At 36.0% G+C, this 70,388-nt stretch overlaps 3 protein-coding genes and 1 long non-coding RNA gene across 4 annotated transcripts; 3 read left to right on the top strand and 1 right to left on the bottom strand.

Moving 5' to 3' along the window:
* Positions 1 to 23,176: 23,176 nt before the first annotated feature.
* Positions 23,177 to 24,972, top strand: LOC115952539. The gene is made up of 4 exons (XR_004083458.1): positions 23,177 to 23,450; positions 23,998 to 24,034; positions 24,127 to 24,247; positions 24,719 to 24,972. It is a non-coding gene; the product is annotated as an uncharacterized LOC115952539 (long non-coding RNA).
* A 6,509-nt stretch (positions 24,973 to 31,481) lies between these two features.
* On the top strand, positions 31,482 to 32,516 carry LOC115951715. The gene has a single exon (XM_031068869.1). The coding sequence runs from the start codon at positions 31,482 to 31,484 to the stop codon at positions 32,514 to 32,516; it is 1,035 nt and encodes a 344-aa protein (XP_030924729.1).
* A 4,145-nt stretch (positions 32,517 to 36,661) lies between these two features.
* Positions 36,662 to 37,826, top strand: LOC115952973. The gene is made up of 2 exons (XM_031070363.1): positions 36,662 to 37,096; positions 37,190 to 37,826. The coding sequence occupies exons 1-2, from the start codon at positions 36,935 to 36,937 to the stop codon at positions 37,292 to 37,294; spliced, it is 267 nt and encodes an 88-aa protein (XP_030926223.1). The 5' UTR covers positions 36,662 to 36,934; the 3' UTR covers positions 37,295 to 37,826.
* Positions 37,813 to 39,508, bottom strand: LOC115951714. Its single transcript, XM_031068868.1, has 3 exons — positions 39,443 to 39,508; positions 38,959 to 39,027; positions 37,813 to 38,427 (listed from the first exon to the last, which is right to left on the bottom strand). The coding sequence occupies exons 1-3, from the start codon at positions 39,506 to 39,508 to the stop codon at positions 37,813 to 37,815; spliced, it is 750 nt and encodes a 249-aa protein (XP_030924728.1).
* Between the last annotated feature and the right edge of the window lie 30,880 nt (positions 39,509 to 70,388).

The raw sequence follows: 70,388 nt of genomic DNA, 5'->3' as shown, positions 1-70,388 counted from the left end.
CAATTTCTGGCTGAAATCGTGTAAGCATTTGCCTTTACTCACCGGTAGGCCATGTGCTTAGCCTAATGGACCACCGGTGGATGTCATCGAGCGTGTTTATTATTTGTTATTTTATAATACTCATATGTATTATATTGTTTAAAAAATTAATTTCGATTATGTATTATATGTCACTAAAATGATGAAAAAAATTGTAATACAATATATTTATATATAAATATCCATAATTAGTTAGACACCAAAAATGCTACTACATGTCTATTGATATTTTATTTATATATATATATATATATATATATATATAAAAGGTTTTTACATTTGACGTTTTCAATATAAAATTTTTTATTATTTCTTTTTCTTTTTTTAGGAGTATTTTTTTTAAAGAAAACACATGAACTTTTGAAAGTTGAACATTTAAGATTTAAGGTTTATAATTTTTAATTTGCAAAACTAAATATACATGTCAAGAGATTAAAAATGTAACAACAATTGAATAGAGAAATATAAAATTATATTATTTAATATCTTAAGTTTAATTTTATATACATATGAGTACCTAGGCCCTTTTGGATATACATCACTATAAGTTTCTTTAAAAAATCTTCTCCCCTCTCCCCGTGTGTGTGTGTTAAAAATATTTAGTATTCTAAAAAAATATATATACATGTGAGTACCTCAATCACTTACTTATTAAGCACTTCCCAAATATATAAATAAACACAAATAACACATACAAAAACTCTGTCTTCCCTAAATATAACTTTTAGAAACCCCAAATGTCGATGAAGCATTGTATCAAGCTTTGACAGTATTATTGAGAGGTTTAGATCATATGCACCTAAAACTAAATCCAATTTCATACTCTTCTTGATGACACGGATTCTCTCTCTCTCTCTCTCTCTCTCTCTCTCTCAAAAACTAATGAAATTAAAAACTAAATGAAATACTACTTTTATATAGAGAGAGAGAGAGAGTTTGAATATCTTTATTTATCTACTATCTTTATTTTACGCAATACTAGATAGTAGATAGTAATGTTTATGGATGCCACTAGAGAAAAGATTGAAGGCCTTTCTATTAAAGGGCTTGTTTTTTTTCTTCTTTTTTTTACCATCACACGTGATTTACTTCATACTAAAAATGTCAAAATTATATCAACGCTCCAATCTCATACTCTGTTTAGAAACAAAGTAAATCTCAACAAATTCTCAAAAAAGAAAAAGAAAAAGTAAATCTCAACATTTACCTTACTAGAAGAAAATGAAAGATTGAAAAGATATTAGGAAAACAGAGAAAAGAGCTTGGAGAAATTTCTGTACATTTCATTCAACTGAATTGTTACAGAGACTAAGTATACATATATACCTGGTAAAGGAAAACAGGGGAAACGGATCAACTAAGCAACTAACTAATCTAACAGATTTCCCCTAAAACTGGATTAATAAAAACTAACTACCACACACGTGTTATTCACGTGCTTACTAAAACCAAACACCAGTGATGCAAAACTACATGCAGTATAAAATAAAAACTAACATAGCCTATGGAGTTATCGTTTAAGCAGCAGAGTGTATAGAGCTGTAGTTTAAGCAGCAGACTTGGGAGTCTTCTTCTTCACTTGATCCTTGCTTCTGTCATGATCCTTTCTATCTTTCTTTGTAGAATCTTGACACCCCCCCTCAAGTGGAAGAGGGGCATAAATGTTGACCATATTCAACTTGGACACAAGAAAAGAAAATTGATGAGCATTTAAAGCCTTTGTCAACAAATATGCAATTTGGGAATTAGTTTTAACATGTAACATTCTGATATACCCTTCCAAAACCTTATCCCTCACTAGATGACAATCTATTTCAATATGCTTCGTCCTTTCATGGAAAACCGGGTTTGCAGCTATGTGGAGGGCTGCTTGACTGTCACAAAACAGAAGGGCTGCTTGAGGATGCTTGACTTGAAGATCACTAAGCAAATACAGAAGCCAAACTACCTCACAAACAACTACTGCCATGGCTCGATATTCTGATTCTGCTGAGGATCTTGAGACTGTTTGTTGCTTTTTAGACTTCCAGGAGACTAAAGACTCACCAAGAAAGACACAAAACCCTGTCACAGACCTTCTAGTGTCAAGACAAGAAGCCCAATCCGCATCTGTGAAGGCTTTCAAGTGTAGGTCTGATTTACTTGAAAAGAATAGACCTTGACCTGGTGTTGCCTTGAGGTATTGCAAGACTTTATTGGCTGCATGTAAGTGTGGTTCTCTAGGATATGCCATGAATTGACTCAAACGATTCACAGCAAAGGTTATATCTGGTCTGGTTATGGTTAATATAGAAGCCTTCCTATAAGCCTCCTATAGGAACTAGGATCTTGCAAAGCTTTACCTTCATACTTACTGAGCTTGGCATTAGGATCTATTGGAATCTTGGCTGGTTTACACCCCATCATGCCAGCTTCTTTCAATAGGTCTAGGATGTACTTCCTTTGACACAAGCTAATGCCACTTGCAGCCCTTGCCACTTCAAGACCCAAAAAGAACTTCAAGTCACCCAAGTCCTTCAATTTAAACTGTTGATCAAGAAGAACCTTTAATTCATCCACTGCCTGTTTGTTGTTACTAGCAAGTAAAATATCGTCAACATATACTAAAAGAGCAATGAATGAGGTAGAAGTCTTCTTAGTGAACAAGGAGTAGTCTGCTCTAGATTGAGTAAAACCCAGCATGAGTAGAGCAGTGGAAAACTTAGCAAACCACTGTCTGGAAGCTTGTTTCAGACCATACAAGGATTTGACAAGTTTGCATACAAGCCCCCCCTTGCTGTGGAAGCCTGGTGGAAGGTCCATATATACCTCTTCCTTCAAATCACAATGAAGGAAGGCATTATTTACATCAAGTTGACATAAAAACCAGCCTTGCACAGCAGCTATGGCAAGGAGGCTTTTGACAGTAACCAACTTTGCAACAGGAGAAAAAGTCTCCAAATAATCAAGGCCTTCCTTTTGAGTGAAGCCTTTGGCAACCAGCCTGGCCTTATATCTCTCCACACTCCCATCAGACCTATATTTCACCTTATATACCCATTTACACCCAATAGTTTTCTTATGAGAAGGCAAGGGAGTGAGAACCCAAGTATGGTTAGCTTCAAGGGCAGAAATTTCAGCAACCATAGCTTCTCTCCACTTGGGATCAATGACTGCCTGGTGATAAAACTTAGGTTCCTCAATGGAGGAGATCATATTGCAGAAGTGTAAGTGTTTAGAGGACAACTTGTGGGAAGACAAGTAGGAAGACAAAGGATGGGTAGTACTAGAGGGAGTATGACACTGAGAAGATACTTGATTACATTTGTAAGCATCTAGGTAAGCTGGTTTATGACTGACCCTAGTGGATTTTCTAAGGGTAACAAGCTGATCAGAATTAGATAAGGAAGTGGGCTGATCAGGCAGCACAAGAGGTTGATCATTAGACATGGTGGAAGGTTGCTGATTAGTGAACACAGCAGGATGATCAACTGACATGGAAGTGGACTGATCAGGATCAGCAGGCAAGGGAATTGGTAAAGAACCAACCAAAATAGAGGAAGGACTAAATGAGGGAGTCCTTGGATTCAAAGGTGTGTCTGCAGAAATAGAACTAGGACTAGAAGAATCATCAAAAATAGGATGACAAGAAGTATTTAAAGGAATTGTCAATGGAGGTGACTCAGATAACAAAGACTTATAAGAAGGAGAGAAAGGAAAATTTGATTCGTGAAATATAACATCTCTAGAGATAGTGATTTTCCTCGTATGCAGATTAAGGACTTTGTAACCTTTCACATTGAAGGGGTAACCAAGGAAGACACAAGGAAGGGCTCTAGAGTCAAATTTCAACCTATGAACAGGAGGAGTAGAGATAAAACACGAACATCCAAAAACTCTAAGGTGATCAAATGAAGGTGGTTTATGGAAAAGAAGTTCAAAAGGGGACTTATTTTGTAACAAAGAAACATGCAGCCTATTAATGAGGTAAGTGGCAGTGAGGATGCAATCACCCCAATAAGCAGAAGGGAGATTAGATTGGAGTTTAAGAGACCTTGCAACATTCAAAAGGTGTTGGTGTTTCCTTTCCACCACAGAATTTTGCTGTGGTGTATAAGCACAAGTCTTTTGATGTACAATGCCATGAGTATTATAAAAATCAGGTAAAGAGAATTCAAAAGCATTGTCTGACCTGATTACTTTAATACCAGTGTCAAATTAGGTATAAATCATGTTATAAAATGAGATTAAAAGATGTTTAACATCTGATTTAGCTTTCATGAGGTACACCCAAGTAGACCTAGTAGCATCATCAACAATTGTAAGGAAAAACTTAAAACCATCATAAGTGAAAACAGAATTTGGACCCCAAACATCCACATGTATTAATGAAAAAGGTACATTACACAGATTATTTTGAGAAGGAAAAGGCAATCTCTTTTGCTTTGCCAAAGGACAAATGGTGCAAACATCAGTACATTTGGATGAAAAAGAAGGTAGAACATTCTGTAAAATAGACATTCTGCTCAAGGATGGATGGCCTAACCTAAAATGCCACAAGATTGACATGTCTTTAGAAGAAATAGAAGAGGAAAAAGCTAACTTGAAGGACCTGTGATTGGAAAGATGATCTGACAGAGAAGGTGTAGTCCTGGAAGTACTCTTCTGTAGCAGATACAAACCATTATGGACTTCACCCACTCCAATCGTCTTCCAACATGAAAGGTCCTGAATGAAACAATATTGAGACAAAAACACAGGACACAAAGGCAATTTTTGAGTAAGTTGACTAACAGACAAGAGATTGAATGAGAAGGAAGGAACACAAAGAACATGTTCAAGAATAAGAGAATTAGAAAGTTTAACAATGCCAATGTGAGTAACATGTGCTGATTCACCATTCGGCAATTCAACAACACAATGTGAAATAGTAGTATAAGACTAAAAAAGAGAGACAGAACAGACAATATGATCACTTGCTCCTGTATCCATGACCCAAGTATCAACACCAAAGGTAGTTCTGTTAACAAGTTTTGCAGAAAATATGGAGTGCTTGAGATTACCTGCTAGGGGTGTGGACTAAAAGCATGAAGCCTGATTGAAAGCAACATTATTTGCCATGGCAACAGTGTTGGCCTGAGCATCATTCCCTCCAATCATAGCAAGCAATTTCTGGCATTGCTCCATTGTAAAAGGAAATGCTTGATGAGTGGTAACAGCAACAGATTCTTGAGCATCATCAAAATATGAAACCTGATTAACCCTTGGCTTGGTCTTGTAGCCAGGAGGGTAGCCATGGAGTTTATAGCATTTCTCTAGAGTGTGACCACGCAATCCACAGTGGCTGCTAGTAGGCTTTTCCTTAGTTTTCTTGAAGGTCTTGGAATCAAGATTCATCGTCTTAGCTGCAAGTGCTGTGGATTCCACAAAAGGACCATTGTTGCTGCCATGCCCAACTGATCTTTGCTTCTCATCTTGAATCAGCAAGGAGAAGACTTTCTCAATAGATGGAATAGGATCCATCAACAAAATTTGTCCTCGAACGTGAGAGAAAGAGTCATTGAGACCCATCAAAAATTGCATAACAACCTCTCTGTGATGAATATTTAAGATCTTCTCATTTATATGACACACACACTTCTCACAAGAACATGTAGGAAAAGGTTCATAGTTCTGTAATTCATCCCATAGAATTGAAAGATTGGTGAAGTATTCAGTCACAGATAGCTCAGCTTGAGAAAAACTTGCAAGATCCTTCTGTAATTGATAAACCCTAGGTCTATTACCCTGAGAAAACATGTTTTGAAGATTTTTCCAGACTTCCTTAGCAGTCTTACGGTACACCATGCTTGTGGCTATCCTGGGACAAACACAATTAACAATCCAAGAAACCACAATTTCATTGCATCGTGACCAGCTTTGAACCAAGAGAGGAACTTTCTCCATGGCTGAAGTCAGAGAAGCCGATCCATCAATCAACCAGAACTTATTCTTGATCCTTAGAGCTCTCTCCATTGATCGCGCCCATGTAGGGTAGTTCTCACCTCCAATCAGTGGTTGTGAGACTAATATCGCACCAGGATTTTCAGCATGATGAAGAAAAAATGGGTGCGATTCATCAATAGTGATGATCGCAGAAGCTTGATCACAAGAAGCCATTGATGAAGCTTCGAGATTCTAAAGAAGAAAAGGAACCCTAACTTTTGGGGAGAAAAGGAATTGAGAAATTTAAGTGGAAGCTAAAAATTGCTATGATACCATATTAGGAAAACAGAGAAAAGAGCTTGGAGAAATTTCTGTATATTTCATTCAACTGAATTGTTACAGAGACTAAGTATACATATATACCTGGTAAAGGAAAACAGGGGAAACAGATCAACTAAGCAACTAACTAATCTAACAGATTTCCCCTAAAACTAGATTAATAAAAACTAACTACCACACACGTGTTATTCACGTGCTTACTAAAACCAAACACCAGTGATGCAAAACTACATGCAGTATAAAATAAAAACTAACACAGCCTATGGAGTTGTTGTTTAAGCAGCAAAGTGTATAGAGCTGTAGTTTAAGCAGCAGACTTGGGAGTCTTCTTCTTCACTTGATCCTTGCCTCTGTCATGATCCTTTCTATCTTTCTTTGTAGAATCTTGATAAAAGAAAATGACAGTTCTCACTTCTCATTAAAGCGAAAATAATATGAACTTAAAAAAGGTATTAGATCTCCATAAAAAAAATAAAAATAAAAAAAAGGTATTATATCAGAAAATAATGCAAGGCCAAAGAATCACGTTTCAATTTTAACATGTGGACATATATAATATATCGATCGGGGAAAGGAAAACAAATGGATAGACTACTAATAATAATATCAAAATGGCATGGCATAGGATTTAACAAATGAAGCATCCATTAAAGTAAAAGTTAGAATATTCGCAGAGTTAGAGCTTGCATTGCATGCCTACCAATTCTATAATCTTCTATTTTAAAATAGTAAATACAGCTCCACCGGTCACAAATATTATTCGAATCTATGCAGCAAAGTACATAGAAGAAGGGGCTTAGCTTAAAAAATAAAAAGAAAGAAAAGATGCATTGAGAAGGGAAGCACGTACTAATTAGGCAGCCTTTGGTAAAGGTTACTGGTTTTAGATTTTAAATTACGGCATAATGAAATTTAGCCGAATGAATTTTGGTGGAATGTATTATTTTAAAGAAAATGCTAGGACAACAATTTTTGCCATAACTTGCTCACACGGCCAGTTATTAGTGGTGGAGTTGTGGACCCACCACTTTTATTTCACCCCTCAGAATTTGTCACATGAACAAGTTGTGGCAAAAGTTGTGACAAAATTTGTGGTCCTAACATTACTCTTATTTTAAAATTCTAATAAAATACTTGGATGGAAAGAAAAAGAAGGGAAAAGAAAGATGAGGAGGGAAATGCTTGTATTTAGGAGTGTGCATAGATCTGATCAGGTCAAGTTAGAGGATTTTTTGGGTTGAGAAATCCCCAACTCATCACATGCATACAAACCAACTCAATCTAGTCCACAAGGGTTGGGTTGGGTCGATGGATTGTTTCACGTTTTGTAAAAAATTGGACTTTTATTAATTATTTAGACACTTTTTTTTTCAATAAATTATTACAATTCACATAAGATGTCAAAATTATAGTCCAAAATTTTAAATTCATTAAAACTAGTTCTCAAAATACCTTAATAAATCAAATTAAAATTTTGAAATAAGAGTAATAAACTAAATTTATACATATAATGGGCCAAGTTAGGCTAGATGAGATGAAAAAAATATTAAATCAAACCTAACCCAACCAAAGGGTCAAAATAAAATTCCAATCTTATCCTCAATTCACAAAAAACAAACTTGAGGGATTGGATTGGGTAAGGTGGGGTCAATTTTGTTCTGTTGATGGGTTGAATCAATGCATACCCCTAATGATGTGGAAGGACGCATTATCTGTGGGGCACACATTTTTGTTTTCAATCCCATTTGGGCTAAACAAAGGGGAAAGGGAGACTTTGAGGTGATTTTAACCTTTATATTATAAAATCACTATAATTTACCCTTAATATGTTATCACAAGTAACAAAAGTATTTAATTTCTCCAATTATACAAGAAAATTATTTGATATTCTTGGAGAACAATGATGCGATGCTACATTTTCTCACATTTATAATGGATTCTATTATGAATTTAATTAGTGAGATCTACCATGAATAAGAGAAGAGAGCACTACATCACCGTGCTTTGAAAAAGTACTCAATAACTGCTTTTAAAAGTACAAAGGTAAAAACATATAGCTATTTCTCTTTCCATTTGTAGGGGCAAAGGCCCAAAATTATATATTGGGCCTTAGAACTTGGCCGAGGACGTTAGTTGATCCGAGGACGAATAAACAATAGTGAGGGTGTTAAGCTCAGAGCCCCGTGGGTAGGTAACAAATGAAAAGGTTGGGAAGGCATGCCGAGAAGGAATGTCACCTCGGATGAACAGAGCATAAATCAAAAGTATATCATACCATTCAAGGTGATCTTCCAGGAAGTTCCACTGATAAGGACTTGGATCGTAAATTTATAAGAGGGATGGGAGTTCAGAAATATCTAAAAGAAAAACTGCTACCACCGCATTGAATGCTCTATAGCTAACTCTCTAGCCACATTAATGGGGAAGTGATCTTTGAACAATATTCTTCAGCCTTACAGCTACCTCCAAAGATTTCAGGAATGTACTGATGGGACAAGGATCAACATAAGCAATCTACTGTCCACATGTAGTGTCAAGATGAGAAAGAAGAGATAGTATAAATCAGAGTGAGGATCCTAAGAAAGGGAGATCGAGAAACCAAGAGAAAAATATTGTAGCAATCAAAAATCAAATTTGTAATAAACTCATGAGAAATATATAAGGATTCATCTCCTCGGATTGCGCTGAGGACGATTTTTCTTTAGATTAAATCAATATATCTTCCTGTTCTTTTCATTTGAGCCCATTGTATTTGTTGTACAACTCATTTTAACCCAGTTTTCCAACCCACTCTTTACACATTCATTATTTTGGGCCTAAGTCCATCCATCTTTTGGGCTAAGGACTTAAATCTGGTTCTTACAATTGGCGTCGTCTGTGGGGAATCCTAGTGTTATAGTGAGTTTAACATCCAACCATAGTAGGTTCAGGTCCTCACCAAGCAGAATCTATGAGGTCTCAACATCAAGATCACTTCCATGATCTTGAACAAAGAAGAGACTAGGAGGGGAGTGTGCATACTACTCACACTGGTAGGAATCAATCTCGGGGTGGGAGCCACGTCTCTCATGAGAGAAATGCTAAGGAAAAGCAGCTAGAGATTGATCACTTGAAGAGAAGCTTACGCCATGAACGGTAAAAGAGAGCTCTCTCCATTTCTGACTTCTCTTCTGATGGTGAAGGGGATGGTAGTTATAGGCGCAGATCAAGGACTCCTCCTAATGAGTCTTTCTCGTATAATGAAGACTACCATTATGAGCGTAGAAACAGAAATTCATCTTCGAGAGGTCTAAGAAATGATGCTATAAGTAGACCACTCAACCAAATTTCTAGATCACCTTTCACACGTAAGATTGAGGGAGGAAGACTTCCTCGGTGGTTCACTCAGCCCACGTTCACCATCTACAATGGTCGAACAGACCCTGTGGAGCATGTTAGACATTTCAACCAGAGAATGGCTGTGCACTCCAAGAATGAGGCCTTAATGTGTATGGTATTCCCATCCAGCTTAGGACCTGTGGTGATGAGGTGGTTCGATGGTCTAGGTTCAGGTTCCATTGATTCCTTTAAGGAACTCACTCAGACATTTGGATCCTGTTTTATCACGTGTAGCAAGGTTCCTCAGCCCTTAGATTCCTTGTTGTCCCTATCCATGAAAGAAAGGGAGATCTTGAAGACATATTCGGACAAATACTAGGAGATGTTCAATGAGATAGATGGTGATTTTGACAACGTAGCCATCACCATCTATCTCATTGAACATCTCCTAGTATCTGTCCGAATATGTTTCAGGTCGAACCGATACAATAATAACAGACATCAGAGGGATTTTGCTGGGCAGTCTGGGCCCACAGCTCCTTAAGGGGTTAACACCGTGTTCCGAGAACCGGTGCATCAAGTTTTGAAGAAGTTCAAGAACGAGCCATACTTCAAATGGCCGAACAAGATGAGTGGAGACCCCTTGAGGCGCAATCAGGGCATTCATTCAGGGCATTCATTGCCAATACCACCAGGAACAGGGGCATACCACTAAGGACTATAAAACTCTGTGGAATCATCTGAATCAGCTGGTCAGAGAGGAAAGGCTACAGCAGTTTTTGTACCAGCCCAACGGGTAAGGAGACCAGTCAAGGTTAAGGGCTCAAGTGAACGCTTCCTCAAGGCCCCCATTAGGCACATTCAATGTCATTTTCACTGCACTTGGAAGGACTAGTTCTCAACCTTCAAGGATAATGTCTGTAGCTTGTATAAAAGCCGATGACTCTAAGTCAGAGTCGAAAAGGGTAAGAGTGGAGATCCAACCGGCGCTTAGTTTTTCGGACGAGGATAAGATGGGAACCATCCAGCCACACAATGATACTTTAGTGGTCACCCTCAGAATAGGGGGTACGATGTGAAGAAGGTGATGGTAGACCAGGGCAGTGGTGCAGAGATCATGTACGCTGACTTGTACAGAAGGCTGAACTTAAATCTTAAAGATCTGATAACCTATGATTCACCTTTGGTGAGCTTCAATGGGAAGGTTGTCATCCCAAGGGGCCAAATTAGGTTGCTTGTGCAGGCAGGTTCAGAAGTGGTTGAAGTGGATTTCATTGTAGTGGATGCATACTTTCCTTATACGGCCATTGTGGCAAGACCCTGCCTTCATACCCTGGGGGCCGTTTCTTCAACTCTGCATTTGAAAGTAAAATATCCATCAGGGGACCGGATTGAGGAGCTAGTAAGGAGTCAATCTATGGCTAGGCAATGCCTCGTGGCTGCAATTATGCATCATCCTGCAGCTAAGTCATCGGCCTCTGCTGAGGGAGGCTTATGGCAATCAAAGTCTCCGGTTCCACCTATAGATAGGCCAGCCGAGGATGTATAATGTGAAAATTTGGATAGAATCGCTATAGGGAATGACTTAGAGAAATTTTTTCAACTTGGGGCTTGATTACCACCTCAGGAGAAGGAAGAGCTAGTGGAGTTTCTCAAGAGGAACATTGATGTGTTCACTTGGAATGCCTACGAAGCTCCGGGGGTGGATCCGAGCTTTATCTACCATCATTTGAATGTCAATCCATCTGTCATCCCAAGAAAGCAGCCACCTCAGCTTTCATCCAAGGATCATTCTGATGCTGTCAAAGACGAGGTGATGAAGCTTAAGAGGGTTGGGGCTATTAAAGAAGTGTTCTATCCTGAGTGGTTGGCCAATACTGTGATTGTGAAGAAGAAGAAGAAGAATGGAAAGTGGTGGGTATGCGTGGACTTCACAGATCTAAATAAGTTCTACCCAAAAGATTCTTTCCCCATGCCCCGGATAGACCAGTTAGTGGATGCCACTGTAGGTCATCCTCGAATGAGCTTTTTGGACACCTTTCAAGGCTACCACCAGATACCTTTAGCCTTGGAAGATCAGGAGAAAACAACTTTTGTCACTCCTATTGGAAACTACCATTATAAGGTAATGCCTTTTGAATTGAAAAATGCAGGATCCACCTATCAGAGGATGATGACTAAGATGTTTGAACCAGAACTAGGCAAGAATATCGAAGTATATATAAACGACATGGTGGTCAAGAGTAAGGTAGAATCTGAGCACGTTAACAACCTCGAGAATATCTTCGAGATCTTGAGAAGGCATAAGCTACGACTCAATGCTTCTAAGTGTTCTTTTGGGGTCGAATCAAGGAAGTTCTTGGGGTACATGGTTATACATCATGGGATTAAAGTTAACCCCAACCAGATTAAAGCAATCAACAATTTACAGCCACCTCAGAATCCCAAAGAAGTCCAGAGGCTAATAGGGATGACCACTACTCTAAACCGATTCATCTCTCGGTCAACAGACAGAAGTAGGCCTTTCTTTCAGTTGTTAAAAAAATGGAAATGATTTGAATGGACCAAGAAGTATCTCCTGGCTTTCTAGTAGTTAAAGGAGTATCTTTCTCGGCCACCCATTATGCCCAAACCTAAGGTTGATAAGGTTTTGTTTGCCTACGTTGCAGTGGCCCCCCACGCAATAAGCTTGGTGCTGATACAAGTTGATAGTGGTGTACAAAGGCCAGTTTATTACGTGAGCAAGTCACTACATGAGCCCTAGGTCCATTACTTACCACTTGAGAGGGCCATTCTAGCAGTGGTGCACGCTACACACAAGCTCCCCCACCAATTCTAGTCACACACAATTGTAGTCTTAACCTAGCTTCCACTCAGATCTCTAATTTGAAGTGCTGACTACACAGGGAGAATTACAAAGTGGGGTACGATCCTAGGGGTTTTTGATATCAAGTACATGCCTCGCACCTCTGTCAAAGGTCAGGTTCTCGCTGACCTAGTGACTGAGTTTGCTAAAACCTCATTAGAAGAGAAATTAGAGGAATAGAACATGGATGGAAAATTGGTTGGTGTAATCTTTTTACAAGAACCTTTGTCTTGGAAGGTCTACGTTGATGGTGCGGCTAACCATAGAGGATCTGGAGTGGGGATGGTTCTGATATCTCCTGAGAAGATTACAATTGAGAAATCCTTAAGATTGGGCTTCTTGGCCACAAATAAATAGGCTGAGTATGAAGCTCTACTTGTAGGGATGACCATGGTTCAGAAAATGGGTGGCAAGATAGTGGAAATCTTCTCTGATTCAAGGCTGGTGGTAGGCCAGGTTCAGGGAGAATTGGAAGTCAGGGATCTCAAAATACAGGGTTACTTGAATCAGGTTAGACACTTGCAGCCAACATTTGAGTCTTTTAAATTATCACAAATCCCTAGAAATAGAAATACACATGCCGACTCTCTTGCCATGCTGACAACCTCCTCGGCACAGAATATACCTCGGGTTATTCTTGTGGAAGACTTATGTAAGCCTACTGAAGTAGGGGAGCAATGTGGTCCATATTCATCAGATTAGGGTAGGACCTAGTTGAATGGACTCTGTAGTATTGTTCCTTAAGGAGGACATCCTACCCGAGGATAAGTCAGAAGCTGACAATGTGCGAATAAAGGCTCCTCGATTTTGGCTGTCTGAGGACCAAAAATTGTATAAGAGATCTTTTTTTGGCTCATATCTACTATGCGTACACCCTGAAGTAGTTGAGCTACTCCTAGAAGAATTACATGAAGGAATTTGTGGAAGCCACACAGGGGGCAGATCTTTGTCTCACAGGGCACTCACACAGAGCTACTGGTGGCCAAATATGTAGAAGGAAGCAGTAGAATATGTGAAAAAGTGTTACCAATGCCAAAGCTTTGCACCTAACATTCACCAACCAGGAGCTTTCCTTAATCCTCTATCCAACCCTTGGCCATTTGCTCAATGGGGCTTGGACATTGTAGGTTCCTTCCCTAGGGCAGCAGGGAATAAGAGATACTTGTTGGTCGGCACAGACTACTTCACCAAATGGGTTGAAGCTGAACCATTGGTGAATATCAGGGACGTCGATGCCAAAAGATTCATTTGGAAAAATATTTTCACTCGGTTTGGAATCCCTCGCACTCTTATCTCGGACAATGGACTTCAATTTGATAGCAAAACTTTCAGGAGATATTGCTGTGACCTGGGCATAACGAATAGATACTTCACCCCGGCGTATCCTCAGGGGAATGGACAAGCTGAAGTTGTCAATAAGGTCGTAGTAAGTGGGCTTAAAAAGAGGCTGAATGACGCAAAGGGGAGATGGGTAGAAGAGTTGCCACATGTCCTTTGGACATACCGGATTACACCTCATAGGTCCACTGGAGAGACCCCATTTTCAATGACTTACGAAGCCGAGGCTGTTATCCTTCTAAAGACTAGATTCCTAACATTAAGAAGGAGTTCTTTCACTCCGAGCAATAATGATGAGCTGTTACGGAAGAGCCTAGATTCAATTGAAGAGCGAAGGGAAAATACCATGGTCATTGCCTATTATTAACACAAGCTCAAACAAAGGTACGATTCCAACGTGAAGCTAAGACCACTGGCGCTTGGAGACTTGGTGTTAAGAAAAGTTCTGGGCACTGCAAAGAACCACGCATGGGGAAAGTTAGGGCCCAACTGGGATGGGCCATATTGCATCAGTTCGATTGCTGGAATAGGTGCATACCACCTTGAAGACCTAGATGAGAATGTTGTACTACATCCCTGGAATGTAAATAACCTGAAAATGTATTATTATTAATGAAAATCTTTCTTGTCACATTCTCATTTATTACATTATCTATTGAGCTCCATATTATTGTTGCCCTAAGTATCAAACAGAACCTTGGTCATGTCTGGTTCCCTAAACCACACACCTTAGGTAAATTGATGCTTAAGTTTATTTTTTTAAGTGTTAAACAGAACCTTAGCCATACTTGGATTCTCGAACCACATGCTTTGGGTAAATTAACACTTCCTGACATCTATCCAAGTGTCAAACAAAACCTTGGTCATGTCTGGTTTCCCAAACCACATACCTTGGGTAAATTGATGCTTGAGATTATTTTTTTAAGTGTTAAACAGAACCTTAGCCATGCCTGGATCCTCAGACCACATGCTTTGGGTAAATTAACACTTCCTGACATCTATCCAAATGTCAAACAAAACCTTGGTCATGCTTGGTTCCCCAAACCACATACCTTGGGTAAATTGATGTTTGAGGTTATCTTTCTAAGTGTTAAACAGAACCTTAGCCATGCTTGGATCCTTGGACCACATGCTTTGGGTAAATTAACACTTCCTGACATCTATTCAAGTGTCAAACAAAACCTTGGTCATACTTGGTTCCCACTATTCTGGTAAAATTGTATTTAATTATGATACTATGGGCATATTTGGTAGATTGTAATAAACACCGTAATGTAAATTTTTTTTTATAGGTTGTAATGTAATAGTTATTTCTATGGTTTATCTATTTTGTAATTTGGTTTTGTTTTTATTATAGGTGATAATCATTCATTATGATTAGGTATTCTCTAAAATGAGGAATAATTATTTCTCTCTAAAAAAATTGTAATAACTATTCCTAAGTAAGTGTAATAATTTTTAAAATTAATATATTTCCAAATATACCATCTTTTCACATGCATATAACAATTATAAAAATAAAAAAAATCATAAAAAAAACCTTTCTCTTGAAATTTTAAAGATATTATTTTTTCAGAAATATAATTGTATAAATAAGATATTTCCTAAATATAGATATTCAGTTTTATTTATTCAAATATTATAATTTACAACAAAACTTATGAATAAGTTTAGTTAATCCATTACAAAACTTTTTATTCCCAATAATAAAGATTAACATTCTTGTCATAATCTTCATTTAGTGTACCAAACATGTCTTAATAAATACATTTTTTACCACAAAATAATACTCATTCCGGCCCAATGTAATCTCCATTTAGTGTATCAAATGTGTTTTAATAAATACATATTTTTACCATTCTTGCCCTAATCTCCATTTAGGGTTGTCATACTTCATATTTATATGTTTCTCTTGAAATAAAATATAACTTTACATGCATATAGGGTTCCAAATATACGTCTAATGTAATTACTATATCTATTTAAATACAATTACATAAATACAATGAAAATGAATATATATATATATATATATAGGGGAAAATTGGCTTTTGCCTTTATTTTTAAAAATATCTATCATAATGTCCCTGTTTTGAAACTATTAAGCACCCTGTCCTTGTTTTGAAACTCGATTTTTAGAAAATCAAGTTTACTATAGAACCCGATTTTATGATTATCGAGTTCTAGGTAAGTTTTTGCAACGCTGGAGAAGCACCCATGGCTTTCCCCAATTTAAAAAATCCAGCTGGAACTCAATTTTACTAAAATTGAGTTCTATTTAAATGCAATTACATAAATACAATGAAAATGAATATATATATATATATATATATATATATATAGGGGAAAATTGGCTTTTGCCCTTATTTTTAAAAATATCTAGCATAATGTCCCTGTTTTGAAACTATTAAGCATCGTGTCCCTGTATTGAAACTCTATTTTTAGAAAATTAAGTTTCCTATAGAACTCGATTTTATGATTATCGAGTTCTAGGTAAGTTTTTGCAACGCTGGAAGAGCATCCATGGCTTTCCGCAATTTAAAAAATCCAGCTAGAACACGATTATACTAAAATCGAGTTCTAGGGAAAAACTTACCTAAAACTCAATGATCATAAAATTGAGTTACATAGAAATTCGATTTTTAGAAAATCGAGTTTCAAAACAAGGACAATTGGCTAGATATTTTAAAAAAATAAGGGTAAAAGCCCATTTTCCCATATATATATATATATATATATACATATAAACTCATTCGCAAGTCTCAACGACAACAAAAAGATTACCAAACATAATAACTTCGAAAGTGTTGCACCCATACCCATTGTAATTTAAACATAATCATCTTCATCTTCTTCCTCATTTCCTCCAACTCCTAAACAATTAATCCCACTGATTTCTGTCACAGCCAACATTGTTGATTTCCCTATGAGCCACAACCAATATTGTCGGTTTCGTTGTGACAATGATAATATCGTTGTGCTTCCTTGTGAAATGTGTATCTAGCTCCCATTGATGGCAAGAAATCAAATTAGAAGGGTAAAATACAATCAACATTTTTGATATTTGAGCTAATGCTAGTCAAGTCCTAGACAAGTCCTAGACACATCAAAACTGACCAACTTGGTTTCTAATCACAGTAACAAATTAGTTAATTTTGAAAAATCTTGGACCTAGTTAGCATTAGCCCAAACATCAAAGTTATTGAGTGTATTTTATCAAAATTAAAAATTAGAATATGATTTTCATTCCACCTTAAAAAGAAGGGGGGAAAAATGGAAATCACAAAATCCTATACAAAGTAGAATTAACAAACAAGACAAGAAAAAAAAAAGCAATATATATATATATATATATATCATGTCCAGAAATCTGCGAAATACATTTTAAGTAGAGATACCAAAGATAGTCTTTATTCACTATACTTGAATGCAGTGACAGATCCAGGATTTTGAGTTAGTGGGGGCTGGAGTATAAGTATTAACAAACTATCAACAAAGACATTTCATCAGAATAAGCATCAACAAAGACAAATAAGCATTGTTTCGTAATACATTACAATCTAATCATCTACTAACAAACACAGATCTAGGATTTCAAATAAGCGTCTATTTCGTATTAATATTATCAACAAAGATAAATACACAAAATCATTATTTCGTAATACATTACAATCCAATCATCTACTAACAAAAATAAAGACACAAAACACCATTGTTTCTTACTACATTAAAACATTTGCATCAACTCATGCAAAAGTTTATGTCTATTTTAGCGTAATAACCTAATTTTTTAATTTTATGTACTCACTTTTCAAAATACCTCACACCAGATTATTTATTTTACACTACATTTCATCAAAATATTATTTCCTTATCAATTTTTTATTTTTATCTCAAATTATCTCTCTCTTCCTCAACCAAAAACCATTGCTCTCAATCTAAATAATTTCTAAAACACTCATTTGCATAGCTACAATAATTGTGTAAATTTGTCCAATCAACCTTAAAATACACCCACATTAGTCTACGTATCATTGTATAAAAATACATTTATGTTATAGTAATTATATAAATTTGCAAAAATGCATAGATTGATGTTTGGGGTTTAATGGACAAATTTGAGACCTTATGCTATTTTACAACTAATGCAAATGCTATTACAATGAAATTAATGTAAAATTGTAGGGGAGGGGGCTCAAAATTTTTGAAAGAGGGGGGCCCATATATAAAATTGTAAAAAAATACCTATACATACATATATATATATATATATGTATATAGATATTATTTCTTCTTAAAACTAGGGGGGCTCCGGCCCCCACCTAGTTCCATCCCCGCTTGAATCTGTTTTGGTCCCTAAACCGTTACTCATTTTTCTTCTCTTTTTCACAGTGATTAGGGACTAAGTTAGTCAAAAGTCTTGAATCTAACTGACATTAACCCAAACTTCAGAGGTATTAACTATATTTTACCCTAATTATTTTTATACTTGAATCTAAATACAAATAAGAGAAAATACTCTTCTCTCTCCCTTCTCACTCCTCTTATGCTCATTCTTCCTAAAATCATTCTTAAGTCATAGAAATTAAATATTATTGTTATTATTGACTTTTATACCATGGGAGTCAATTTTGTACCATTTCAAGATTATATATATATATATATATATATATATACACCACTGCACATCTTTGGTGCGATGGTCACTTCACAAGTATAAGTGCTTGTGGAGGGTGGGGGATTCGGGCCAGGGTTTAAGTCTCTAGAAGAGAGCTTCACACACATATACACTTAGATTAGGATATAGTAGAATTCTATCTTGTATCAACAAAGAAAAAAAAGATTATATATATATATATATATATATTACATATAATTTAAAATACACATATTTTATAAGCCCAAACATTAGACTAAGTTAAATAAACCAAATATTAGCTTAAGTAACATGTTTTATAATTATTTTTAGGGTAAATTGCGTATTTGGTCCCTATCCTACACATCATATTTCAATTTGGCCCCTAACCTTTTAATTGTATCAATTTGGTCCTTAACATTTTAGTACTGTGTCAATTTAGTCTTTACTATTAATTTTTGGATGAAAATTGATGACACGTCTAATGGCCAAAATAAAAAATTAGCTTTCATTGATGTGACAATACAATAAAATTTTATTCTGGCCATTTGACATGTCATCAATTTTCATTCAAGATATAACAACAGGGACTAAATTGACACGACATTGAAATATTAGGGACCAAATTGACACAATTAAAAGATTAAGGACCAAATTAAAATATGTTGTAAAGAGTAGGAACCAAATATGTAGTTTACCCTTATTTTTATTATACAAACCCCGAATAATCTTTGATACAACCTTGTATTTTATTTGGTACATTTTAGAAGAATACCGATACCGAATTAATAGTCGGTATGATATATATTGCCGTTATGAGTACTCATTGACTTACTTGCTCGTACCTCCTGGCCTCTATGTCGTCACAAACCCACTACCAAACTTGAGGAGCTTGGATAGAAGCCCCACCTCCGATATCCTATATCCAAATGTTTTGCATTGTAGTGGTTATTGCCTTTACACTCAAATCTTCACCATGCTTTTATTGTGGGGGCAAGAAGAAGTGGTATACAACATGACGGCATAGTCATGAGTCATGACCCATGACAAATAACAGTCATATTCATATGCTTGTTGGATCACAGTAAATGTTTAAATTAGGAACACTGATTATTTTCACACAGAAAGATACAACGGACTTGGGGGTATTGATCATTAACTGGGGTCCATATTGTGACTTCACTACCAAATATTTTGAATAAGTGCTAATTATTTAGCATGACTTATGAGAAACATGCTGGAATCTCTCACCTCCACCGAAACTAGCAACAATTTTTGAATCTCAGGAATTCGATCTTAATTCTATAATCATGCAACAGATACCCAATAGTGGTCATTGAAATAATATTTCCTAAAACATTTGAGACTGGGTGCTTTTTCTTGGGAAGAAAGGTGTTGATGAAGCCAATGGGAATTGTGGGTCAAAAAGATTGGATTCCACTACATCCTTGTCCCTTCAAAGTTGCTTAAGAGATACAAGAGCAAGATAAAAAGAAACCCATATATTGATAGCATTGATAACTAAGCAAAAAATTTCACATAATTTTGTGCAATAATTTGATTGAAAATTTTTTACTGGTTTTCATTTGAACTCACTACTAACATTATTTTTTTACCTATCACTAAATTTATCATGTAAGCAGCTGTGAAAAAATTGATTTTTTTTTTCTTTTTTGTCTATAGACTTTCTCTTTCATCAATATCTCCCCCAATTGATGGAGAGAAGCTTCTTGCTTGCAACATACTGTGTACATTGTTGCTCACTTTATGTACAGCTTAAAAGTTTCCTTTGGTATGATACTTATACTGATTTTTTAGCCAATTGTTGCACCGAATGTCAAGCAATGAAAGGGTGATTGTTCTGAATTGAACCGAATATTATGTATCAGAATGGCGGAAGAACATTAATATTCATGAGGCATAAACTTAAAACAAGGTGCGTAGAAGCTAGGTCCAATTAGCATAGCAGTAAAAGCTAGGCACAAGGCTTTTTACAAATTTGGCAATCCTAATTTTTTATTTTTTCGGAACAGACTTCTTGGAGTCTTAATTTGGACTCCTTTTTTTTTTTCTTTGTTTTTTGCACTGATTATTTGCCTTATCTCCGAATAAGTGAGTATATGTAATCCATAGCCACTACAAAAAAAAATACGCCAAAAAAAAAAAAAAAAATTCGATAGATATTTTACACTTTTTAATTCTCATTATTTGGAGTTAGAAAGAGGTAATTTTTTATCCCCTATTTCATTCTTCATACGTCAGAACTCAGAACCTGGCCACTTAAAACAAGTTGCTCGAATAAAGTGACTTGAAGTTATCCAAAAAAATATTGTTTTTTTTCTTTTCTTTTCTTTTTTTCACTTGCTTCTCCTTTTTAGGATTAATAAAAAATTTGTTTCGATTTCTTTTTCTCTTTTTTTTTTTCCTTTTATTTTTTTTTTCCTTTCACAATAACTAATATTAATATCCAAATAGAATAATATATTGGATGGACAACTTTAAAACTTCACTACAAGGAGAAATGTAATCCCAGTAGCATTTAATATAAATAATGTGGGGGCCAAGGTGTAGTGAGAAACTTTAGTAATGTAACGGCACTATAGAGTAAAGAGAATGGTTGATGGAATTCCATCTCAGAATCTACAACACCTCTTCCATTACGGGCATAGGATAGATTCCCTTATATTTGGAGAAGCACTTCGAATTTATTTTATTAAAGTACTTGCAACTTTTTTGTCTTCGGGCTAAACTACACAGAAATTAAACCATGATTTCATCCTTTCTTAACTCTTTTTCTTTTTTTTTAGTGGGTATGGTATTGTTACTAGTAATAGGATTACACTTACACTTACACTTACACATATTAGTAATTTTGTCACATCTATTACTAACACGTGTCATATTAAGCCGTAACTTTGGGAGAAAATCAAATAAAATAATGTTTACGTCAAGTTTTTATAGTGGATTCCATCACATTACATGATTCCATCATATTACATGTTTTTCTTGTTCTTTTTTTTCTTTTTTGGGGGCCAAATAGTAACAAAATCGCCCTCAATAAATTTATCACATTTGTTAGTCATCATATTGAACATTAACTTAATGTTAGGTATCGTGTGGGTTCCAGTTAACTCAACTAGTAAAGTTTCTGATGATTGTATAAGAGATCTAAGGTTCAATCCCTGATAAAGAACTATCATCAAGAATAAACATCATAAGTTAAAACACTCTTAAAATAAAAAATAAAAAAATGTTAGGTATCGCAGCCCGATGTGTGAGTTGTTGTATATAGCCTTTCTTTCAGTCCTTTTGGGTATCAACCCGCTGTTAAGAATTCGACTTAAGATAAAATCGCTGACTAGTTCAAAGCCCAGGTGAGTTTCAAATTCATTGTGCACTGTAATAAGCCCAAAGGATGAAACTCTAGTCCTTGTAATAATGGGGCCCAGCGCTTTCAAAAAAGGCCATCTGACTCGGCCTTCTAGTTCTAGAATCTCAAGTCAAACAATCTTTGCCAACCTTGAATAAAGTCAACAATCATCCTGGCAAGTGCAAGGGGTATGACCCACATCCTTTTATTATCTATATATATATATATATATATAAAACCGAAGCTTTTGAAACTCCCACAATTTTCCACGTCAGCACAGTATTAAAAAAAAAAACTATTTAAAACTAAAAAAAAAACCAAAAGGAAAAAAAAACACCCTTTCAAACCGGCATTATCAAAAAACTTTAAAAAAAAAACTATTTAAGACTAAAAAAAAACCGGCATTATCAAAAAGGAAAAAAAAAAAAAAAAACGGCTCAAAAAATTCAAAAAAAAAAAAAAAAAGACCCAAAAATTTGAAACCAGCATTATCAAAAGGAAAAAAAAAAAAAACACCCAAAAATTTCAAACCGGCATTATCAAAAAGGAAAAAAAAAACACCCAAAAATTTCAGCCCTTAAAAAACAAAGCTCAAAGCCTAAAAAGTGGCTAAAACCAAAAACACAAGAATACTTAGAACGGTAAAAAAAAAAATTGGAAAAGAGACCAGTTCTTGGCCGGTTTTTTTCAGTTTTGATCAGATCATTTTGAGTCCAAATCTTGAACTAATTTAACCTGTTGGTCCAATTTTTAAAACAATGGTGAAAACTTATCAAAAAATATATAAATAAATAAAAGTCATGAAAATTGTATTTTTATAGATTTATTGATTTATATATATATATATATATATTTTGGTAATAAACATGTTCAAATGTGGAACATTAAAACACAAAAAAAAAATTAATAAATGGAAACAAAAAATTGATAAGTCTGATGTAGTTCTATTTTGCAGTGCAAGCCCTTCGTGAAATAGCCGCACAAGTGGGGAAGAAAGATTGGAATTTTGGAGTAGACCCATTTAGTAATGACTCGATCTGGGCAACACCACGTTCGAGTTTGAGGCCATTGTACAATAATTCTCTTATTTGCAATCGCTCCTATCCTTCTGGTGTATGTCACGTGTTTAAACTGTACGCACACTTACTGTTCTAATTTTTTTTCCTTAATTTCCTATTTGCACAATATTAAAAAAAAAAAAAAAACTTTTTAAGACTAAAAAAAAACCGACATTATCAAAAAGGAAAAAAAAAAAAAAAAAAAAACCCAAAAATTTCAGCCCTTAAAAAACAAAGCTCAAAGCGTAAAAAGAGGCTAAAACCAAAAATTTCGTTCTTCCCAAAACCAAAACCCGATGAAAAAAAAATACTCTCTCCCCCTTAAACGCAAACACAGTAACGCAAACTCATCAAACTCCCTCTCTTCTTCTTCACACAGTCCCATCTCCATCTTCAAACGCACAATTTCCTCCATGCCTCTCTCTACATACACGTTCCCCTACCTCCAATCTTTGTCCCTTCTCTACCTTCAAACCCCTAAACTATAGTCCGCAGGCGCCAGCCACCCACTCCTTTAGTGGCAAAAAGTTTTTGATTTTGAGACTTTACCATCTGACCAGATTCTCTCCGCAAACATTACCGGTAAGTTTTTATTTTGTTCTATAATTTGGGATGTTAAATATGATTTAGGGTTTCGTTTTTGGTTGTTAAATATGATTTAGGGTTTCGTTCTTGGTTGTTAAATATGATTTGAGAGAATTTAGTTGAATTCAAGGCGACAACCCTCCAAAACATTATTAGACAAGAAGAAAATAGTTTTTTATGGAATCATATTTGCTGCCTTTTATTGCTTGAGCCATAGCTTAAATACAATTATGACAAATTCATTTAAAGCTATTAAAGATGTGTGTTTGAGGCTTATTAAGTTTTGTTACAAGGTGAATATTTTATATCAATATCTATTTGTTAGCATGTGTTTGAAAATTTTAGGATAAATGAGTTAGACTATAATTTGTTATTTTTTGCTTTCCAAATTACAAGTAGTGATATATCCTGTTAAATTGGCACTGCATTCTTCTTTTTTATAATAAATAAAAAATTGAAAAAATTTGTTCTTCCATTGGACCTTTAAAGCTTTCAATTTGAAACTTTTGTTGTGAAAAATAACTGGTAGTGATGTTTGTGGCAGATTCGAATTTAGGATTGAGGTCAATCTCGATGCCATGGTTAGTTTTCTATATCGTATATACTTTGCGTATAGTTTATTGTTTATGATGCTTTGTTTACTCACCTATTTAGAGTAATGTTCATATTACAGACACATCTAAGAATTTGGAAGCCCATTTTGAAGAATGCTAGCACTCTAGCAGAGAAGTTCTCCATGGAAGTCACACAAGATCTATGTTTATTTGTACTCCCTCAAATAGCAGCATAATTAGGTAGGATTTCTTACGATTTGTGTTATCATTGTTGCTAGGTTGAAAGTATTCTATGATATATGCAGATAGCTAATTACTGATTAATAAGCCTACAAGTTGCGTGAGAACTTATTTGGAAATACATGGTAATGGTGGAAGCATTTTTTAGATAGAAATTATGGGAAAATTTTGCTAATAATAATAGATCATTTTTCTGGGCGGTGATTGTTTAATGCAAATTGTTGGGATGGGTTTTAGGGCCAAGAAAGTTGAGAGTTATGGACACAAACTTGAGTTATGCAAGGTTACATGTATTGGTGGAATTGGTTGCGTGTTTAAGTTTGGAATAGGTGTGTATCATAGTGTTTACTAATTGAATTTGAGACATTAACATTAACTTGGCATTTGTTTAGAGAAATTAAACAACTACATGAAATATTATGTGTTTTGTATGTCTGCTTTTGTTTACTGTGTGTCTTAATATGGATGCAGGTGGGATAATAAATTTGTGCTGTCCTACTAGGCAAGAAGCAAAGGCAACCATGAGATTTCAAAGGGTGATTGGAGATGATAATTTAAATGGAAGTTTTAGCTAGATGACATGACTAACAATTCCTATTAAGAAGAGTATTTAGTAAACCGTATATCAATGATATGTTATAAATGACTAAGTTTGGTTATATATATAGCAAAAAATTGTAAAAGAGTCATGAAGGTAAAATTGAAAAGCTACATACTGATGCTTTTGTAATTACTTATTTGAAATTCAAACCGGTTTCAAAAATATAGTTTGTGGTTTAAAGCATTTTCTGTTTTCACTAATTGTGTTTTGTTTCCATGTACCTGTTTTTAAAATACATGTAAATTTGGTCAAATATTAATTTTTATGCCTTACAGGGAGTAGTACATAAATTTGATTTTGGAAGATGTTGGAAAAGTCAATATCGAGAGGGAGAGCAAAAAACTTTAGGTGGGTTCATTTTCTTATTTTCTTTTACTTTTAATCTCAGAAATGTGCATACTCTAAATGTGGTACATCTATTTTGTTATTTGTCGATTACATATAAAAAAAAAATGTACAGGGTAGATTCTTCTTAAGAGATGCAACACAACAGTCACCTCTCTCTCTCTCTCTCTTAATAGTGGAAATAATGATTTCAGAAATTGTGTAAATTGGCATTATGTTGCCTTTTTAATCCCATTGAGGACTAGCATCTTTGTTTACTGGCAATGTTAGAATTTAGATACATCTTGGACATCAAGAACGATTAATGTAATTTATGAAAGATATTTGATTGAATGAGTATGGAATTAACTATATTCGTGTAATTAATTATATTGGAATGTACTTATATCAGCTATATATTTTCTAAATATGATCTCATGATATCTCATTGTATGTGATAAATTTTATTACTTTGTAAATGATAGATTTTATTGGTTTGGTATATAATTTATACCATGGTATATATATATATATATATATATATATTTTTTTTTTTCATATTAAGTTATTAATAGTTTTCCCGTGCATCGCACGGGTTAGCGACTAGTTATTAATATTATTATTCTATTTTTTTTTTGAAACTATTATTTTTCTAATTCTAGAAACATTAGAAGATACCAACTAGTTTTTTTTTTTTTTTTTTTGAGAAACAAACACACACACAAGAGAGAGGAAAATTAACCAACTAGTTGAGTTACCAATGCTTTTAACAAATCCACAAGAAATTAACCACACAACACAATCCATGCACAAAATTTCCACATTTAACAAATTTATATTTTTAAAAAATGAGAAATATTTCTGAAATTAATAATGAGATTTTTAATTTTTTTTTCCAATTAAAATTATAATGTTGTTAAAAATACTACAAAATGAGAACCCACATATCTCTATTACATTATACAATGGATAAGAATCACAAAAGACTCCAATGGACATTTGGAGTCTACAAAATTTATAATATATTTTTTGAGAATCACGAAAATTTTACATTAAAGGTCCGTTTGGATACAGCTTATTTTGCTGAAAACTGAAAACAATAAAAAAATAATAAAAAATTTACTGTTCACATGCAAGTACTATTCATTGGCCTGTTTGCACTGTTCATGTCCCATGAATAGTGCAAGAGGTGCTGAGCTGAGGAAAAAAAAAAACCAAAAACGCTGAACGCAAACGCACAAAACGCGCAATACAAACAAATACTAAGTTAATTGTGATTGGTTAAACAAATGTCATTGGAGTTGATTGTTTTTTCACTTCAAGTTTGGAGTGGAGTAACATTTCTCCAAACCTTAAGAAAGGGAAGTGCAGTTACCAAAAAAAAGAAAAAACTACTTCTACTAAAACCTAAAAAATTTGGGCCAAACATTAATCGTAGAAACTTAACTTTTCCAACGTCGCTCCTCGCCGATAGTTGAGAGTGCCATCACCATCACTAGGGTTGTCCGTGGGTCGAGTTCGTGCCCAACCCACAACTAACCCAATTAGAGTAGGTGGAGAGTTTCCAAACCTGCAACCGACTTGTAAGGGTGTTGGGTTTTTGTCGGGTGGTGATTGGTTTCGAGCAAAGCCGAAAACCAACGAGATCTCATCAGATCTAGGGAGATTTTCGACAAATCGTGCGGAGAACTCGCCAGATTTGAATAATTTCTTCCGAATCTAGTGTATCTCCGCCAAATCTAGTTGGTTGGTTGTCGAAATCCATAAAATCAAGCTGAAAAAGTAGTCGAAAAGCTTGAGAAATCGTCGAAAATGACGTATTTAGGTTGGGTCAAGTTTCATGGGTTTTGAAGAAGGAGACTCGAAACCAACCCGCCAGGAACAGATTCTTAGAGGTCGGGACCTGCATCCAACCGCCAGAGCTGTTGGATCGGGTGGTGGCAGGTTAGGTATGGCCGAGTTTGGTAGGTTGGACACCCCTAGCCGTCACAATTACATTTTCTCTTTGCTCTCTCTCTCTCTCTCTCTCTCTCTCTCTCTCTCTCTCTCTCTCTCTCTCTCCAATACATAAATTGCATTAAGGAGGTTCCCGGCGACAAACCTCAAGTGCCATAACTATTTCTTCCATTTTAGTTCTCTTGTAAATGTAGTTTGATGGATAGAGTAACAATTAGATGGATATTTTGATGATAGATGCTTGCTTTCTTTTTACATCCAAATGGTTGGTTTTACTATAATTGGTTATGTATGCAATATTCTACCTTTTGCTACTAATAAAAGGATGTTTGGGTGTGTAAGAATAGAGATGAAATGATATCACTAACTCATTTTTAGTTTCTTCCAATATTTTAGTAATTTTCTTTGTATAAAATTATAATCAAACTGTTCTCTTTTGTAGACAAAATAGAGGGTTTGTGAAACTTTTGGTTGTGACAACGACATTGGAGTGAAGCTTGGCAAATCTACAACGTCGGTTTTGTGGTTGGTTTGAGAAGCTTGGTTGTGAAACCAAGGTTGATGTTGTGGGTGTTTGTGTTGGATTTGTGAGATGTTTGTTGACTACCAAGGAGATCTATGAAACAATTGAAGGAGGTGGCTTTGATGCCATGTTAAAGATGCTCTAATACCATGTTAAATAAATTGTAGGAGATTGAAAATAGATGCAGAGATATAAAAGAATAACACAAGAGCACACAAGAAGAATTAAATGGTTCGGACTAATGACCTACGTCCACAAAGAAAAATCATTGAGTGTTACATCTTTAGTATAAACTCAATTCATGTGTTACAATGAACTTAGTATGGGTATTTATAATTGGTTTAACCCAATGATGGAGTCGTGACCTTTTAGGTTGGTTAAATCAAAGATTCGACCAAAGTAAATGAAAATAGTTTCGGGATGCCACTCAATAGGAGGTAGTGGATTTCAGTAACGCAATCAAGCCACATGCTTGATTGTTAGGAGGAATCACTCAGCTCTAAAGTAAGAACACTTGCAAATAATTTTATGAGTCAAACACTCTTTACCTTATTTCTAATTTATGATTGATACATACATACATACATACATACATACATATATATATATATATATATATATATAGAGAGAGAGAGAGAGAGAGAGATTGCTTTGTATTATATATACTTGCATACAAATAAATGCTAGACAACTTCCTAGATAAAAGTACTAGGATGGGAGTACTACCAACAAAACTCCATAATTAACTTTGACTGAATAATAGACAAATAAAACACAACTGGACTCATAAATAAATGACACATGTTGCCTATGTTGCTGCCACATAAGTCGCCACTATGCTCTTACATTACCCTACATTAACTACAGTTAAAAGACTTCTAGCACAAGTATATGTCTAGACTTGCACACCAAGCATTAATGGGCATAGGCCTTGATTATTTGGACTAATATATCTCTATTCTCTAACACTTAATATTTACTACTCCTCTCACTTTATCTGCTTTAAAAATAAAAAATAAAAAATACAATGGTGAGATGTTGTATCTCCTCATTTACTAGAAAAAGTATCATTAGATTATAAAATTACTAACTATATATCTTAATTTTTAATGTATGAGAATTCTTGTACTTATTTACATTTTATGCATCAATTTGATCACTCGTTACATCGATTGCCTTTGTAAGCCTTTAATTTTATGATTTGACACTGTTATAAAAAGGTATATATATATGTCCATAATATTGTCTCCACAAAGAGGATTTTTCTCTTATCAAGAGTAATTAAGTCAACTATGCTACATCGATTATGGGATAAGTATTGTAAGGACCTAAAGAACATACAATGGATTGGGCCTCAACTGGACTCTAACTGAGCCCAACTAAAGGTATTAGTGATCTATATAAGCTCATCCAAGCCAAGAAAGAAAAATCGTCCAAGGAAATTGTAAGTACGAAGAAAGAGCTAGGAAGCGGACGTGCTGAAGAAGCCACAAAGCTCACAGGCAAAGTTAAATATGCCCAACCGAGGAGTTCAATAGTAGTTGACCTGGATAAGTCACAAAGGAAACTTCCTGGTGAAGACACCTCCTCCTCTGCATTAAATGTTCTGTACTAACTAGGCATGCTACATTAATAACTGAATGACACTTGAATAGTGCCCGCATAGCCTCTTTCCTACTCAGCATAACCTCAAAGGGAGGGGATAAGGGGAATGTGACAAATATCCAAGAGAAGAATCACTTGCCATCCAAGTGGAGGGCTAGGATTGAAACAATGAGACTATAAGTAAGTTCTTATACTAAAATAAATATAAATTTTTGCACGAGTTGATGTAAATGCTCAATGTATATAGAAAGAGAGATCATTAAGAAAATTTAGCATAGAATCACAAATGATTTTAGTACTATAACACAAAAATGAAGTTTTCAAAGCATAATTTCACCTTTTTAAGTGTGCTTAATTTTTTTTTTTTTTTTTTGACATTAGGATTTAATTGAGTTTCAAATTATTTTGAATAACATTATATGGGAAAATTCTATGAAATTCACACTTTCTTTTGTGTGTGGGTATGGTCCTATTAGGCTATTACTAGTAATATGATTAGTAATTATGTCACGTCTATTACTAATTCACGTTACATTAAATAGTAATTTTGTGAGAAAGCCAAGTAATATAGCATTTACATTAAATCTAATGATAGGTTTCGCTATGTTTTTTTTTTTTTTTTGGTTAAATGTTTCGCTATGTTACACGATAACACATGTTTCTTTTATTATTTTTTTATTTTATTATTATTTGGACATACACTTACAAAATCACACATGGAAATATAGTTCACATTCATTACCCATATTGCGTTGATCGTACCATAGAATGTGTGAATTTTTTTATATGGTCCCTTTTGTCCTTTTGGGCATCAACCTGTTGTTAAGAATTCGACTTAAGAGTTAACAGAAGTCACTGACTAGTGCCTAGTCCAAAGCCCAAGTGAATTTCAAATTCATTGTGCACTGTTACGAGCCCAAAGGATGAAAATTCTAGGCCTTGTAATAATGGGGCCCAACTCATTCATAAAAGCCCATCTGACTCGGCCTTCTAGCTCTAGAATTTCAAGTCAAACAATCTTAGCCAACCATGAATAAGTCAACAATCAACCTGGCACGTGCAAAAAATAGGACCCACAACCAATTGACCACCACAACACACATCCATGCACAAAATTTCTAAATTTAACAACAAAAAATTATTTAAAAAACTCAGAATTATACTTCTATTTTAAATTAATAGTGAGATTTTAATTTTTTTTAATTAAAATTATATTGTTGCTAAAAGACTATAACGTGAGAAGTCCATTTATCTCTATTATAAAATGGAGGAAAATGGTTCTGAAAAAAAAAAAAATAATGGAGGGAAAATGGGTTTGGTAAAATGATCAATTTCTCAATAGCTTTTTTTAACTCGTCTATTTCTCTTTCTCCTCCTCTAGATAAACCAGTAGACTAAATTGTACATTACTTAATGTGCTACCGTTGTATTAGTACCTTTTTCTTTTTAGGTCAACTCCTCAACAAAAATTAGTAGACTAAATTCACTCATTTTTAAAATACATAGAGCTATGATAAGGGTAAAATTGTGAATGTGAATACTCATGAATATAGTATCATGAAGCGACATTCAAAATAGACCCATCGGCCTAACTTGTCATAAATGGAAAGCTGACACTACTAAGCTGAAGGGAGTAGGTGAAGTTGACGACCCCAACGAGGGAGTAGGCGAAGCTGACGAGGGAGTAGGCGAAGTTGACGACCTTGACAAGGTAGTAGGCGAAGCTAACGACCCTAACGTGGCCTTGCTTGGTCTCCACGTTTGCATATATAAAGAAATATCTTGCACCTCACACTTGGTGTTAATCAAAAGACTCCTACAAGGAAAGGATTTTGAAAAATACGCTCATAAGGATTCCTATAAGGAAAAGAACTCTACACCAAGGAAGAGAGGTCAACCATTTACTACTATAAAAAGCCCCAATTTCCTCACAAACCAAAGTACGCATAATTGACCCCGCTCTAACACTTTAGAGTTGTGAGAAGTTCTAACTTGACCTTCGGAGGGTATTTGGCCGGCACCACACTGGTGCTCTCTGCGAGGTCTTCTCCTTTTGTTGTGTAGGCATTGTTTCGGGTGTGCGAGAACCGTGTGGCTTGCTAGCATTTTTTCGGCATCATCAGTTGGCGCCGTCTATGGGGAAACTCGTTTTGTGCTATTCTTAGGAATCTGAAAGCCATACGAATGCTTCCCGGACCAAGAGTTGTATTGTACTTACTCGCTTGATGGCGACCACCAATAACGTTCAGGGAGACGAACCATGCTCAACTGCCCTCGAGAGACAAATTCAAACTCTCACCGCGGCTATGGAGTGCCTCACTCAGCAAAACCACGATTTGGAAGAGCAGTTACACCAAAAGAATGTGGGTCACGACACTCAGCAAAAGGACCAAGAAGGTACCAATGTCGAGCGTAGTGACCAAGAGAGGCCAGAAGGCAGTAATGCCCCAAGCAGACCAGAGCGACAAGATATGAGCCATCCATCCGTCACTGATATGGCTTCACCCCACATTGTTGCAGAGATGCAGGCGATGAAGGAACAGATGGATGTCATGATAAATGCCCTCAAAGGACAGGTGTCCAGCGACCTTGATAATCTGGTCCACCAAACCGACTCGTCGTTCACCTCGTCTGTCAACTCCTTCCCCCTTCCACCAAAATTCCATATGCCGCAGGTGGAAAACTACGACAGAAACAAAGACCCTCTAGATCATTTGGAGTCCTTTAAGACCTTGATGTACCTTCAGAGGGTACCCGACGAGATCTTATGCATAGCTTTCCCTACCACGCTGAAGGGTCCCACAAGGATATGGTTTAGTAGGCTGACGCCTAACTCCATCAGTACTTTCAAGGAGCTAAGCGCTCAGTTTGCTTCGCACTTCATCAAGGGACACAGGTATAAGAAGTCTACAGCATGCTTGATAAGCATCAAGCAACAGGAAGATGAGACGTTAAGGTCTTACATAGCACGCTTTAACAAAGAGGCGCTTTCAATCGATGAAGCTGATGACAAGATACTTGTAGCTGCTTTCACAAATGGGCTGCGGAAGGTTAAGTTCCTATTTTCACTATACAAGAACAACCCGAAGACTATGTCGGACGTGCTTTATAGGGCAACCAAGTACATGAATGCTGAAGACGCGCTTTTGACTCTAGAGAAGAGAGAAAGACAGAAGGATACGCGACAGGATAGAGGGCAGAAGATGGCAAGAACTGGAGACGCTAGACAGACAGAAGCTACACCACCCGTGGAACACTAAGCCCCTATGGAAGTACTACTAGTAAAAAGGATGGTATGAAGAGCAGCACCCCTTTATTTCTAGTTTACCTTAGTGAATTTTAGCTATACTCCTCATTTTTTCTATTTACTTTAGTTTTTGCTACAATAACTCTTTTAAAGCCCAAATGGCAGGTCTTCGTTTTCTTTTTATGAACTCCTTTTTCTACGAATACATGGTTTATTATAATAAGAGTTTATTCAGACATGGCCAAAGTCGCCTACGAGTGGATGGTCACTACGCTAAGTCACCTACAGATAGACACATGGCCAAAGTCGCCTATGGGTGAACAGTCACTACGCTAAGTTACCTACGAGTAAACGCATGGCTACGGGTGAACGGTCACCACGTTAAGTCACCTATGGGTAGACGCTTGGCCAAAGTTGCCTACGGGTGAACGGTCACTACATTAAGTCATCTACGGGTAGACGCATGACCGAAGTCGCCTATGGGTGGATGATCACCATACTAAGTCACCTACAAGTAGACGACCAAAAAGGTGATGAGGCACCGAAATTTAGTCACCTTAATTAGTCCACGACCCCAAGTGGACGACTCACAAGGTGACGAGGTACCAACACTCAGTCACCTCAACAAGTCCACAAAGTGGAGGAATCCAAGTCTACAAAGTAGACGACCCTAATATACAGTCCATCAAGTGGATGACCTCATCTCAAGAGGATGAAATGTTATCAAGTCCATAAAATGGACAAGCTTATTAAGTCCACAAGATGGACGATTTCATCCCAAGAGGATGAAAAAATTATGAAGTCCATAAAATGGACACAAAGTGGACAACCATGTGTTATTAAGTCCACAAGCTGGACGACCTTATTAAGTCCATAAGCTGGACAACCCTATTAAATCCACAAAGTGGACGACATTGATAAGTCCAAAATGGACGACCCTATCCTAAGAGAAAGAAAAATTATTAAGTCCACAAAGTGGACGAGTTTATCATTAAGTCTACAGATTGGACGAGCCAGTTAGTAATATCCACGAAATGGACAATTGCGCCAAATCTCCAAAGTGGACGAGCCCATAAAGCTGACGAGTTCGTCCACCAAAGGATATGACTAATATTACAAGACGACAGTTTTAACATAAAAGATAACGAGATGAACAAGTCTACTGAAGAGTCGAGTCGGAATTGTCCAAATGAAAAGGACTTAAACTCCATAAACCTGTCAGTTTAAGCTGACAAGATCTTGGAGTGAAGGGCAGCTGATAAGGGTAAAATTGTGAATGTGAATACTTATGAATATAGTATCATGAAGCGACGTTCAAAATAGACCTATCAGCCTAACTCGTCATAAATGGAAAGCTGACACTACTAAGCTGAAGGGAATAGGCGAAACTGACGACCCCGACGAGGGAATAGGCGAAGCTAACGACCCAGACGAGGGAGTAGGCGAAGCTGACGACCTAGACGAGGGAGTAGGTGAAGTTGACAACCTCGACGAGGGAGTAGGCAAAGCTGACAACCCTGACGTGACCTTGCTTGGTCTCCATGTTTACATATATAAAGAAATATCTTGCGCCCCACGCTTGGTGCTAATCAAAAAGACTCCTACAAGGAAAGGATTCCGAAAAATACGCTCATGAAGATTCCTATAAGGAAAAGAACTCTACACCAAGGAAGAGAGGTCAACCCTTTACTACTATAAAAAGCTCAAATACCCTCACAAACCAAGGTACGCATAATTGACCCCGCTCTAGCACTTTAGAGTTGTAAGAAGTTCTAACTTAACCTTCGAAGGGTATTTGGCCGGCACCACACTAGTGCTCTCTGCGAGGTCTTCACTTTTTGTTGTGCAGGTGTTGTTTCAAGTGTGCGAAAACCGTGTGGCTCACTAGTGATTGTTTCAACATCATCAAGATATATATATATATATATATATAGGATTAACTTGAAATGAAAATCTGGATAATTTGTTAAACACCAAATATATACTTTAGCTATTTTCTTAGTATTGACTACTCCTCTCACTTTTTCATATTTTTATTTTTAACACAATCGGTGAGATGTTGGATCTCCTCCTTTACTAGAAAAAGTACCATTAGATTATAAAATTATTACCTATATATCTTAATTTAAAATTTTGAGAATTTGTTTGTATTTATTTAGATTTTATTCGTTGATTTGATCAAAGTGTGATAATTGCCTTAACACAATCGGTGAGATGTTGGATCTCCTCCTTTACTAGAAAAAGTACCATTAGATTATAAAATTATTACCTATATATCTTAATTTAAAATTTTGAGAATTTGTTTGTATTTATTTAGATTTTATTCGTTGATTTGATCAAAGTGTGATAATTGCCTTAACACAATCGGTGAGATGTTGGATCTCCTCCTTTACTAGAAAAAGTACCATTAGATTATAAAATTATTACCTATCTTAATTTAAAATTTTGAGAATTTGTTTGTATTTATTTAGATTTTATTCGTTGATTTGATCAAAGTGTGATAATTGCCTTTGTTAAGTCTTTAAATTTATGATTTGACATTATTTTCAAAAAGTTATGGGTCTATAATAGTTCCTTCACAAAGTGGATTTTTCCTTTATCGAGAGTAATTAATATTCGTTGAGTATGGAGATTAGTACTAAGTAACAATTAAGTCGATAAAAATGAAATTTTAAAAGGGTTACGATACAAATAAGAAAAGCATCTGACATTTATCACTTAAATAGTGTATAGACAAATATATACCTCCACGGGTAAATTAGTAAAACCCTTTTGAAAAAACCTTGTCTCTTCTAAAAGTAAAAGCTAGTACAAAGTAATTTTTGAAATTTAATATTAAATTTTCAAGGTATAAGTAAATTATGGCTTTCTCAAAAAAAAAAAAAAAAGAGTAAATTATGGCAAAATCATATGACATTAATATACTTTAGAAAAAAGATGTATAAATCCAAAAGTTATTGTAAAATCATCTACCTGCAAATGTTAAAATTTTAGTTAAAAAGATTCAAATATTTGAAACTACTAAAAAAAAAAAATTAACTTCCTTGTAACACTAGATGATTTGAGACCACATTTTTTAGCTGTTAAGATTGTCAAACAAATGATCATCATAAAAATTGAGTTTTTGAGTGATTATCTAATAATGTATATAACATATAGAAATTTAGCATATAATTATAAAGGGTAAAATATTATTTTGGTCCCTAAACTTTACTAAAAATTTCTTTTTCATCCCTAAACTTTAAAAAGTTCATTTTTTGTCCTTAAACTATTGAAAAGTTCATATTTCATCCCTAAAATATTAACAATATTTTATTTTTGTCCTTAAATTTTACTAAAAGTTTGTTTTTCATCCCTAAACTATTGAAAAAAGTTCTTTTTTCATCCCTATTGTTGTCTCTAAACTTTTGAAAAAACTTTTTACAAAGTTTAGGGATGAAAAAAGAACTTTTTAAAGTTTAGGGTCAAAAAACAAATTTTTGTTAAAGTTTAGGGACCAAATTGTATTTTACTCCATCATAAATGATTTTAGCACTATAACAAAATATAGACTATAATTATTTTAAGTAAAAATTAATTTATGAAAACATTTTATATTTGTTTAGAGTAAGGGTTTGTTTGGATATCACTTATTTTGCTAAAAACACTGTAACAAAATATTTTTTAAATGGAAAAATACTGTTCACAATGTGCCGTGGGTCTGTGTTTTTCTTCAGTTTGTGTTTTTCTTCATTTGTTTGCAACAATTCCATGGGTCCCAAGCTTAAAATGCGTGAACAGTGCCTAACGCTACAAAACGCGTTACTCAAACGCTCGCTAAAAAAAAGAGATTATTTTGATATAAATCTTATTATATATGAAACAATTAAAGAAACTATTTATTTGTAATTTTAGACATTTGACTTATTTAATGAATCATATAATTGTTTTAAAAAAATTATGATTCCTTGTCACGGTCTGAAGCCGATCATTACTAGCTGACATTAGCTTAGGACTGTTGCATTGTATGGAAAGTGGCCTCCACGTTCTGCCTAAGGGCTGGTTTATTTGAATAGTTCCTACCTAACATAACATAAAGCTGGTCTGGTATGTATAAGAAATTGACAAAGCAAAGTTTTGTAGTAGTTGGTGAAAATAACGTTGACATTGTAAACAAACTATTGGCATACCGAGTACCTAGTCATAACAAATAAACCTTTCAGAAACCTCCATCACCACTCAGTCTCACCCACAACGCGTTTTCTATATCCATCCCTCTCATATGCTTTACTATTTTTTTAAAACCACAGCCTTTTCATTCTTTTCATTGTCTTTGTTTTGCAAACCTCCCTGGTGAGAAAGCTAGGAAAGTTTTTGTTAGAGAAGCTTCAACCCCTTCATTCATCTCTCTCTTCTTCCTCTCTGTGATTCCCCAAAAACCAACCTAAGAAAATGTGTCCTATGAGGTTCATCTTGGTGTTTTTCTCTGCAATACTAGCAGGATATTTTGCATGGCGGACGGTTCGTTCTTCGCCAGAGACAGAAAACATTTTTGAGGACTCTACGGTTGAAAATATATCAATGAAAGATAAACAAGAATTCAATCTGAGAAAGGTATGGTATTAACTTTCACGATTTTGCCCCCCTTTTTTTCTGTTTCCTTTTGTTTTGTTTCTTTCTCCTAACTTGGATGTTGTACCATTTCAGACAATTCATAATGGGTTCTGGGTATTCGTTGACATGGCCAGCGGGAAGTACTTATGGAGGAATCTGAGGGACATGAGAAACAATGAGAAAGTCAAGAGCTGCTAATATTTGATCATGGAAGTAATTACAAGTTCTGTAATCAATCTCTTTTTCTTTTCTTTTTTTATTCTTTTTGAAGGGATCTGGATCTAGGTTGGGTTAGAGTGGATATAAAAGTGTAGACTTCATACAATTCTGCAAATAGTAAAGTGTCAAATTTTATTTTCAAATGCACATCTCTTTAGCTTTCGAAGAAAAAGGATAAAGAGCGAACAAATTGGTGAAGACAGACTAAATTTCAACAACAAAAAAGCCAGTAATACAATCAAAACAGGTATATTTTGCTCCAAAATTAAAAGATCTGACGAATCCAAATTCTTGGTCCAACAAGAATTTCAATGTCTGATCTGCAAATTTTACAATTCTATTCATCAAACCTGTAGACATAGAGTTTTATATCCAACAGGTAAGTCTATGTAGTATGTACAACAAGAAGAACATCATATGTCAGCATATGCACAACTTCATTCTAAAGAACAAAGACCTGTAATTTATTACAGAAGATAAGATAGGAGTGGCAAGAATTACTTTAAATCGACCTGCAGCTTAATAGACATGTACAGAAGAGTAAGCAGTGCGCCCTGTGGAAGTGGTGCATACCTTGCAAGATTGGAGCCTACCCACATGGCTACCACCACTAGAGCAACTATACTGCTACTGGTTTTTCCACAAACCCAACTTGCAAATGAGAGGCACAATGTTAGCAAAACGCCACCCCTCCCACCCATTATCCATGCAATTACATAACCAATCTTATACCCAGCATCCAACTTCCTATCGAACAAAGCCATGAGGCTACTAAAGGTGAGAGACAATCTGGATCCAAATGTCTGCAGTAAAAATAAAGATAGAAAGGCAGATCTAAGCACTTCGGTGAAGGGACCTCTCTCTTCATCTGTATTCCCTTCTTCAACCACCTCATCTACTTCATTATCGGAGGAATTATCTTCCCTGACATTATAACGTTCCCAATGTCTCTCATGTTGCATTTTCCACCTCAGTTCAGCCCACCTATAAATCCTTACCCTGGCTTCATATTCAGGGCTTTGGTCCCATTTTCCTCTATATGGCCTGTCAGTATCTTCATGAAATTTGAGTTCTTGGTCATACTGAGTCCTTGTTGCTTCATTAGACAGTACCTTTGAAAGGATACATAAAGCAGAAACATTGTCATAAGCTTTTAGAAGTATGAGCCACAAAGGAGTTTTAGGAAAAGGAAAATGCACTATTTGAATGTGGAAGCAAATGTTTGACATTTCTATTACGACCAAGTTCATTAAAATCAGGAGTCAGTATTTTACCAATATTGAATGTGGAAGCAATTGGTTATGACAATTCCAGTACAACTAAGAATTATCTCAGTCAATGTTTTCAATATTCCAGAAACTATTTCGACTGATAAACAGCATTCAGGTTTTCAATATTCGAACTTTTCTAAAACTGTTCACAACATATCTTTTCTTATGGTCACAAATAAAATAGAATTGTTTATATCTTTTTCAATAGAATCACAAATCAACAATTTCCAGACACCCCATGAAAAATTACCAACCTCCTAACCTTGAGTAGTAAAATAAGAAGTTCATGTGAACAGATTAAAAGAAGTTTCTAATTTTTCATTCATATATAAAGCAGTTGCTGTAAATCACAGATGATTAAGAATTGCTCACTTCATATGCATGACGGATACTCTTGAATACCTCACCAGCTTTTGAATCCTTGCTAACATCAGGATGATACTGTAATCAAAACAGACAAATACATGTAAACAAAATTTTCATGCCTTTTGTAATAGAGAATTAACAAAAAAAACTCATAAAATTTAGACTAAACTACACCCTCTAAGTTTGTGAACATTTTGATTTTACCCCCTTATATTTCAAATGTTGGATTTTTGTCCTTGAAATTATTTAGTGTTCTAAATTTCGTCATTCCATCCATGTCCGTTTATGATGTGGCCGTAAATGCCACCTAAGCATGCTGTGTTTGTTAGTTGAACCAATCAAAACATGTCATGTCCAGTAGCTCAATTAAATAGCGAAACTTTAAAAAATTAAAACAATTCTCTAAAATCCAAAAATTACATCTACTTAAAAAATAAAATAATATATTTTTTCTAGCATTTCCTCAGCATCCAAATGGAGTGCCAATGACCCAATCTCCCAAAAGCACCAATTTGTAGTTCCATTCAAAGCAACTTTGACCATTGCCGGACTCCATCGCTCAACATTGCCATTAAAATAGTGCCCTTTTACAACCATTTTGGGTGAAATCAAGGATTAGTGGAAAGTTGGATGAGATGAGTTGTTTGGCTTTCATGGTGTAGTTTCATGGAGTTTGTGTGTGTTAATTCAGCTAATAGGCTGGCTGTGTGTGGTGGGGTTTGGTCATAGCATACCAGCAAATATTTAGATGAAGGCGACAGCTCATCCGGGTTGGGATCTGGGGAAAGCTCGGTATCTAGATTTGGGGATCACTTTGGCTTGGAGGGTCATAGATGTGGGAGATAGAGATTTGGTGAGGGTGGAAATAGGATCACCAAGAAACGAACGCCATGGGCTAAAGAAAAAAGAAGGGTAAAGGAAAAGGAAAAGAGGAAATAATAAATTGATTCTGTGAATTAAAAAACTTAAATACTAACAAAGTCAAATAGGGCATTTAATGGCCACATCATTGACAGACACAGACAGAAGGATGAAATTCAAAATGCTAAACAATGTCAATGACAAGTATCCAAAATTTGAAACATATAGAGGGTGAAATTTGACTTGGTGAAACTTCCCAACAACAGAAAATCCATCAGGAAAGAGCATTTCAGTTTAATTCCGCAATTTTGTAACATTATCATATTGACTAAAAAGAATAAGAATGCACACAGTGATCTGGGAAGAAATTTTAGAAAAAATTGAAAACATGAAGTAAACAAAGTGGAAGGGCATTAGCCCAAAAAATAACATCCATGCAGTGTGCACAGTGCACAAAGGTATCCCTGACATCATTTGGGCCACATGGAAGGCACAAGGCCTGAAACTACACACTAACATACATTTTCAAGTCAATCTATGATGCATTGTGAAAGTTACAATACATTAACCATAGTCCATATACAATGAACACCGAAGGCATGCAGTCCTGATGATATGGATGAACATTTGGCGACAGAAACTCCCTATATTCTGGAAAAGCACAGTGATCCAGCCATAGAAGACTAATTTGTTGCTGCTTTGAAATTTTATCCACTCAAGATTTTTGTATTGAGTCAGTGTGTGAAGTTCAATTGAAGCAAAACTTGTATTTTATTTTAAAGGTCTTAGAAGTATTCTAGGGTTGAAAGAATTTTATTTATTATTCTTTTTAAAAAACATGTTATGGTCAGTTTTGTATTTAGGGGCAAAACTGTAACTTCAGAAACTCATGCATATAAGGGGTAGTTTGGTAATTTAGTTGAGACTAGAATTATCTAGGAGATTCTAAGTATCTTAGGCTTAGTTTCTTTGAGTCCAAGTTGTCTTTTATTACCTTATAAGGAAGTTAAGATTTACAGTGTATGTAAGCGTGTTATTGTACTTGAATAAGATGGAGTTGATTAATAAAAAAAATTTATTTGATAAATAACAGAATTGTATTAACCAAAAATCTAGGTACGCTAGGGGTGTACATGGATAACAGTACATCAAACTCTTAAATTACAATGATCAAGCATTTCTAAAAATTTAGAACAAGGAAAAAGATTAGAGGACGAACCCCACTCCAGCAAGGTGTGGAAAAGGAGAGATTTAAGTTCAGAAATAGATAATTATCAAAAAAAAAAAAAAATTTCAGAAATAGACTGTTCCTTCCCCTCGAAACATCTTGAGTTTCGTTCTCGCCAAATACACCATAAGACACAATGTGGTACAGCCCTCCATAAATCAATGCTTCGATGTCCACTGAAGGAACCTTGCCAACTCAAAAGTAAATCAATAACACTTTGGGGCATAACCCATAGAAGACCAAATAGAGTCCACACCATAGACCATAACTCATAAGCAATAGGACAATGAAGAAGAAGATGATTCATCGATTCCCCACTCTTTTTACACATATAGCACCAATCTACAACTGCAACACCCTTATACCATAAGTTCTCAAGAGTCAAAATCTTAGCTATTGCGGCAATCCATGAGAAGAAAGCAACCCTAGGAGGGATTTTTGAATGCCACACAAGTTTCAAAGGGAAAAGAGTGTCAGGAGTAGAGGAAAGGGAGAAATAGTACTCACTCACTTTAAAACTCTTATTCCTTGCCCGTATCCAACAAAGTTTGTCCTAGCCTTCACCATTAAGAGGCATAGAATTGATAAGATCCAAAAAAGTGTAAAAATGTTCCAATTCCCAATCTTGGGCATCCCTAGAAAATTGAAGCTCCCAGTGGAGCCTATATATGAATAGATTTAGGAAATCTTTCTTTGATTGCTTGGGGTGAGTTTGGCCTTAGGAGAATTTATCAAAGGGAGGTAGACTAACTATGATAAAGAGTACTCTTTCTAGATTCCCTATTCCCTTATCTATCGCTACTCGTATTGTGAAGTTGCAAATGGATTTTTTACGGGGCAGTTTTGGGGATGAATTTAAATTCAACCTCATCAAGTGGAAGCAGGTTTATAATCTGATTCAAGTTGGCAGACCAGGGGTGAGGCATCTAGCTTTGTTTAATAAGTCTTTAGTGGGTAAATGGCTTTGGCAGTGAATGGGGCAATTGGTGTATGAAATCCGTCATGGGTACTCAAGGTTTTTTTTTTTTTTTGATAAGTAATAAGTTTATTGATATCAAAAAGGGAACACCCTAGTACATAGGGAGTGTACAAGGGGGTCAAACAATCAAGAACAAAATAAGGCTAGGAAAATTTGCTGGTTTTATTAAAAATGAGGGTTGTTCTGGCACCAAGGTTCATTTCTGGTAGGATTGGTGGTGCGGGGAGAGAGCTCTTTAAGATGCTTTTCCTAGATTATATATGCTGGCTCAGAAAAAGGATGCTGCTGTAGCAGATTTTCTGAGTAAGAGAAATGGGTCAGATTCAGTGGGATGTGAATTTCTATAGGTTTTTGAATGATTGGGAGTTGGGCATGTTGGCAGATTTCTTCCTGATCCACTAAACCAAAATAACAAGGGATGTCATGCCAACAAAAGGTAAGCCTTTTGAAGTTAAATCGTATTACAAAGTGTTGAATGTAGGGGCAGTAACTCTGTTTTCATGGGTGCTAATAGTGTATTAGTGCTGTATGTGCGAGCAAGATGGGAGTCTTGTGACCATTTATTGTTACATTGTCAAATGGCTAGGGAGTTATGGTCAGTTCCATTGTGTTTGTTTGAAGTGCAGTGGGTTATGCCTAAAAGGGTGGTAGATATTGGTAAGTATAAAACAGTATCCTTACCTATGATGGTTTTTTATGGTGATAACAATAGGGAAAATAAGAATAAGAATTGGATTTAACTGAGGAAACCCTGACCTCTTGAGACTTAACTCAAATTAAATTCTTTGATGCCTTATTCATTATTGTCTTACTGCTTAAATACAGCAATTGATAACAACAAAAACGAAATACAAGGACTTCTTCCTAATATGAAGGGATATTGTGGCACAACAACCCAACATGCTAGGGACCCACCCACAATTGAAAAACAATTCAAACTAACCAACAATCCTAACATTACAATAGAGATCTTCCCAAAGATAATAACAAACATCTAAAACAGAGGACACTAATAACAAACACCTAAAACAGAGGACTCCAACCCAACTCCAAGTAGATACACGTATCAATTCCCTCCCCTCTTGAGAAGGTCCTTGTCCTCAAGGGTATACTGAGGAAACTGCAACTTCATGGCTGTTAAGTCTTCCCACATGGCATCACTAGTTGGTAAGCCTTGCCAATGCACGAGTACTTCAATTCTGTTGCAACGAGTCCTTTGATCCAATACTGCCTGTGGCCTTACTAGTAACTCATCTTGGTCTCCCATAGTAATAGGTAGCTGAGGTTGGGCAAAAACTTTGGTGCCTAACTTCTCCTTTAACAAAGACACATGGAAAACCGGATGTATATGAGAATCTGAAGGTAATTCCAATTTGTAAGCCACCTGTCCAATACGTTGCAGGATGCGAAATGGGCCATAATGGCGTGGAGATAACTTCGCATTCAGCGCAAAGAAACAGAGACTTGACGATATGGCTAAAGCCGTACATGCACCCAAGTCCCTTCCTCATAGACCTTTTCCCTATGCTTCAAATCATATCTTTTCTTCATTTGATCTTGTGCCATCTTGAGATTTTCCTTGAGATCCTTCAGAATCTGATCCCTCTTCATCAATTCTATTTCCACAGTAGCTACCTTTGCAGTACCTGGAACATAAGTCAATAATGATGGTGGCTCCCTACCATACACCACTTCAAATGGAGTCTTTTGGATAGCCGAATGCCAACTTGTATTGTAACAAAATTCTGCCCAACATATCCACCTGACCCACTGCTTGGGTTTATCACTAGTGAAACAACGTAAATACATTTCTAAAGTTCTATTCACCACCTCACTTTGTCCATCTGTTTGTGGATGGTAAGCCGAACTAAAATTGAATTTAGTTCCATTAAGACGGAACAACTCAGTCCAAAAGGCACTAGTAAAAGCTGGATCACGATCACAAACTATAGTTCTAGGCATACCATGGAGCTTAAAAACATTTTCAAAAAATATTTGGGCAATACTCACTGCTGTGTAAGGATGTGTTACGGGAATAAAATGTGAGTATATAAAATGTGAGTATTTAGAAAGCCTATCTACCACAACCAGGATAGTGGACTTACCTTGAGACATGGGTAGCCCATCCACAAAATCCATGGAGATATCTTCCCAAACTCGACTTGGAATTGGCAACGGCTGTAGTAAACCAGCAGGAGAAAGTTGTTCCACCTTGTGACTTTGACAAATTTCACATTCCCAAATAAATGCCTTGATGTCCTTTCTTATCTTAGCCCAGTAAAAATTTGCTCGCACCCTTTGAAATGTTTTTTGGAATCCTTCATGAGAGCTTCCATGAAACTGGTTGATGATATCAACCCTTATAGCTGAACCTGAATCAAGGTAAATCCGATCCTTGAATAAGAGCAGACCATCTCTTAGCTCCCAAGGCCCCACTGCCTCATCATCCTGAACCTTCTGAATTAGTTGCTGTACTTGAGGCTGAGATTGTTGTTCGTCCCTTATTGCATCAACCCAATGAGGAATAGGGGATGAGAAAGCTAACAATTGCTCCTCCTTCATAGCTTCATCTCGACGAGACAATGCATCCGCCACTTTATTTTCACTACCCTTCTTGTATTCAATTGAAAAATCAAATCCCATAAGCTTGTATAACCATTTTTGTTGAGCCTCCGTTGTGATTTTCTGACTCCAAAGGTACTGCAAACTTCGTTGGTCTGTTCGCACTATGAATTTCCTTCCCAATAAATAATGCTGCCATTTTTTTACTGCCATGAGTAAGGCAAGCATCTCCTTTTCATAGGTGGATAACATCAGATTTTTCCCATGTAGTGCTTGACTATGAAAGGCAATGTGACGATCTTGACATAGAACAACTCCAATACCTGACCCAGAGGCATCACACTCAACTACAAATTGCCTTGTAAAATCCGGAAGTGCCAAAACAGGGGCTTGGGTCATTGCTTCCTTCAATCTTTGAAGTGCTTCTTCAGCTTTGGTATTCCACTTGAATGAATTCTTCTTCAACATGTTGGTTAGTGGAGTGGCAATCTTACCATAGTCTTGAATAAATTTTCGGTAATACCCCATCAATCCAAGAAAGCCCCGCATCGCCTTTGGAGACCGAGGTATAGGCCACTGTACCATGGCTGAAATTTTTTCAAGATCCACGAGAACCCCTTCTTGAGAGATGATATGGCCCAAGTAATGGACCTTAGTTTGGCCAAAACTGCATTTTTTTAATTTAACATGAAGTGTATGGCTTCTCAGAACCTCCAAAACTTCCTTAAGATGCCGTAAGTGTTCATCCCAAGTTGCACTATAAACTAGGATGTCGTCGAAAAATACAAGCACAAATCTACGGAGTTGGTTCTTGAACACGTCATTCATTAGTGCTTGAAATGTGGATGGTGCGTTTGTGAGACCGAAAGGCATAACAAGAAACTCGTAGTGCCCATGATGAGTGCAAAATGCAGTTTTTGGCACATCCTTATCTTGAACTCGAATCTGATGATAGCCAGAACGCAAGTCTAATTTAGAAAGAACCTTGCTCCATTTAATTCATCAAGAAGCTCATCAATAGCTGGAATTGGGAACTTGTCCTTGATGGTGATCCTGTTTAACGATCGATAATCCACACACATGCGCCAAGTTCCATCTTGCTTCTTGACTAATATCACTGGAGAGGAAAAAGGACTATTGCTAGGACGAATCACTCCAGTAGAGAGCATTTCTGTCACCAATCTCTCAATCTCCACCTTCTGATAATGAGGATACCGATACGGGCGAGAACTCACAGGCTGGCTGCCGAGTTGTAGTGGAATTTTATGATCATGGACCCGATTGGGAGGTAGGCCAGTAGGCTCTCTGAAAAGTTCTGAAAATGAGCCTAATAATTCTTGAAGTTCTAGTGCATCACTCCTTTGTTCTAGCTGGTCATGGTCTTCAATAGCCATGATTTGAACCAACGCCCCTATAGGTTGTTTTGATGACAGACAATTGATTTCATGGCTGTCCACCACTTGGTCTGTAAGGCCCTTCAAAGTAATCATTTTACCAGCACTTTGGAACCTCATAATCATCTTAGAAAAGTCCCACATGATTTCTCCAAGTGTACGTAACCATTGAGTTCCCATAACAACATCATACCCTTCAAGAGATAAAATGTAGAAGTCAGCCTTTGTAAAAAATTTCCCAAGCTTTACCATGACACTGACACACTTTCCTTTGCTAGTAAGCTTTTCTCCAAAGGCTACCATTACTCGAATCGTAGGGCCCTTAACTGGTTGCAGCTGAATTTTTTGAGCAAGGGATTCACTCAAAAAATTATGAGAACTCCCTGAGTCTAACAAAACAGTCGCTGGAACAAATTCAATGCTTCCAACAACCTTAATTGTCTCTGGTGCGTGACCCCCACTAATAGCATGCAAGGAAATTCCAGGAGCTTCTTCCTCAAAAGGACCTTCCACTTCCATGTCCAAATCTCCATCTTCCTCTGTGGTACAAGCCTCAATGAGAAACAATTTCTTGCATCGATGCCCTGGTACAAATCACTCATTACAATTGTAACAAAGTCCTTTTTCACGCCGCTCTTTAAGCTCAGTGGGTGACATTCGTCGGACTGCAAGGGGGGTTCGTGGTGGGGCATCCTCCCTAGAGACCTGAGGAGCAACTCTGGTAGTTGCAGGAACTGTCATAGGTGTTCGTCGTAGCGAAGAATTTCTAGCTTCATATAATCGGGCTAACCCAATTGCCATAGACAAATCAGTTGGCCTTCCTGCTAATACATCAGCCTTGATACCTTCCTTTAATCCACTCACAAAGCAACTTACTTGACGAACAGGTGGGAGGTGCCCAACCTTGGCCAATAGTTGCTCAAACTTGGTTTGGTACTCCTTAACAGTACCAGTTTGTTGTAACTTGGTGAGCTCTCCAAAATAGTCATAAAACTGAGTGGGACCATAACGGGCTAATAGACCTACCTTGAAGGCAGCCCAAGTAAGAGTCTCTGCTTCTTGTTGCACCAATTGATACCACAGTCGAGCTTCTCCCTCTAGATGAAAGGAAGCCAACGCTACTTGGTCTTCAATGGGCATTGCATGGAAGCAAAAAAATTGCTCAGCACGGCATATCCAACTCGTGGGATCCTTGATTCCATTGAATCTAGGAAAATCGAGTTTCACCAAACGAGGAGCATATGAATGATTGCTTCCGCCAGAATGACCGCCCTCGGTGGCCACTCTTCCTTCTGACCGCTTGCCATTGCGGTTTTGGGAGCTCTCTCCTTCTTCTCGGCTGGAAGATAGTGATCCAAGCTTGGCGTAAATCTCTATTAACTGTTCCAGTATCTGTTTCTGGTTGCTAACAAGAGAACTCACGCTCTATTCTAACTGCTCCACCCTCTGGTCCATCCCTAAGCTCTGATACCACTTTGGTACGTATAAGACAGTATCCTTACCTATGATGGTTTTTTATGGTGATAACAATAGGGAAAATAAGAATAAGAATTGGATTTAAATGAGGAAACCCTGACCTCTTGAGACTTAACTCAAATTAAATTCTTTGATGCCTTATTCATTATTGTCTTACTGCTTAAATACAGCAATTGATAACAACAAAAACGAAATACAAGGACTTCTTCCTAATATGAAGGGATATTGTGGCACAACAACCCAACATGCTAGGGACCCACCCACAACTGAAAAACAATTCAAACTAACCAACAATCCTAACGTTACAATAGAGATCTTCCCAAAGATAATAACAAACATCTAAAACAGAGGACACTAATAACAAACACCTAAAACAGAGGACTCCAACCCAACTCCAAGTAGATACACGTATCAGATATGCTGGCGTGTTGGAAAGGGCAGCATGCTAGGAATGGTATTGGAGTTGTTAGGATTGCTAGGACATTCAAAGGCTCGGAACACTCTACGGCTCATGTTTTTATGTACTTTGTTTGGTTGGATGACTTCCTTGCATGGTAATTCAGCCTCCAGCTTATTGAACTTCATAGACAGTTATAAATAAAATTATTTAATTAATATTTATCAAAAAAAAAATTATTTAATTAATAAAGGTCTACTTATTTATCAAAAAAAAAAAAACTGTAATGGCTCAAAATTAAATAGACTAGAGTTTCATAAGATAGACATAGGGAAAATATACAATTTCTTGAAGCAAGCAAATTACTAGAAAATTATGAACAGTTTTTTGTGTAGGAATTAAAGGGTAATTTGAATATAGGAAGCATGGACACTTCATTTGGGGTGTTGTACCTATATTGTATCCGTGTCGGACACTTGACACGCCTACGAAACTTTTGCACGCGTGTCTCAGCTGTGTCCTTTTTATAATAATAAAAAATGCAGGACATGGCCGAGACATAAGAATAAGAGGAATAAAATACCCTTTTAGAAAACAAGAGAGCATTCATGCTCTGAATGGTAATAGTGCATTTGAAAATGAATAAATATCCTTTACTCTTGATTTGTATTCTAATTTCTAAACATCCTTTAATAGTCATGGATTTGCTTTATTATCCATTATTATTCTTAATCTGATATATATTTAATATTATATGAAAAATAAATGCTTAATAATCTATAGAGTATAAATAAAAAAATATTTAATAATTATTTAATAGACATGTCTTGCCGTACCCGCGTCCTATTTTTTCAAAAATTGCCATGTTGTACCCATATTCCTGTGTTCGTGATTCTTAGGATTTGATGAGTTATTTGGTGACTATTTGGTAGAGAAAGCAAATGGGGTTCTGGGATTTTGATAAGTAAGAAGAATAGATTAAACTTATGAGTCAAGGTGACATAGATGTGAGAAACCAAAATCAAACATGCCCACAATATAATTGATGACCTGCAGCGTGGACAATAACCAGTGATCTCCAGCTTGACTGGCACCTCCTTCCCTTGCAAGTGGTAGGTGGAGGGTGAGGTTGTGGGTCCAAGACCCACGAGATGTGTGTGTAATTTACCAATTAAAAAAATAGCATGGACAGTACATGTAAACAGTCACTTGAATAGTAAAAAACAGAGAAGAGAAAAGGAGAAAAAGAAACAAAGAAGGCCAACATGCCCTAATATTCAAAACAATCAATATTTTATTAATCAACTCCATCTTGTTACGATACAATATCAAACTTACCTATCCAAAAAAAAAAAAAAACACATTACAATAACTCACTTATAAAGAAGATTCTTGATGCGGGAGACGCAAGAAGATTTTTATTTAATATTATTTAAGTTTGCGAGTCGATTGTATTTTTATGTTTTAGGTCCTAGTAGTTTATTAAGCTGTTAGTATTTTAATTTAGAAGCAAGGTTATTTTTGTAATAAGGCAATTAAGGTTTTCTAGCTAATTAAAACTAGGGTTTAGCAATCCTTTATAAGCAATCTATCGTATTCCTTGAGGGGATAGTTGATATTTTGATAAATGAAAAAAATGGTCATTTGGTCTCTTTTGGTCTGGTGCTGACTCTAGATCTACCCTAGATGTTGACTCCTAGTACCCAACAACCAACAAACCCCACAACCAGACCTGGTCAAGTTCTTTCAAAAGGTTTCTTCACACGCCACCACCCATTGGAAAGCCAACGCTACCATCCCAATAAACAATTAAAGCGCCAACCTATTCCCAGGCCACTTAGAGTTCCTCTTCTGTCTTAGTGCAACGCCACTCCATCTTGCTGTCTCAGAGTACCACGTTGCCAACCCACTCCACAAGATCAATACCGCAAGAATTCGTTAATGTCGATCTCACCCTGTTGTCCCAGAGCCACCACCAACAGCCATCACAAGACCGCCGCTGTCGCAGCAAATAGCCAGTCCATCGACCCCATATCAGAGGTAACCCGATAGTCCCATCTGAGTTCTTTCTTCCTAGCAGCACTAGCGTCCTGTTTCACTCTCAGTACACACTTGTTTCAGCCCATAAAAGAAATACCAACCCAACTTGCCATTTAAAAATAATATTAAAAAAAAAAAAATCGAAAGCCCAAGCTTCACCAGCCCAATTACCAAAAAAAACAAACCGAACAGCTTTTAACCAAACCAGTTACCAACCTTTTAAAAAAAAAAAAAAGAAGACTCAACCCATTTTTTTAACAAGCCCCAGCCCAACTTTTACAACATCAGTTTTCTTTTAAAAAAAAGGTACAAGACCCGCCCACGAAATCCAAACCTGTCAACCAGCCCAGTCCCGGCAACTATTTGAGAGTAGTCCTAGAAGCGTATTCCAAGATAATCATAGCAACCCGTGCACATCAAGTGTTCTTCAACTTCTCAGAAATTTTCCATATTGGTGCTTTGTGACTCCAAGTCTGAGCTGAAAATGACTGCCTTTGATAGAGAATTTGAGAAGGAGATTAGGGTGGCTGGGAATACACTCCTTAACCCTCCTTCCTCCATTGATGATCTCCTCACTCTTCTTGATAAAGTTGAAAATTTTTTAGCATACGTGGAGCAAGAACCATCCAAATCAAGCGAGATGCTCTTTTACCCTCGATGAAGGTACTAATCACTAATAAACTTTTGCAACATGTTGAAATGGATGTGAAGGTTTCAATTTTATCTTGCATTATTGAGATTACAAGGATAACAACACCAGATGCCCCATATAAGGATGAGCAAATGAAAGAAATATTTCAATTGATCTTGGCAACATTTGAAAATATGTCTCATGTGTCTACTCGCTCTTATAAGAAAGTGGTTTCAATTCTTGAAACCATTACAAAGGTCAGTTATGCTTGGTGATGCTGGATCTTGAGTGTGATGCATTGGTTGTTGAGATGTTTCAAATTTTCTTGAAGATAATTAGGTCCAACCATCCACCTGCTGTACTTTCAGCCATAGAAACAATTATGCATCTGGTCATAGATGAAAGTGAAGACATTTCCTTCGATCTTCTCAGTTCACTTTTTGCTAGTGTAAGAAGGGAAAATCAGAGTGTTTCACCTATTTCGTGGAAATTGGGGGAGCAAATAATCACTAGGATTAATGCCCAGCTAGAAAAGATAATGGCACCCGCTCAAAAACAATGCAGCAAACTTGAGGGTGCACATGATGTGAAAGTTGAAGTTGTTGAATGTGCTTCCGATCAAACCCTCCATGGTGCTTGAAGATCTACATCTTGGTGAAGTCGAAGAGGTTAAAACCACATTGTTTCTTATGGTTCATAAGGTTCAAGACAAGATTATACTGATTCCACACATTGATTTTGTTATTCCAAATAAGTTTGATATGGTGGAATTCAAGGTTTTTCTTTTCCCTGTGCTCTCTAAGGTGATTCCAGACTTGAAGCAAGTGTTTCTTGTCAGCATCCTAATCCTTCAATGCTTTAAAACTCGAGGTTGAGTTTTCTCCAACCAGAAGAGAGTGATGCGGGAGACGCAAAAAGATTTTTATTTAATATTATTTATGTTTGCAAGTTAATTGTATTTTTATTTTTTAGGTCCTAGTAGTTTATTAGGCTATTAGTATTTTAATTTAGAAGCAATGTAATTTTTGTAATAAGGCAATTAGGGTTTTCTAGCCAATTAAAACTAGGGTTTAGCAATCCTTTATAAGCAATCTATTGTATTCGTTGAGGGGATAGTTGATATTTTGATAAATGAAAAAAATTACCATTTGGTTTCCTTTGGTCTGGTGTTGACTCCAGGTCTACCCTAGGTGATGACTCCTAGTGGTTTCTCCGCTTGGTGCTGACTCCAAGCCAGGCTTAGGTGCTAACTCCTAGGTCATATCCCTTTATTTTATTGTTGTTTCTGTTTTGTTCTGATTGTCCTATGTCAATTCTAAGTATAGGGTTTAATTTGAAACTTAAAAGTGTGGGGTTTAATTTGAAACCACTCTACACTATATGGTTTAAAATGTAATTTACCCAAACTGTTTTAACCTTATAATACTTATAACTACACCTTTAAAACCATATGAGTTCTGCTTCAATTGGACTTGACCCAATAAAATAAATCTTGAATGGATAGAACTCTGATCTGAAGTAGCAACAAATCGTGTTCTGTAACTGCATTACATAACTTCATAACAGTTTATGAATTCAATATGTTTAACTTATACATGACTGGGTGGCTGGGTGTGGGGATGTGTGGGTGGGGTATGTATATGTGAGTGTGAATGTACATGAAAAATAAGTAAAAAATAATGAATAAAGAAATTGATGCAAGTGTTGTGACATGCATGAAAAGTAGGTAAATAAATAATGAACAAAAGACATGAAATACTTGAAAAATATTTTTAAAGTAAAATAAAGGTCAAATCTGTTCCAAGAATCCCACCATCACATGAGATACAAATGTCATGTCTTATGTACTCACATCCCAGATTCAACATTGAGAGTGTTTTATAGAGGTATCAGCTAAATATTTTCCTTAGACATGCCTCAAATATCAATTCAGAGGAAAGTTTTGTTTATACATGCCTCAAATATCAATTTGATGCAAGTTTAAGGGAAACTGCCTGAAGAAATAACCTTGTGCTCACAAATATTACATCACGCCCATGTTGTGATTGAGGGCCTCACACATCATGGTTCATCCTGGCTCTAAGAATGCACCACATATACCAACAGTAATAAGTTGCATTCACCAAAAGGAGGGAAGAAAAAACACGAAATAGGGTGATGGGTGTTTAAAAACAAAGACATCCCAAATGGCAGTGAAAAAAAATTTTTTAAAAAAAAGGAAGAAAAAAAAAACACTATTTTTACCTTTGTAATTTAAAGGTCAAGCTAATATCTCCTTAACCTTCTAAGCATATATACCATTTTTTTAATCATTGGATTCTGATTCACATTAGACATTATCAAATAATGAGCCACCGACTGGACCCAGTTGGAGAACACCGGAGCTCACTAATCATTTGATTTTTTATTAGAAAATATATTCGTAACCAATTATATCAATTGACACCACACAAAAGTGTCATAACCACAAACATTACATAAGGTATTTCCTGATCGCAAAAGCAAATTCATCAAGCCTAGTGATTTCAAAATCATCCCCAAGATATAGCAATAAAATACCCATTTTGTGTACTAGCAAAAGGAGATTTATATTTTCTTCCATGCAGGCCTCTCGAGCAAATTTGATTGAAATTCACCATACACTATGTTGGGGAGTTCATAAATGGATGAAATGGAATAGATAAATTACAAAGGAATTTAATGGAATGGAAAGAAGAAGACTTTTTCTAGTATGTGGGAGTTTATAAAAGAAGTACAGGAAATATAAGGAAATACATGTATACTTTTATTATTATGTCCATTATATTATGTTTTGTTTTTAAAAAAGGAGGATTAAAAAAAGAATTTCTCCTCAAATAATAAGGGGAACACATCAGGCATTCTTTGTTCCTTCTCACAAAACTCTCAAATAGGGGGGAATACATGGAATATCCCTTCAAAATTCATTCCATTCCACTCCTTTCCCCACTCCCAAACAAGCTGATTTGATACTGATATCTTGGAAATTCAAACATCAAACCATATATGTATAGATTATTTTCTCCCACTTTTTTTGTTTAAAGTGAAATGTCTCCTATTTTCACAGCTTATGCTTATAAAGAATAGAAATAATGCTTTGAATTGAAAAGATACTTAGCGTACTTTATGTGCTTTTTAGAGAATAAGACTTTTAGAAATGATAGATTTGCTAGATACAAGAAAACAGAGTAGGGATTCTAGCCACACACTTTTTGAAATGATATCTTTTAAATTTGAAAATATGTGGTTTACAGTGGATAGGTTCATTGAAATAGTTCAAAACTAGTGGAGTGATTATGAGTCATGACTATCATGGAATCCCTAATAACAAAGTTGAACTGAAAGCTCTTAAAGAAGATTTAAAGTTTGGAAGAAGTGCGAGTTTAGGGATCAAATAAAAGGAGATTGCTTAATGATATATCATGCTTGGATGAGAAAGAAGGCAGAAACGGATCAACTTCTGAAGATAGGGATCAAAGGGAGGATTTGAAATCTGAATTGGAGAGGCTGGCAACCTTGAAAGAAATTTCTTGGAGGCAGGAACCAGAGAGCTGTTTGGCTAAAGGAAGGAGACAGCAATGCCAGATTCTTCCACTGGTTGGTGTATTCCAACAAGTGATCCAATCATATTGGTCAATGAGGTGAATGGAACAGTTTATTAGGAGGATTCTGAGATAAGGAACTAGATAGTTAATCTTTATGAATTCCTTTACAAAAAGACAGAGTTTTGGAGGCCAATAGAAGATGGGTTGGCTTTTTCTTTCATAGCTGAGGCAGATAAATTGGTGCTGGAACAGGATTTTGAAAAGGATGAGATAGTCAAAGCTCTTAAGGAGATGAGGGGAGATAAAGCCCCTAGAATGAATGGATATTACTATGGCATTTTCCAACATTGCTGGTGGGTGGTAAAAGGGGATGTTATGGCTTTCTTCAAGGAATTCCATGATACTCGTAAGTTTGAAAAATATCTTAATGTCTTTTCCCAAAGAGGACTAATACTTTTGTTTTATAAGTAACACAAATCTTTATTAAATCAAAAAGTTGCAAGTTATACAAAAAAGGGAAATGAAATCAGCCTCTCAAATTACACCGCCCAATCATCTCTAACAAGGAAAAAGAAGGATCTAATTGAAGAAACCTAAGAGGACTAATACTATAAATATAAGAGATTTTTAGGCCCATTAGCTTGGTTGGGAGCATTTATAAGCTGCTGGCAAAGCTGTTGGTATTGATTGAAATTGATGTCGGATAAACTATTATCCAAATCCCAAAATACTTTTGTGGGAGTGAGGTAAATTTCGGATTCTGTAGTCTGTACTAATTGCAAGTGAATGTTTGGATGGTAAGCTTGATATTTAAACAGTTTATGGTAATAAGTTGAAATGTATGTATCAATCTCTAGACTTTGGTATAACAAGGGGTTTCCCATAATGGAAATAAGTGAAATGTGATTGCATAAAACCTTGAACCACAAATAGCATTATTAAAAAAATAAATAAAATAAAAAAAGCAAAACCCAACTGAGGTTCAGATGCATTATCGAAACCTAAAGTTTCTTAGAGAGAAAAACAAAGGAGAAACCTCTTTAGGGTAGGGCGTTGACTTGAAAAAAGCAAAAGCCTAGTGTTCATGAAGGAACTAACAAGCCAAAGGCGATATATTATTGATAAATTAAGAAAATTTATCTTACAATGATATCATAATTCTGTAGTTAGAAGAAGAGAAGAAATAGCCCTAAATAAATATTAAAAACAATTAATTAATTAATTTATTTAGACAAATCCTCTAGGCATACATGATACATGAACAAAAAAGAAATAGAAATAGTGGAGTAAGGCATCTAAGGAGTCGGGGATACCTTACGGGCGAGAAGGCGATAAGCCCGTTTGACGTCAGAGGAGGAGGCATTGGGACTGATGCCAAGCACGGTGTAGAGCTCCTGCTCCGCCGCACGAGATGATGATGACACCACCACTGGACCCCACCTCCGGTACCGCTGGTGCTGACTTCTACTTCTACTTCTACTTCTACTTGGAGAAGATGCAACTGAATCAAAGAAGAAGAAGAAACCACTACTACTACTGCTGCTGCCAGTGCCAGTGTTGATGATGGCCGCCAATTTCATTTTTTATTTTATCTACTACTCTTTTTTTTTTTTTGGTTATGTATTGAACTTGAATCTGATATTATTACTTACTCTTCAATGTTCAATCGAGTAATAATGTGCAGCAACGCAACCCAGAAAACGCAGCAACGCGCTAGCAACGGTTCGAATTCTCACTCTCTCTCTCTCTCTCTCTAAACCAGATTTGCAGAAACCCTAGCCTTTGTGATAGGCCAAAAACGAATTGACCCATTGTGATAAATTAACCAATTAATTTAGCCAAGTGAATTAATTAAGTTAATTAACATGCAAACACGTGGTAGCACAAATAAATCACCAATAAACTAAGTATGCAACGAAAAATAAATTGACATGGTGATTTGTTTACGAATGGGGAAAACCTATACAGCAAAAACCCTACCAAGTGATTTTAAGGTTAACACTTCCGAAATTCCACTATTATTACAACAAATAGTTACAATTAAAAGAATCTCAATACCTTATACCATCCTACAGTTGAACCTTTACCCTAATACCTAATTGGACTTGTTTTGTAGTGACAATTTATCTTTTTAATGCACGACTCTCAATACGTGACTAACCAATTGCGCGGATCCCAATACGCGACTTCAATCACTAACTAGAGAAGGTTGTTGATTGCAAAATTCTTCAATTCATCCCAACGATGAAGATCAAGAAGATGCTTGGTCACAAAACCCTACGGTACACAAACACAGCAACTTCTTCACAAGAAAGATAAACTAGGGCAAAACTGTGTCTCCGGTCACAAATTGCTTAAACAAACTTTGCTCAATACTTGTGCAACTTATGAACACTTTGACAGCCATTAAAATAATCCTTTTATATGTTTAGGATTGTGAGAAAAGAAAGCTCAAACATATAATCATGGATTAGAGTCAAAACAGAACTAAAATTCTGTTTTTCATAAATCTCGACAAATACCCTATCTGTCGAGATGCTGTCGAGCCACGAGACTAAACAACTCTTTAAGCTCAATAGATGGCTAGTTGTTGAGTTTTAATGACAGACACTTTTCAACTTGTTTCTTGGACAGACTTGCATGGCTTCAACAGTTAATCTTGAAACACAGTTTCTTGAAGTATTAAACACATCCTAGATTTACCAAAATACAAGTAAAGTGCGTTTTGTCAAAGGATAAGCCAATTACATAAAATAGTAACATATATTCCTAACAAGTGAATCACATATGTCCTAACACTTTGGGTTTTGGGTATTTTCTAAATTTTGATTTGGGTGGAAAGAAAATTATATTCTCACTAGGGATGGCAATTTAAACCCGATCCACAGGTACCCGGTCCGGCCCGACCCTAATGGATCGGATTTTACCCAGCCCGATAAATAATAGGGTCGGGTATGGGTTTTTTTTTAAAAAAAAAAACCCGAAATGGGTCCAGGTCGGGTCCGGATTTTAGTCATACCCTACCCGAACCCGACCCGTATACATATATAATATTAAAAAAAATTTATAACCCTACTATCCTAATATAAATACTCTCTTCATTCATTTAGACTTCATTTTTTTAAACTTTCTATTAGGACATATGTGTTTCATATGTTAAGAACATATATCATGATTTTATGTAATTAACTTATCATTTGACAAAACACACTTTACTTGTAATTTGGTAGATTTAGGATGTGTTTAAATACTTCAAGAAACAATGTTTCAAGATCAAGTGTTAAAGTCATCAAGTCTGTCCAAGAAACAAGCTGAGAAGTGCAAATTCATTAAAGTTCGATAGCTGCATCTATCGAGTTTAAGAAAGCTGTTTCAGCCCGTGTGCTCGACACCTACTCGACACCTCCTATCTGTCGAGGTTTAAGAATTTCAAAATTTTGATCTGAATTTTCTTGGGATCCGTGAATGTGTCTTTAGGCTTTATTTTCTCCTAACCCTGGACATATAAAATAATTGTTTTAAGAGGCGTCAAACAGTTTACAAGTTGCACAAGTATTGAGCAAATTCTGTTCAAGCAAATTATGATCGGAGACGAAGTTCTTACCTTAATTCATCTCTTTCTCTTGAAGAAGTTGCTGTGTATGTGCATCGTAGGGTTTTGTGACCAAGTATCTTCTTGATCTTCATCGTGTGGATGAACTGAAGACCTTTGCAACCAACAACCTTCTTAGTTGGTGATTAAAGTCGTGTACTAGGATCCGTGCAATTGGTTAGTCACGTACTTGGGAGCCGTGCATCGAAAGGAGAACTGTCACTACAAAACAAGTCCAATTGGGTATTGGGGTAAGGGTTCAATTATAAGTTGGTAAGGTACTTGGGATTCCTTTACTTGTAACCGCTTGTTGTAATAATAATGGAGTTTCGGGAGTGGTGATTTGAAAATCACCCGTTGGGGTTTTTGCCGTGTAGGTTTTCCCCATTCGTAAATAAATCACCATGTCATTTATTTTCCGCTGCATATTTAGTTGTTTGGTAATTTGTTTGTGCTACCACACGCTTTGCATATTAATTTGATTAATTAATAAACTTGGATAATTAATCAATTAATTAATCACAAGGGGGTCAATTCTTTTTTTGGCCTATCAAGTGGTATCAGAGTAGGCACACTCTGATTAGGTTTAATCTTTGTTGTGTTGATCCATTGACCCCTGTTTGTCATGGATAAAGGACAGTTATTAATTATACCTCCTTTATTTGATGGCACTAATTATGCATACTGAAAAGTACGCATGAGAGCTTTCTTGCAGTTTTTAGATGAAAATGTGTGGCAAACTGTTGAGATTGGCTGGATTAAGCCAAAGGAAGCGCCGGCCGATTGGGATGAAGCCAAGATCAAGGTGGCAAACTTCAACAGCAAGGCATTGAATGTTTTATTCAGTGCAGTCACTAATGAGAAGTTCAAGAAGATATCCTCTACTGAAACTGCTAAGGAAGCATGGACTATCCTCCCGACAACCTATAAGGGTACAAAGGCTGTCAAGGATTCAAAGTTTCAGAGGCTCACTACAAGCTTTGAAGAGATAAAGATGGAGGAGGATGAGTCATTCGATGAGTTCTATGCCAAACTAAAGGACATAGTGAACTCAGTCTTCAATCTTGGGGAAACCATTCCTGAACCCAAGATTGTAAGGAAGGTGCTTAGATCTCTACTCGAGAGATTCCATGCCAAGATCACGACGATAGAGGAATCAAAGGATATTGACAAGATTCCTTTAACTGAGCTGATTGGAAACTTGCAGACTTACGAGTTAGGGTTAACAAGAATAGACAAGTCGGGTAAAGTCAAGAGCATAGTTTTAAAAGCCAAGAGCAGTGACACAGATGAGTCTTCCGATGATGAAGATTTCAAGATGAAGTTCTACATCACCAGGCAGTTCAAGAAGTTTATGAAGAATGCCAATGGAAAGGGCTTTGACAAGGACCGTAAGTAATCTAGTTCCTCTCAGTTCAAGAGTTAAGACAAAGGGAAGAAGGATGCTAGAAATGGTGGTCAGTACACTGTTCCCGTAGGACCTAAGTGCTTTGGGTGTCAAGGCTTCGGTCACATGAAACATGAGTGTCCTACATATCTCAAGAGTATTAGGAAGAGCAAGGCACTTGCTACTACCTTGAGCGACACCGAGTCTGAAGATGATTCCGACAATGAGGATGACGGAATCTTGAATGCCTTCACTGTCACTATTAATCCTACTGATAGGATTGTTGAAGATGTGGTTGAAAAAGAGGAATTGGTGGAATCCAAGTTTGAGAAGATGGATGATCAAGATGATATCCATACAGCTTATGAAAAACTGTACAAGCTTTCAGAGAAGTATGAGAAACTGTATAAGCTAACCACCAAAAAGCTCACTGATGTGGAATTTGACCGTGAGGAGCTTTCCATAAAGTTTGATGAGGCTAGTTAGACTATTGGAGCACTGAGATTTGAGAACAATTTCTTGGCTGAGAAGACCAAGAAGCTTGAAGCGGAGCTGTTTCAAGTCAGAGCTTAATTGGAGAGGACTTCAAGTGCAAAGCTTGACGAGATGCTTAGCATTCAAAAATCTGCTTCAGATCAAACAGGTTTAGGGTATGATCTCTCTTCCTCTAATATTGCTTCTACTAATACTACTGTTTTTGTTCCTCCTGCTAATAATGTTAAAATTGAGAACAATGAAATTAAAACTGAATTAGCTAGTGAAAACTTAGATAAAGGTAAATCTATCTTAGGAGCACCCCCTAAGTTTGAGAAGAAAGATGTTAAAAACCCTAGGGCTAAAAAGGCTAACTCTCAAAAACCTAAACAGAAGAAGCAGCATCTCTGTCATCATTGTGGAGTTGCCTGTCATACTTGACCAAATTGCTATAAGTGGCTAGCCACTCAACAGAACAATGGCATGATAGCATTTGGGAACCAGAATCAGCTTCAATCCTCTCTTGCTCCCCTTGGAGATCTTCTCAAAACCCTCATGTTCCTTTCGAACTTGAACGGTTTTAATTCTTCTCCCTCACCGCCAGTTCAAGGGTTTGCTAGACGAAAATGTTCTTCCAAGGTGTGGAAGGAAAAGAACCCCAAGTGATTCTATCACTTTTCTCTTTCTCTCTTTTTTTTTTTTTTGTGTTTTGCTTTCAAGTTTTGAGTCAGTCTAGTTTTTATGCTTTGCTTTGCTTAACATGTTTTTATTTGATTGTTTCAGTTTTGCTTTGTTTTTTTTTTCTTATAAAAATAAAAAATAAAAAATTGAAAAATCAGAAAAATACAAAAATAGTGTGCGTTTTGTGTACATTGGTACTTGTATACCTTGGATGGCCATTGAAACAAAGTTTTCTAAATTTTGTATCTTTTGTAACTTAGATGAGCATCTCTATGCACAACTAAGCAAGTAGGTTTTGTAGCTCTTGTATGTGATGAGTAAGATTAAGTTATCTCTTGTACTTAACACTCGTATCACTCTTTTTGACGGGTAGGACTAAAAAATTCTAAGAGAAAGGCATAAATAACCATCTCACCACTGTTGTCTGCCAATCATAATATGACACCTGTATGCTTTGGCATAGCAAAAGTGCAGTGTCAATGTAATTGTGTGTTTCGGCATAGCAAATTTGGAATGTCAAATACTTACCATCATTGGGTATTTTTTTTTCTATCTCTTATATGCCCATGCATGATTTGCTTAAAAGAAAAATATACAAAGAAAAATAAAAAGCAAAAAGATCAAAAATACTTTAAATATGATTGCAAGCGTGTATTCTAGGAGATGTGGGAGTTATAAGATGTACCTTGAAGGTGATAGTCCCTATCAAGTAGTTATAATTGTGTATGAGTTAAAGTGATTTTCTCATATCTTAAATCGTCATAACATGTATAAACTTATACAATCTTGCGATGTTTTTCACACACAACACGCAATATTCTTCGCTACTTTTGATACATGTGCAAGTACAATGTGATTTGGTCATCACAAGGTTTTACATGTATTAGTGTATGCTCACTAAACTGTTTTGACTTGTTTTTGAAAAATAAAATCAGTTAGGCTTATTTAGTGTGCGTGTGTGTTTTTGAAGATCCATGTTCTTAAAATTTTTATTGAGAGATGATTTTGAGAGCTTAATATGTTATTTGGATCATTGGTTGAGTTGCATGTTGGATTGCATTCATGTCTGTGTTTTTCACTTCTCGAAAAACTGGTTTTAAAAGCTAGCTCGACACCTTCTCAACAACTGGTGGATCGATCGAGAAAGTTCCTGCCTCCTTGATAGCTTCTCAACACCTGGTGGATCGATTGAGCTTCTATTCTTGTATCTGATGTTTTGTCCCTCGACACCTCCTCGATACCTATATCTATCGAAGACCTTTTTCTCGATACCTTCCTCGATAAATGACTCAACACCTCTCGACACCTTCATCTGTCAAGATTTACTAAGGCATTATTTAAATCTCCTCGTGCGATCCGAACTCCATTTCGTTCGATCTCTTTCTTGATAGCTCTCTCTTTTTCTCTCCCAAACAATCTCATCTCACTCCAATCTTGTTTCTTAAGGTTTCTTCAAGCTTTTTCAAGATTTTCTTCACTTGGTAAGCTTCTAATCTCTTCCATATTCATACATTTCATGTTTTGAAACCTAGGTTTTGGGGTTTTTGAAAATTTTTGGGGTTTTTCAAATTTGATGAGTTATTGTTGAAATTTTGGGATGGGTTTTCACTTAAATGAGTTTAAAATCTCATACATTGCATCACATTAGCATTATAATAGTATTGTCATGCATTTAGATGTGTGCAAACTGTTTGTGTGCTGATAGGTTTGGATTGGGCTGAGCCCATGATGTAATTTCTTTTGCATGTCACATGTTCATGCATTTCTCATGCATATGTACTCTCTTTTCAATATACTTGTTATATTTGAATTGCTTAAGACTTTTCTGATTGTTTTTCTTTCTCTCCCTCTCTTTCTGTTTACGTTAGTCATGTCTATGGCACCTAAGTGTAAATCTACTCCAGCTCGAAACCCTCTTCATTCCGAAGCTTCTTCATCTTCTGATTTTGCTCCTCTCTCTCTTTAGTTCTATGATGATGATGCCCACAAGGCATTCTTGGAGAACTTTTCTAGACGAGGTGTTCATTCGAAACACTAAGTCATTCTGGTGGACTTTGCCGATACTAACCTTCCCACTGTCATTCACAGTCGAGAATGGGAGTCACTGTGTGACGTCTCGATCACTTGTCCTCTCGTGCATGCACGGGATTGATTGTTTAATACCTCTTTTCTTCACTCGTGTTTGAGGTACGCGCATTCCTATCACACTACAGCTTGTTACGAATGTGCTTCGGGTTCCTAGGATAGAGTTTCCTGACTATCCTAGTTGTGAGCGTCTACGAACTGTGTCCAAAGATGAGCTCATGGTTGCTTTCTGCAAGCGCCCTTTTGATTGGGGTGATCGTCAGTTTACACCATGTAGGCCTTTTGCTAAAGGTCCTAGATTCATTAACATGGTGATGACTTTTGTACTCCATCCACTCTCTCACTACAACTTCATCACAGAGCCTTGTGCTCGATTTTTGTTGTCTTTTCTTGAGCATCTTATTATAGATTTCCCTTCTCATTTCATTCTTTCTATTATAGATGTTCATCTTGATTTGGCGTCCTGTGATAAGCTCATCTTTCCTTCCGCTATCACAAGGATCTTACGCCATTTTTCTGTTCCTTTTCCCTCTTCCAACCATTTTTCTGTCATGTGTGCCATAGACTACGCTACTGTTAAATGTAGCGAGGCGCAGTTTCGATCGAAGTAGTTGGATTCAGCAACTCCTACCTCTCGTTCAGCTCCATCCCGTTCAGCTTCATCCACATCTGCTCCCTCCTTTTCTAGGAGCGATGTGTCACTAGGAGACATTATGGCACAGCTTCAGCGCATGGATGCTCATCTAGATACACTCTCTACAGAGATGTATCAGATGAACGTCAGTGTTGGCTGTATTGCATGACGACAGGTGACCATGGGTGGATTTGCTCATGAGGCTACTCCTTCACCACCTTCTTTTGATTTTGATTCTAATGATGATGATGGTGATGACGATGATGCTTCTGAGAATGATGATGATAGAGATGCTAGCTCTACCGATGAGATGTCTACCTGACACTTTTGCCCTTTGTCACTCGTGACAAAAAGGGGGAGTAGTTTTGGATATGAGAGTAGTCTATCTTAGGGGGAGAATTAGTATTGGACCATTTTGTTAAGGGGAGTGTTGATATGTTTTGAGGGATGTAGTGAGGCTATTATGTATCTTTTCTTTTCTTTCTTTTATAGATACATTGTTCTCTTTATATATGGATATATGTTTCTTTTACCTACCCTTACATGTGTTGTTTCTTTTCTCTCTTTATACATATGTTTCTTACACTTGTATGCAATCTATTATTTCTATTTCACACAAAGATGCCTTGATGAGTTTTGTTTAAAGTGTTTCAGAAATACAGGTTGTCAAAGTCTACTTACCATAAACTCTCTTCTTGCAAAATTTTTCAAGAGTTTGTATTAGGATAAATTTTATTGTATTCAACAAGTGAATATGAGTTAAGTGATTTATGACTTCTCTCATATGATCATTTGTTTGTTGTGGTTTTGTCACGGATTGCCAAAGGGGGAGATTGTTAGGATATATGTGTTTCACATGTTAAGAACATATGTCATGATTTTATGTGGCTTATCCTTTGACAAAACGCACTTTACTTGTAATTAGGTAGATTTAGAATGTGTTTAAATACTTCAAGAAACAATGTTTCAAGATCAAGTGTTGAAGTCATTAAGTCTGTCCAAGAAACAAGCTGAGAAGTGCAAATTCATTAAAGCTTGACAGCTGCATCTATCGAGCTTAAGAAAGCTGTTTTAGCCTGTGTGCTCGACACCTCCTATATGTCGAGGTTTAAGAATTTCAAAAGTCTGATCTGATTTTCTTGGGATTCGTGAATGTGTCTTTGGGCTTTCTTTTCTCCTAACCCTGGACATATAAAAGGATTGTTTTAAGGGCTGTCAAACAGTTTACAAGTTGCACAAGTATTGAGCAAACTCTGTTCAAGCAAATTGTGACCAGAGACGAAGTTCTTGGCCTAGTTCATCTCTTTCTCTTAAAGAAGTTGCTGTGTATGTGCACTGTAGAGTTTTGTGATCAAGCATCTTATTGATTTTCATCGTGTGGATGAACTGAAGAACTTTGCAGCCAACAACCTTCTTAGTTAGTGATTGAAGTCGCGTACTGCGATCCGCGCAATTGGTTAGTCACGTAATTGGGAGTCGTGTATTGAAAGGGGAACTGTCACTATAGAACAAGTCCAATTAGGTATTGAGGTAAAGGTTCAACTGTAGGTTGGTAAGGTACTTAGGATTCCTTTACTTGTAACCGCTTGTTGTGATAATAGTGGAATTTCAGGAGTGGTGACCTGAAAATCACCTGGTGGGATTTTTGCTGTGTAGGTTTTCCCCATTCGTAAACAAATCACCGTGTCATTTTATTTTCCACTACATATTTAGTTGTTTGGTGATTTGTTTGTGCTACCACATGCCTTGCATATTAATTTGATTAATTAATCACAAGGGGGTTAATTCATTTTTTTGGCTTATCACTCTCAGCTGCCTCCTCTCTCTCTTTCTCAAGCTCTCAAGTTCTCTACCACACTTTCTCTCTCTCTCTCTCTCTCTCTCTCTCTCTCTCTCAAGTTCTCACCGCCGGCCACCCTCTTAGCCTTAGACGCTCCCCTCACGGCCTTGTTCAGCCTCACGCTCCTCACCTCGTTCAGCCCCACAGTCTCACACAACCTCGTCACTCTTTACCTCTCATCTCGGTCCTCTCTCATTCTCACTCTCGTTTTCTCTCAATCGACCCTCACCTAGTCACGGAGGAGCACGGGAGCACGGATCTCGTGGTGGCTACTGTTTGTCACGGAGGAGCACGGGTTTGTTAGATCAGATCTAAGAGAGATGAGATGATCAGAGGATGGGATTGTGTTTTCTGTTTGTGATTTGTGTTTTTTTTTTTTTTTATTGAGTAAAAAATTTGTATTAACAGAGAAAAGCAAAAAAAAAAAAGCTAATTTGTGTTTCTGTTTATGTTTGGGATTGTGATTTGTATTTTTTTTTTTTGATGAGTGAAAAATCTGTATATTTTTTCTTCATATTTTAAGCTGATTGGGCCTATTTTTGGCATCTGGGTCTTAAAAAAAATAGAGGCCATGATTTGGGCCTAAATCTGGCCTAGATGGACGGGGCCCGTGGGGCCTGCGAGGCGGATCTGAAGCCTAGATAAAAAATCCATTTAATAAACGGACCAGGTTCAGGTCACGGGTTTCAGCCTGTGAGTCGGGTATAGTAAAACCTGGCCCGAACCCGACCCATTGCCATTCCTAATTCTCACTCTCTCTCTAAACCAGATTTGCAGAAACAGAGCCTTTGAGTTTTGGGTATTTTCTGAATTTTTTATTTGGGTGTTAGGAAAAAGAAGGAAGAACAGAAAAAACTAGAAGGGAAAAGAACCGAAACTCGAGTCCCTAAAACTCAAGTTCCACATAGAAATCGAGTTTAATAGACTCGATTTGCTACACTAAACTTGAGTTTTTCATACTCGAGATGTTAGTTTCCCAAATAATTTAGAAACGTTGCTAACTAAAGAAAATATTTGAGAAAGGATGTTATTCTAAAAAAAAAAAAAAAAAAAATCCAAAGCTACTTTGCTTCCTTTGTTGGATGTGGATTGGGTTCAAGTTCAAGTTAATGGACCTTTTTCTGCTTTTTATTTATTTTGGCGCAACCCATTTTCTATTTTACCATTACTACATGACGTACTGCAAAATGGATTCTGACCCGAACACGTTTTTCATTATCACGTTTCATTTGCCTAAACCAAATATGCATTTTAGAGGGTTCTTTTTTTTTTTTTTTTTTAAGAGTAATTCTACTATTCATTTGCCCAAACCAAAAATGCATTTTTATAACAAATCCTAAGCGACAGATTATTACTGTTGGGCAAAAAAATAATTTTAATGGTGGGTTCTAAATTAGGAAAAATTCTTGTATGAGACAATCTCACGAGACCGTCTCATACAATACTTACTTAATGCGAACCTCAATCGACACGCTTTGAGACCCAACAAATAATATTGGAATATTTGCCCAAGAAAGCTAAAATTCAGATTTTGATAGAAACCCTGACCCAAAGTTAATAAATGAAACGCGAATCAAAGGTATAAGTAATAGACCCCGACCCAATAATTATAATTGAATTACGAACCGAAGGTATAAAATTTGAACACCACAAGGAAGAATCTTTGATAAGTTCATAGTTCTTGAAGATCCAAGAGAAGAAGCAAAAACTCACGTTTTTTCTAATTTTTATTCAAAAAATCCCTCCATTACAATGAGTGCATGCTATTTATAAGACATGACTGAAAATAGGAAAATATAAAAAAAGTACTAAATAATAAAATCCTAAATTAAAGTTGATTTCAATCCAGGCTTCATTTCAATCTGAAACAGGTCGGGACAGAATGAAAAATAGAGATTTTTTTTTTTTTTTTTTTGTTTCGATCCGTTTTTAGAAAATACAAAAATAATAGGGAAAAAAATTCAAAAAATTAAAAAACATCATCTTGGCTTCGTTTCAAGCCGAAACGGGTCGGGAAAGGGCGAAAAATAGAGAATTTTTTTTTTTTTTTGTTCCAATCCATTCCTACCAGACCTGAGTTAGAAAATTAAAAAAAAAATAGCAAAAAAATTCAAAAAATGAAAAAACAACATCTTGGCTTCATTTCAAACCGAAACGGGTCTGATCAGTCCGAAAAATAGAGAAAAAAAAAATAAATTTCATTTCTAAACCGTTTCTACCCGACCCAAGTTCGACAATTCAAAAAAAATTCAAAAAATTAAAAAACATCATCTTGGTTTCATTTCAAGCCGAAACGGGTCGGGACAGGCTGAAAAATAGAGAAAAAATTTTTTCGTTCCGATCTATTGCTACCCGACCTGAGTTAGATAATTCAAATATAATAGGAAAAAACATTCAAAAAATTAAAAAACATAATCCTGGCAACATTTTAAGCCGAAACGGGTCTGGACAGGCTGAAAAATAGAGGAAAAAAAAATTTCGTTCCAAACCGTTTCTACACGACCCGAGTTAGAAAATTAAAAAATAATAGCAAAAAAATTTTAAAAAAATTAAAAAACATTATCCAGGATTCATTTCAAGGTGAAACGGGTTGGGACAGGCTGAAAAATAGAGAAAAAAAAATTCGTTCTGATTCGTTTCTACTCGACCCGAGTTATAAAATACAAAAATAATAGGAAAAAAATTCAAAAAATTAAAAAAATCATCCTGGCTTCATTTCCAACCAAAACAGGACGGGATAAGCCGAAAAATAGAGAAAAAAAGAATTTCATTCCGATCCGTTCCTACCCGACCTGAGTTAGAAAATTAAAAAAAAAAAAACAATAACAAAAAAATTCAAAAAGTTAAAAAACATCATCATGGCTTCTCTTCAAGCGTTAACGAGATGGGACAGGCCAAAAAATAGGAAAAAAAAAATTCGTTCCGATCTGTTCCTACCCGACCCGAGTTAGAAAATTCAAAAAATAGAGATAGGCCGAAAAATAGAGAAAAAAAAATGCTTTTGTTCCAATCCGTTCCTACTCGACCCGAGTTAGAAAATTAAAAAAAAATAGCAAAAAAATTCAAAAAATTATAAAACATTATCCAGACTTCATTTCAATTCGAAACGGGTCGGGACAGAATGAAAAAAAAATGCAAAAATTAAAAACCAACATCCTGGCTTCATTTCAAGCCGAAACGGTTCAAGGAAGGCGAAAAAATTGGGAAAAAAAATATTTTTCATTTCGAACTGTTCTACCCAACCCGAGTTAAAAAATTAAAAAATAATAGCAAAAAAATTCAAAAAAGTAAAAAACATCATCCTAGCTTCATTTGAAGTAGAAACGGGTCAGGACAGGCTGAAAAATAGAGAAAAAAAAAAGTTTTCGTTCCGATCCGTTCCTACCTGACCCGAGTTAGAAAATTCAAAAAAAATTGCAAAAAAATTCAAAAAATTATAGAACATTATCCAGGCTTCATTTCAAGCCGAAACGGGTCAGGACAGGTCGAAAAATAGAGAATTTTTTTTTTTTCATTCGAATCCGTTTCTACCCGACCCGAGTTAGAAAATTCCAAAATAATAGCAAAAAAATTCAAAAAATTGAAAAATATTATCCTAGCTTCATTTCAAGCTGAGACAGTTTGGGACAGGCTGAAAAACAGAGAAATTTTTTTTTTTTGTTCCGAACCATTTCTACCCAGCCCGAGTTAGAAAATACAAAAAAAAAAAAAGCAAAAAAAAAAAAATTAAAAAACTTCATCCTGGCTTCATTTCAATCCGAAACGGGGCAAGATCGGCAGAAAAATAGAGAAAAAAAAATTTTAGTTCCGAACCGTTTATACCCAATCCGAGTTAGAAAATTAAAAAATAATTGAAAAAAAAATTCAAAATATTAAAAAACATCATCCTAGCAACATTTCATGACAAAACAGGTCGGGACAGGCCGAAAAATAGAGGAAATTTTTTATTTTCTCTCCGAATTGTTTCTTCCCGGCTTGAAATAGAAAATTCAAAAATAATAGCAAAAAAATTCAAAAAATTAAAAAGCATAATCCTGGCTTCATTTCGAGCCAAAACGGGTCTGGCCAGGCTGAAAAATAGAGAAATTTTTTTTTCGTTCCGAACCGTTTCTACCTGACCCGAGTTCGAGAATTCAAAAAAAAAAAAAATTCCAAAATTTGAAAAACTTCATCCTGGCTTCATTTCAAGCAGAAACAGGTTGAGATAGGCCAAAAAACAAAGGAAAAAAAATTTCGTTCGTAACCGTTTCTACCCGACCCGAGTTAGAAAATTCAAAAATAATAGAAAAGAATTTCAAAAAATTAAAAAACATCATCCAGGTTTCATTTCAAGCCTAAACAGGTCGGGAGAGGCCGAAAAATAGTGAAAAAAAATTCATTCCGATCCGTTTCTACCCGACCCGAGTTAGAAAATTAAAAAATAATAGCAAAAAATTCAAAAAATTCAAAAACATCATCCTGGCTTCATTTCAAGCCGAAACGGTTCGGTACAAGCCGAAAAATAGAGAAAAAAAAATTCGTTCCTATCCGTTTCTACCCAACCCAAGTTAGAAAATTTAAAAAAATTCAAAAAATTAAAAAACATCATCCTGGCTTCATTTAAAGCCGAAACGTTTTGAGGCAGGCCAAAAAATAGGGAAAAAAATATTTTTCGTTTCTAACTGTTCTACCCGATCCGAGTTAAAAAATTAAAAAATAATAGTAAAAAAAATCAGAAAAGTGAAAAACATCATCCTGACTTCATTTCAAGCAGAAATGGGTCGGGACAGGCTGAAAAATAGAGAAAAAAAAGTTTTCGTTCCGATCTATTCCTACCCAACCCGAGTTCAAAAATTCAAAAAAAATAGCAAAAAAATTCAAAAAATTATAAATCATTATCTAGGCTTCAATTCAAGCCGAAACGGGTTGGGACAGGTTGAAAATAGAAAAAAAAAATCGTTATGAACCGTTTCTACCCAACCTGAGTTAGATAATTCAAAAAAATTGAAAAAATTAAAAAACAACATCCTGGCTTCATTTCAAGCCAAAACGGTTCGAGGCAGGCCAAAAAATAGGGAAAAAAATATTTTTCATTCCCAACCGTTCTACTCGACCTGAGTTAAAAAAATTAAAAAATAATAGCAAAAAAATTCAAAAAAGTAAAAAACATCATCTTGGCTTCATTTCAAGCAGAAACGAGTCGGGAAAGGCTGAAAAATGGAGAAAAAAAAAAGTTTTCGTTCCGATCCGTTCGTACCCGACCCGAGTCAGAAAATTAAAAAAAAAATTGCAAAAAAATTCAAAAAATTTTAAAACAATATCCAAGCTTCGTTTCAAGCCGAAACGGGTCGGGACATGCCAAAAAATAGAGAAAATTTTTTTTCATTCTGATCCGTTCCTACCCGACCTGAGTTAGAAAATTCAAAAATAATTGCAAAAAAAATTCAAAAAATTTAAAAACCTCATCCTGGTTTCATTTCTAGCTGAAACGGGTCAGGACAGGCCGAAAAATAGAGAAAAAAAATTTTCATTCTGATCCGTTCCTAACCGACCCGAGTTAGAAAATTCAAAAATAATTGCAAAAAAAATTCAAAAAATTTAAAAACCTCATCCTGGTTTCATTTCTAGCTGAA

This window comes from Quercus lobata, chromosome 7 (genome assembly GCF_001633185.2).
Source record: "Quercus lobata isolate SW786 chromosome 7, ValleyOak3.0 Primary Assembly, whole genome shotgun sequence".
Classification (NCBI taxonomy): Eukaryota; Viridiplantae; Streptophyta; class Magnoliopsida; order Fagales; family Fagaceae; genus Quercus; species Quercus lobata.
This window is presented reverse-complemented; position numbering and strand designations above follow the sequence as displayed.

Excerpts from the sequence above, each read along its gene's own strand:
- LOC115951714 (XM_031068868.1), bottom strand. The coding sequence starts at position 39,508 with ATGGAGTCCGGCAATGGTCAAAGTTGCTTTGAATGGAACTACAAATTG. Across the intron at positions 39,028-39,442 it reads TGGTGCTTTTGGGAGATTGG|TATCATCCTGATGTTAGCAA; the intron begins GTCATTGGCACT and ends TTTTGATTACAG. Across the intron at positions 38,428-38,958 it reads GTATCCGTCATGCATATGAA|GTACTGTCTAATGAAGCAAC; the intron begins GTGAGCAATTCT and ends ATCCTTTCAAAG.
- LOC115952973 (XM_031070363.1), top strand. The coding sequence starts at position 36,935 with ATGTGTCCTATGAGGTTCATCTTGGTGTTTTTCTCTGCAATACTAGCA. Across the intron at positions 37,097-37,189 it reads AAGAATTCAATCTGAGAAAG|ACAATTCATAATGGGTTCTG; the intron begins GTATGGTATTAA and ends GTACCATTTCAG.
- LOC115951715 (XM_031068869.1), top strand. The coding sequence starts at position 31,482 with ATGGCGACCACCAATAACGTTCAGGGAGACGAACCATGCTCAACTGCC.